Source organism: Amaranthus tricolor, chromosome 7, assembly GCF_026212465.1.
Source record: "Amaranthus tricolor cultivar Red isolate AtriRed21 chromosome 7, ASM2621246v1, whole genome shotgun sequence".
Classification (NCBI taxonomy): Eukaryota; Viridiplantae; Streptophyta; class Magnoliopsida; order Caryophyllales; family Amaranthaceae; genus Amaranthus; species Amaranthus tricolor.
Window position 1 is genome coordinate 18,016,604 of NC_080053.1, and position 72,089 is coordinate 18,088,692.

At 31.7% G+C, this 72,089-nt stretch overlaps 3 protein-coding genes across 3 annotated transcripts; all 3 read right to left on the minus strand.

Annotated features, from left to right (window-relative positions):
• Positions 1 to 1,610: 1,610 nt before the first annotated feature.
• Positions 1,611 to 4,204, minus strand: LOC130817881 (uncharacterized). The gene is made up of 2 exons (XM_057683845.1): positions 3,871 to 4,204; positions 1,611 to 3,472 (listed from the first exon to the last, which is right to left on the minus strand). Exons 1-2 carry the CDS (start codon positions 3,949 to 3,951, stop codon positions 3,179 to 3,181), a joined length of 375 nt encoding a protein of 124 aa, XP_057539828.1. The 5' UTR covers positions 3,952 to 4,204; the 3' UTR covers positions 1,611 to 3,178.
• An 11,439-nt stretch (positions 4,205 to 15,643) lies between these two features.
• LOC130818574 (protein MAIN-LIKE 2-like) lies at positions 15,644 to 18,694 on the minus strand. Its single transcript, XM_057684738.1, has 5 exons — positions 18,590 to 18,694; positions 16,932 to 17,033; positions 16,042 to 16,203; positions 15,696 to 15,963; positions 15,644 to 15,648 (listed from the first exon to the last, which is right to left on the minus strand). The coding sequence occupies exons 1-5, from the start codon at positions 18,692 to 18,694 to the stop codon at positions 15,644 to 15,646; spliced, it is 642 nt and encodes a 213-aa protein (XP_057540721.1).
• A 5,239-nt stretch (positions 18,695 to 23,933) lies between these two features.
• On the minus strand, positions 23,934 to 30,769 carry LOC130817882 (zinc finger CCCH domain-containing protein ZFN-like). Its single transcript, XM_057683846.1, has 7 exons — positions 30,346 to 30,769; positions 27,749 to 27,921; positions 26,093 to 26,155; positions 25,684 to 25,803; positions 25,304 to 25,591; positions 24,817 to 25,128; positions 23,934 to 24,610 (listed from the first exon to the last, which is right to left on the minus strand). The coding sequence occupies exons 1-7, from the start codon at positions 30,449 to 30,451 to the stop codon at positions 24,329 to 24,331; spliced, it is 1,344 nt and encodes a 447-aa protein (XP_057539829.1). The 5' UTR covers positions 30,452 to 30,769; the 3' UTR covers positions 23,934 to 24,328.
• Between the last annotated feature and the right edge of the window lie 41,320 nt (positions 30,770 to 72,089).

A 72,089-nucleotide genomic window follows, 5' to 3' on the forward strand; every position in this document is an offset into this window, starting at 1 on the left:
TTTAAAAACAAAAACACTAATTTTTTATTGAAGTCGTTTTACCGTAAGACGATTTCAATTAGATCAACTCAAACTATTTAAAAAACTCTGCTTTTGGTATAACTGTGAATTCAGATTTCATTACTTTTTATATGTTTTACTAATGAGCTATTTATATGAATTCGTCTCACAATGAGACGTTTTCAATACAATATATACTTGGTGAAACTATAAGTGATGACCAAGGTCAAAAGCGGTGGGCCATGAATTAGAGGGAAAAATAGAACAAACATAAAAATACTAGAAACCCTCGTGCTTTTTTAGGATCACTAACTCACTACTTAGACCGATAATTTGTGTTTTCAGAGTTTTGCATTATTGAAAAAGTGGTATCAGAGAAGAATGTTTTGTATGGATTTAGTTCAGTCAAATTTAGTATGCATCAATTTTTTTGAGATCTTTTTACGTGATAACTATAATAATACAATATCATAAAAGATTAAAAAGTTTCTCGTGTTATCTTTATGGAGCTTCTCAAGATGAAATGATTTTATTGTTTAATGTTGGCTTACATGACAAATAAAATTTATCAACCTTTCATTTTAAAAATTAATTAAATTGGGTAATTTATTATTTTTAAGAACATAATATATTGAATGATTATGGCTCTATATTAGATAAATTATTGATTTGAATTTATTATATATTATCATCATCATCATCATCTTACCGAACGTATCCCGCCATAAAACTATGAGCATGTCTGGAAAGGAAAGAACGGTGACAATTCATACCCATAAAGAAGAGCGCAGAGCGCAGTCAATGAGAATATATTATATACCGTAAATTTAAAATCTTTATAATCTAATAAATATTTTATTTATATATTTCCATACTAACAAATTTATACATTACATGAATTTTATATTAGTCAAATATAATCATAAAAAAATACTTGCATTGATGCACATTAAGTATTTACAAGACTTTTACTATATAAGATATAAGATAAGATAGCTTTCATTGATAAAGAAAATAGACAGTCTAGAAAGATTAACATAATACACTTGAACCATCATAGAGTGTAACATTATTCTTTTTATCAATAATTTATTATAAATTACCGCCATAAAGTTTAAACCTTTGTAAATTATAATTTACAATATTAATGCATATTTTTTTTTTTGCGAATTACAGTCAATAAAATATCAATGTGTACAGCGTCTAGGCTAGTTCACTAGATTTCGACCATTTAATGTAGAAACTTTAAATTAAAGAGGTTGGAATCCGGTGAACTAACCTTAACTTGAACATAGTGAACATTGATACATTTTACAAGTTGTAACTCAAAGAAAACCTAAGCTTTAAAAATGTTATTCTTTAATAAATTAGAATCTCACAAAGCTGGCACCTTTTGGAAGAATTGATGAGAAAACAATTGCAGAATCGTTTTCAAAAACGGTAAGATTTAAATCAAAGTTTGTGATCTTTAAGTAACAGGATAATACAATTTAAAGCATTACCAATTAACGGGAATAGAGCAAAAGTTAACAGGTAGTTTTATAATCCTATATATTTTTCGTATTTAAAGCTTTATTATTTTATATCAAAATATTCTACTACTTACTACTATCATATTCAATACTCGAGTATATTATATACTATTAAAATTTAAAAAAAAAATTTTAAAAAATTTATACGATCAAACATATTGCAATGCTTAAACCCTTCCATACCAATCAAAATATCCATGTTTTGGTGAAACCAAGTGAGCTATATCTCACTCACTATTAATATACTAATACAAACATAATTAAAATAGTTGTGACTTGTCAATCTTTGCTAAATGTTCATTCCGAACCAATTTAGTTGTCCCATTTCCTTATTTGGTAAAGTCTTTTTAGTTGTCCCATTTCTATTTTTGTCAATCTTTTTTTACCTAAATATCCTTAGTTCACACAAGTAATAAAAAAAATACCCTCATATACTTTACTTACCCAACTACCCTTCACTATTTACCCTTCACTACTTACCCTTTACTACTTACCCTTTTTAATGGACCCCACACCATTCTTAATAACCATGCCCAAACAAATGGGACATCTAAATTGGTTCGGAGGAAGTATAATTTAGTGTTCTATCTAGATAAGGAACTTGTACATGATAGAATGTTTGGTTAAATAGACTTGTAATAAATTAATAATAGCAATAAAGATCCCTCAAGTATTCAAATACCCTACATTCCTACTCAACCTTACTTTCATGATAAGCTAGACTTAAATCTTCAACATTAAGCTCACTTTCTTAAATACACAACCAATCAAAGAAGCAAATTGAGTATCTTAGTGGAAAGAAAGAAAAGAAAGTGGCAATTACACTTCAAAATTACAATAAATCTTCTTTAGATGTCCACTAACAACAATTTCAGTAATAAAATAATCATAATAATTAAACAAATGAAGTATACAATATATAAATTGTACTTATTAACCATCAAATCAATTACATTAATCACAATCTTCATAATGCATCTTAATTAACTAGTACTACTACTTACTACTACTAACACAAACTAATCTATAACTAAAACCTTTAGGTCACTCCTATTTCCAGACAAACTTTTGCCACTTCCACACCACAATTTTTCAAGGGTAAATTATCCATAACAAACTAATATTTACTCGCTGAAAATAAATTCACTTATTATTTATTTTTAAATAAACTCACGGTACATTTGACATAAATAAAAATACCTATTGTTTATAATATCTTTTGTAAGTAAAAAATTAAAAATAAAAAATAATTTGATTTTACTTCAGCAATTATACCGAATATATAGATTTATTTAAAAAATAAATAATACTTAAATTTATTTAAAAGGATAAAACAAAGGCTAATTTATTTTTTACTCTTTCCCCATTTTTCAAACTTGGGTCAAATTTTGCTTGTCCCAAACAAGATGAACACACAAACTGACAAGAACCATGTCAAGTAGCAAAACCTTACCTGGAAATAGTTGTCCTTGTAAATAGTATAATTAACAACAAACCATAATCATTAATCAATAGGAGTACTCCTTAATCATATGTAAAAGAAAAAATTAAGACATAAGCAAGAACAGATATTCATCCCATTCACATTTCCAACAAGATTCAAACCCCAAAATTTATAATTTTGTTTTCCTTTTTTTTTTCTGAATTCATATATGACATCCAAAACAATGGCAGACCTTTGGAGTAAAAGAACAGAAACCAAAGGGCCTGTTTGGTATGTTGCAATTGATAGCATAGCAACAAGGTGAAGGCAAGCAATAACCTTTAGCACCACAACATGTACATGGAGCACAAATCTGAAAACTTCCAAGTTTTCTTCTTGTTTCATTCATTATCATCATCTTCTTCACTTTCTCTACATCAATTAATGGGTATAATTTCATCCCTTCTTCTAATGCATTTGTTGCATTCCCATTTGATGAAGAACACAATTCATTTCCCTGCTTTTTCAACAACAAAAAAGATTAAACTTCAATTAGTACTCGTTAAAAATTGAAGTGAAATGACAAGTGGGTTTGCAACAAAAATCCAAATTTGTGAAGTGCCCATTAAAATTGAAATGAAATTACAAGTGGGTTTACAAAAAAAAATCACATTCACCTAATTTACAACAGCATGAAAGATATCAAATTATAAAAAATACCCATTTAAATTGAAGTGAAATTAAAAGTGGTTTTGGAAAAAAATAATTCAACTTTGAGAAGTACCCATTTAAATTGAAGTGGGTTTGCACAAAAATCATATTTGCCAGATTTTCAATAGTATAAAAAGGATTAAATTTTGAGAAGTACCCATTAAAATTGAAGTGAAATACAAGTGATTGTGTAAAGAAACTTACATGGACAAGATTTAATTGATAAAAAACGAAAAAGTGCACCATAAATAGGGACAGAATTATCCATGGAGTGAAAGTTGCCATTTTTGAAAATTAGATCTGGAAAAACAAGGGTTTTAAAGAGTTTGCTGAGGTGAAGTTAAGGAAGAAATAAGGGGTTTTGAGGTTTATGAATTGGTGGAAGTTGGGGAGTGCATTCACATGAATCTATTAAATTTTTGACAAATTAGGTTTTTATGTGGGGAAGTTGGGGGTTTTAATGATGATGATCTCAAGAGTTTTGAATTGGAGTATATTTAGAACTAAAAACTGATAATTTTTCTTTCCATACTTTAACTTTAATTTTTCCTTGTTACCTAAACAACCTTTCTTTATATAATAGTTATTATTTGTATTATTTATTATTTAAATTTGTTTTATACTCTTATATTAGGGCTAATGAATTAAAAATAATATAATTAAGTAAAATTTTGTTTATAATGTTTAATACGTACTTTTATAATTTTAATTCTTATAATTTTAAGTTATTCATAATTCAATATTATTTTATACTTGTTGTTTGTTATTCTTTTTGTTAGTTAATAAATGATGATAGAATCAATGTTATTTTGTTCGTGAATGTGAATTAATTTGTCAATTGTAATTTTAAAGGTACTCACTTCCTTTTATTTTATTCTTCCCATTTATTTTTTTTATAATTTTTAAAATAAATTTAAAACCTGAATATCTCAAAATACAAATAATAAAAAATTATAAAAAATACATAATAAAAAATATATATTAAGACGAATCTATTGAGATTTCACATTGATATATTTTATCTACTAAATATGTGTCAAAAATATTAATTAAATTTCTCTCTCCTTAAAGTGGAATATTCCAAATGGGAAGAACATTAGAGAACGGAGGGAATATTAAAAGTTAGTTTTAATTAAATAAAAATTAGTTGTTTTAATCATTAAAAATAAGTAACAAGCAGTAAAATTACATTAATAAAAATTAATTTCAATCAATAAATTCCTTTTATTTAGTAAATTTCAGTTTCAACCTAAAAAAAATTACTTTTAATCAGTAAAAATTCAAGTGAATTGAACATGACCAAATATATTTGTAATTTCTCACTCAACTACAAACTATTACATGTTCGTATCCTTCTATCCCACAAGGTTTGCAACATGTGTATATAGATGATTTTTGAAGGGTGGGATAAAAAGGCATACTTCATGGAGAAGTAAAATAAATGTGTGAATCGGATAAGATAATAAATAAAACATGTGGACCAGAATCAAAGAAAGGGTGTGGGTTATAGTAAAAATAAATATATGTCAGTTTCTATGAAACATAATAAAATAGAAAAATTTTGCAAAATATGTGGGCAGAGGATTTCAAATTAGATACGATGATTCTATTCGACAAGACATCACAAATGAAACAAGACCGGAATTTAAATTGACCCAAAAAAACTGACTTAAAATCGACTCGATAACCCTAATAAACAACCATGTATATGTGAATAAAGAAAGTGATTGTCAATTATACATTTCTAAATGAAACTGTGTTTCTTCCCTTATACCTTGCTACATAACACCAAAATAAGTTAGTCACTTTAATCTAAGGGCACATTTGTTATATTGTTGTTTTTTGGTTTACAGTTTTTTTTAAGACTAAAAATCACAAATAAAAAATTTGAAAAAGTGGTTTTTAGTTTTTTGTTTTAACAATAAATTTGACTAATATTATATTTGTTATAGAGCATACATCATGTGCCATTGAAAAAAAAATCAATATTCAAAAAATCACAATAATATCGGACATCGTAAGTTAGCAATTTAAAATAACAAAGGGGTTATTGAGAATTAAACTTAGGTCATAGTACATTGGTACTTGTTGTAACTGATCAAAACTCAATTTTCGTTTAAAAAGATAAAGTTGTTTAAATAATTTCAATGATAATTTAATCGCTCAATATAATCCCTAGTAATAATTAATTCAAAATATGTCATACGATCGGAATAATCTTCTCATATTAATTAGAAGTTTTATAACTGTTCTTAAAATAATCCTAACTTTTCTAATAAAAAGCATACTTTGGTTTATTAAGATAAAGTTACTCTTATGATATAAATTATTTTAAGTTAACCAATTCTAAGAATTATTTCAAGCGAATGTATCTTTGGACCTATTTGGCAAACTATTATTAGCTGTAGTTGTATGTTGGTAGGTTTGACAAGCTAGATTTATTAGGTGAAAAGGCAATTATTTAAGACGATTGTTATAAAGTGTTTGATAAAAATTATTTATTAGTTGTTGGTTGTTTAATAGAGTTCAAGTATATCAAAAAGGCAAAAGCTAATAAAAAAGCTACCATGAGTAGTAATTTGATTTTTGTTTACAAGTAGCTTTTCAGCTGGCTTACAAATCATTAATAAATAAAGTTGAGAAATTTCATGTGGTAACCCTGAGGTTTTGAGTTTTCCATGTGGTAACCAAAACTTTTTAAAAATCCACGCGGTAACCCTGAGGTTTGTCAAAATGTACCACCATGACTTTTTTGCACCAAAAACATTAGGAAACGTTAAACTCGAATCTTGAAGGCTGTTGAACCCTTTTTTATTCGACTGTCTATTACCAAATTCATAAGCTTTCAACATTTTCCCCCAAATCATAAACCCTAACTCTACCTTCTTTCATCCAATTTACATTCTTTCCCTCAAATTCAAATCCTACTTTTTTTCAACAGCAAAAAGGGTCACCAAATTTACGAATTTCGCACTACCAACAGAATAAATTTTCGAAAAAGCAAGATTAAATTTTCAACGTACAATAATTTAGTGCAGTAAGAGCAAGAAGAAATTTTCGACATTTCATGAAGAACGGGTTCGGTTAGGGCTCGAAAATTTTCCAATTTTCCAAACTTCAAGAAGAAATTACTAACCTTTCTTGATCTAAAGCTTGATTATGATCCTTGTAGATTAAAATTAGGGAATTTAAAGTCACTTTAGGGGATTTAGGGTTAGGATTTTAAAGGAATTGGGGAAATGTTAGGATGAGAGAGAGAGATAGTTCATTTGGCCGGCGTTATGTTCGAAAGCCATTAAAATTTGATAATGCTGAAGACTTAACGCTTTCTAACGTTTTTGGTGCAAACAGGTCACGGTGGTACATTTTAGCAAACCTCAGGGTTACCGCGTGGATTTTTAAAATGTTTTGGTCACCACGTGTAAAACCCAAAACCTCAGAGTTACCATGTAGAATATAACACCCCTGAATTTTCGACCCTATATAAGGAACCAAAACTGCAAGGAAACGGAGGAAATTTGGGTGTTACATTTAAAATAAAAATATGAAATAAATATCGAAAAAAGAAAAAGGAAAGTTAAGTTCGATAATTTAATTAAAGGAATTATAAAACTCCAAACAAGATTGTGCGGGAATTTCGGTAGTATCTACCCTAAAATTTGAGGCACTAAAAGAAAGCGACGATCAATAAAACATAATAGAAAAGAGGCATCATCAGCCTAGTAACAAAATATCACGGCGGAATGATTATCGCCTAATTTTTGGTCGACATGCTAAGCATGGATCGTGATTCCAATGTAAACGCTTGGGTTTAAAGAAAGATATGAGAGTGATAAACCACTTAAACATACAAGCCACAAATATACAATGCAGCGGAAATAACTTATACAAAAGAGGATATGTGCCTCAAACTCAAGACACAACCAACTTAATTAAAAAGAAATTACACGTAGGCAATAAGATTATTGTACTCTTCAAGATTCTCACTCATTTCCCCGTATGTAATGCGAAAGAAGCTCCTATACATGTTATGTCAAACTATGATCCTCCTACTGCTCAACATAATGACCATAGCCAAATGTATCATAGCAGAAACATCATAGAGAGTCATGAACAAATAACAACAAACACATGCATGTCAGTAATCAATGAACTTATAACAACTAGAATCATAAAACAAGGGGATAGACGATGGCATAGCACAGCAACAACGAATCTACTCATCTGTCTGAACACTTATATTTACTCATGATTTCTCTTTCAACTACTAATCCCTCGAAGTATATCCAAAAGTAGTGGATCTTTTCTCTATTCATGGCAGTGACACGGCCAAGGGAGTTATCGGCCACCCGGCGCCCATGGCAAAGTATGAGCTCATACCCCCTTCAGCTGACCCTCTCGGATTTTACCTTCGAGAAAAAGTAAAACACTGGGGTTCCAATCTAGTGAAGAGGCCACCATATTGGATTTTGCAAGGCCTACATGGTAACACCTCGGTCAAGCAGCGATATCGGCCACCCGGCACCCAATGACAAAAGTATGTTCATACCTCCCCTTACGATGATCCCGTCCGATCTCACCTAGGGGACTACTAAATCAACTGGACATAAATCCAGTTGAATCACACCGCTTAATCAAAATTAAGGCTCAATAACTAGGGAATCACTTTGATACCAAGCAACCATAGTGCGTTCTCTAATATTTAGGAATTTGTTCTCATATTCTCCTAATTCTACTTGCCTATACCACTATTATGAATGTTCGATAGCATAGTTTACTTTCCAGCGCTCTATAATCTAATACGATGCATGTAATCACGAAATATTGATAATACTTTGAAACAATGAATATGATAGTTAATTACTGCTTGTATATACCTGTAAGCATCACTGCATTATCAAAAAGTCATAAAAATCACCCAATTAAAGTTCTACCTTCCTCTTATGAAATGGGCACCTATATAGTTAGGAATTGAACTAATAAGTCCCCTTAACACTTTGTCATACCAATTAAATACCAAAGTAACATCTATCACCTATTCAACAGGATTTTTCGATTACTCTAGCACGTACGCAACTCATTCAATACAAGTCAAAATCATTAACTCAACACAACATAAGTCTTTTCATCAATTTAAAAGTAAAAGTATATGTAAATCGTTCCTTTTCATCAACTAATTTTGAGTATATTGGTTCGCGTTACCCAAAAATAACTAATCACAACTAAGCCTTACAATTTTAATATAATTGTATAATGATAAGGCAAATATTAAAGTTATCGAATCGCGATATCATTTGTTACGTTCTCCAAAGCTAGAAAGAACTATAATCAAAACAAGACGACATGTAACTTTAGCAACCGTCGACGATAAGTTGACATTATGCTCTTGGCTTTACTAAATTATGCATTCATAATTTCAATGACGACCTACTATGAGTACTATGAGTATACTCAAGTCACAACAATTAGCAACTACTACTCCCAATTAACAAACCAAAACAATTTCTATAGTCAATTATAATCAAAATCATTACTAACTAAATATATCATAATCATAACTAACATAACTAAGCCTTAAAACAACTTATGAAATTATCCAATCAGTCATCGCACCACCAACATATAACATAAGAGTACACACCATTAAAATTTCATCCATAAATTAAACCCTAATCAATTCATTGTTCAAAGCTAACATCTTTGATTATTACCCATAATAAAATTAAATAAAAATTGATACATACATATATATATATATATATATATATATATATATATATATATATATATATATATATATATATATATATATATATATATATATATATATATATATATATATATATATATATATATATATATATATATATATATATATATATATATATATATATATATATATATATATATATATATATATATATATATATATTCATCTTTTGGCTGCTGTTGAACCGTGAGGGAGAGAAAAGTGAGAGAGAAGAAAAGAGAGAGAAGTGGGGCGTAAATGAATGTGGCAAGGAGTACCCACTTAAAACCCTAACTCCTCCTTTTTATTTTATTTATCTATTTATTTATTTACTTATTTATATTCATCTTCTTGCGAGGGACCTTCGTGTGCTCAATATATATATATATATATATATATATATATATATATATATATATATATATATATATATATATATATATATATATATATATATATATATATATATATATATATATATATATATATATATATTAATATTTAAATTCGGATGCGAAAGAGATTTATTAAAACTAATTAAAAATTCATTTAATATAATTATAAGATCTCCCAAAGTCATTAAAATATTAAATAAATACGTCATAAAAATCTCAAAACTGTTACATGGAATTTCCCAATAAAATTTAATTGTTTGACCGGTTAGAAAACCCAAACGACAAAGCCAACCATAAAATTAACAAATAAAACTAATTGTCAAGCATCTTAATTGACAATATTTCTAGCTGATATATTCTCTTAGAAAAGGAAAAAGTTACTCAGAATAATTAGCCTTTTTATTGATTTTCCTATAATAATCTTAACTTTTAACTAATATAAATATTCTTAATTATAAGAGGTGAATGTTAATAATATATCAATGTAACCTCTTACCTACACAATAAATCATTTAAAATACAAAATAAAAAAATATATATATAATAAATTATAAAAAAAACTATAAATTCTAAAAAATTAAAAAGAGGAATCATGTAAGTTTTTTTAAATATTTTATTTTTAATATTTTAGATTTTTAATTTTTTTTTACGAGTTAACCTGCAAAAATCGGTCACCATTTGGACAAGAGGTGACTTCGCTCTCGAGATGTACTCCTTAGACTTTTGGTTTCATATCTTTTATCCGCTGCTAAGACTACGATATCACTAATTAATCTACAATAACTCTAGTAGAACTCGATCCGCAAGTTTTAACTTTAAAAATTTCTTTTTCTCGTGCCTTTATGACATCTTGGTTTAACTCGGAAACTGCTTGGTTTTCTTTTAAAATATAAAAAAATCTCTCTTTTAACGATCCGAATTTTTACGGGATGTTACAGTAAGTGACCCTAAAATTGAGATTATTCATATTTAATCAAAAATTTAAATTATTATAAAAAAATCAATAAAAAATTAAATTATTCAAAGTAATTTTAATTTTCCTTTAAAAAAGTTGTTAAAGAAAAAAATAAAGACATGAATGGAACTTATAATAAGTTGCGGGGTTAACATGTCCTACAATACAACTGTGATGATTTATGATTTTCATCACCAAAAGTTTTTATTTCCATTATATTGAAACGTGTCAAAATGGGAGTGGTGGTACTTTTATTTATTTATTTTTTTTTTGTACTTCTTAGTTATATCAATATGACCCTACTTCCACATTATTGGCGATTCCATGAAACTTATAGGGTGTTGCTATTTTTCGCCACCCCTTTTCATTTTTTCGCCACCCCCCTCCAAAATTACTTAATTGCCCCTGGATTTAAAAGAATTACAAAAATGCCATTGGAGTTAAAAAATAATTAATAAATGTAAATCACGCTTAATAAATGTAAATCACGCTTAATAACACTATTAAGAATTTAATGAGGATGATTTGTCTATATATATCGAACTCTGAGATGCGTTTGAAATACGAATTGAAACACGGTACTATCTCACTAAAAACTGGTACTATCTCTCTAAAAAGTGTTAAAGAAGTTGTAAGGCGTAGTTGGTTGAATATGGCTAACGAAAGCGACTATGAGTCGGATGCGGTACGTAAAATTGCCGTTCGAAGAAAAAAAAAAAAAAAAAAAAACAAGTCGCACAAATCTGGGCGACTGAACCATGGTCCAGTCGCACAAAACTGGGCGACTGAACCATGGTTCAGTCGCCCAGTTTTGTGCGACTGGACCACGGTTCAGTCGCCCAGATCTGTGCGACTGCTATTTTTTTTTTTTTTTTTTTTTTAAATTTACGTATTAATGTATTTTTAAATTATTATTATAATTATTGTTAGTATTATTATTGTTGTTGTCATTATTTTAATTTTTATTGTTGATATTTTTATTTTTTAAATTTTTTAATATTTTAATTTACGTAATTTATTTATTTATTATTGTTATAATTATTATTATTATTGTTGTATTTGTTGTTATTATTATTATTATTATTATTGTTATTATTATTATTGTTATAACTATTATTTATTTATTTATTTATTATTGTTATAATTATTTATTTATTTATTATTGTTATAACTATTATTATTATTGTTATTATTTTTCTTGTCATTATTTATTTATTTTAAATGTTTTAAAATTTTTTTTTGTTAACGTAATGTTTTTATTATTATTAAAATTATTATTGTTATTGTCATTATTAATTTGATTTATTGTTATCTATTTATTTATTAATATTATTATTATTATAAATATTATTATTATTATTATTATTATTATTATTATTATTGTTGTTGTTGTTGTTATTATTAATCCAAATATTATTATTGTAGTCATTAATGTACTTAATTTATATCATTTCAAATGTGCAGGAGTTTGAAAATTTTGGAGACAACGTAGACTACTCCGGTCGCTTTGTTACAGATAGGGAATTTATCTCCATAGATGAGTTACATAGTTGGGCCGATGCGATAGCAATTACAATCAGTTTTCTATTTACACGTGCTTCTTATAAAAAGAAAGAAGGACGTTCCAGAGTTAGTTGTTATTTAAGATGTCACCGCTATGGTAAACTTAGGGGTGATGTAGATAATGTAGATAATGCTGCCCGACCTGGTTCTAAAAGTAGGAGTTGTGGGTGTAAATTTATGATTGTAGGAAGTAGTCGTAAACCAGGAGAAAGACCTTGGACGGTAAGGGTGTGTCCTGGTGAAAAGGGAAAACATAACCACCCGTTCTTGGTGTACAGAGATGGTCATGTAAGGGCGAGGATTAATGTAGATATTCGGGAGCACATACGACAGCTTAGTGCAACCGGAATGCAACCGGCCTTTATTATGAATTCTATTAGAGATAATTTTCCTGGTTTTTATGCTAGTATGAATCAGATATATAATATTAGGCAATCAATAAGGAGAGATGAAATGGAGGGCAGGACTCCCCTTCAACACTGTCTTCATATGGCCACAGAACATAATTATGTGGTCTGGACAGAGTTGGATAATGACGGGCACTTGAGCAGACTTTTAATTGCAAATCCTACTTCAATCCAAATGATACATACGTGGCCGTATGTTGTGCTGATAGATACAACGTACAAAACGAACAAATCAAAGTGGCCACTATGTGAAGTCATCGGAATGACGCCAACAAATCACAACTTCTTGGTTGCGTTTTGTTTGATGCGAGATGAGGCGGCTGTGTCGTACTCGTGGGTGCTGCAGGGATTGAGAGATATTTTCGGCAGTGCTCAGACTCCTAGCGTCATTGTAACCGATCGTGACGAAGGTTTATCTGCAGCTATTCGTGACGTCTTCCCAGGTAAAAACGCTTTGTGAGTTCATTATTGTGGTTATATCTATTGATAATGTCTTAATTACGTTCACTGTTTTGTTTAATGTAGATGTACGTCATTTTTTATGCACCTGGCATATTGGCAACGATGTTGATAACATGGTGGACAAGTTGTGCGGCGGCAAGAAAAATCAACAAGGGCAGTTATTTAGGAAAAGTAGATGGAACCCCTTGGTTGAAAGTGCTACAATCCGGGAATATGAAAAGAGATGGGAAGGGATCGTCAGTACGTGGTCGGTTAGGAACCGAAGGGTCGTTCGGTATTTGACTGGAACATGGATTCCACTTAGAGAGAAATTTGTGCGTGCGTGGACGAATGATGGTTTACACTTTGGTAACCATACTACCAGCAGAGTGGAAAGCCAACACTCGTCTTTTAAGTATTACCTTGGAAGCGGTAATAGCTCATTCGATACCCTTTTCAAAAGGGCGCACGCACAGATCACAAATCAACAAGCTAAAATCCGACAATCGTTACAGGAATCCATGACTTCTGTACCAAGAATGCTACGACAGTATTTCTTTAGACCTCTATATCGCCACGTGTCTCTTTATGCCTTGGAGCAGATCCAGAATGAGTTTAACCGCATGTTAGAACTGGGTGATTTTGCATTGAACAAATGCAGTTGTGTACTTCTAAAAACCCATGGATTGCCGTGTGCATGTTATTTACAAATAAAAATTGGATCACATGGTGCTTTGTACTTGGATGACATTCATGAATTCTGGAGTACTTTGAGGTACACAGAGGTAGAAGACGAACCCAATGAAGAAGTACGAAACGCGAACGCCAATGACAAAGAGTACTTTCAATCTCTGGTCGATCAAGTCCTTAAATCTGATCCCGCTTTTGTTCGCCGAATGGCTGAGGTACTTGAATATGAATTACACCCAGATGGTGCGGATATACCTGAGCCTTACGCTAGTCCACCGAGAAAGGGAAGACCAAGCACTAGTAAAACCATGAGAAGGAGAAAAAGTTCATTTGAATATAGCCGATCATCTTCTCGTGGTCGAGGGTCTAGATCTTCTTCCCGCGGGAGATCAAGTGGCCGAGAGACGCAATCTTCAGTAGGAATTAAGTTCAGTTTCAACTTATCCGGTAATTGAATTAATTTTTAGTTTTTTTCATTAATTATTTGTTATTGTGGTTATATTAACTTAATTTACATTTATTGTAGATGATCCAGGAGGTCGTGATTTCTCACAGTTTCCATGGCCTGATTACATCCCATTCATGCTTCCTCCTTATTTGTTCGACTGGATTGATGTGTTAGGTGATGGTAACTGTGGATTTAGAGCAATTGCCGTCACAGAGCTGGGAGGCGAGGAAGCATGGCCTATTTTAAGACGTGCTATGAGTATGGAAATGCAAATGAACAGAGCGCAATACCTAACTTTGTATCTATCTCATGAGTCACTAGACGAGTCAATATTCAGAGTAGGTTCACACACCAATGGACCTGCTCCTTTCATGCACTGGTTCGATGCACCGATGGCTTTCTAGTCTGCAGCAACGTTTCTTAACATTGCCATTGCTTTTTATGGTTCTGCTAACGGTGATTCATTAAACAACTGTTTGATTCTTCCTTTAAGAAAATCACAGGCCGCGAGAAGTGTAAATAAACTAATACATATACTTTGGGTTAATCGAAATCATTTTGTTCAACTTCTTATGAACGACGATTCATCCCCTCTGCCGCCGATCCACCCACGTTGGAAACAAGCAGCTGACAATTTCGCGAAAGATCTTGACACAAATTTCACTACGAGGATTATGCTGTGGAATAATCTACGCGGGGCACCCCCACCAACAAATAACACCGCTGACGATGCTGTAAATTTAGATACTCCATAGAATTTATACACGACATTCATTAAAAGTTGTATATAATCCATAATTATACTACAGTGTGTGCTGTTAACAATTTATTTATTTCTTTGATTAATAGGAGGAATTTATAATGCTGGTAGACAAATATACATGTATTTGTGTGATGTGGGTTAGTGTGTATATTTATGTAAATTAAATGCAATCATTGACGAAATTAAATGCAATAAATAATGTAAAATAGTTTCAGTACAGACTATTCAGGGCCTTGCCCTTGATCAGTTTGCCATTGATCATATAATTCTCTACAATCATTAAGGTATATTTCTAACGCATGTCGTTGACGGGAGTTCAAATCCGCAAGCCGCGTAGGTAGTCTTGCCACTGGAGAGAATCGACTGGCCCATTCTTTCGCGAACTGAAAACACAACAGTACAATGTGCGTTATTAAATCATTAAATAAAAGAAACTTGAAAAAAAATTTATAATAAAACTCACGTAATCACATCTGCTCTGACCAGGACCAGGACCGGAAGACAGCAATTCGTCTCGGGATATGTACGGGTGCGAGCAAACTCTGAACCATTCAACGTAATTAGGTTCAGTCTCTGAAGGAACAGTAGCCCGTCGAAGTGCCTGCTCAACAAGGCGGCCACTGTAGGGGAACCTACTCCACGCCTCCACAAATGCAGCAGCAGAAGAAGGAAAGGTCACGGAGTAGGTTCCGTGTGCCGGTCGAAGAGCCTTGGCTGGTCTCATAGGAGCTGGAGGAATAGACTGCACGAACCCAATCTGTCGCAATGCCCGCTCCGGCAAATACACCTCCACAACATCAAAGCAGGTGATACCCCCGATGACTGTGGTGCGTGGGTGCTCATTCAGCAACGCAGCAGCTCCACAATTGTAGGGAGTCCATTCAACCTGCTTACAGGCCAAGTTAAAAAACAAATTTCCTACAGATAAAAAACAACATGCATGACAAAATGTAATGTAAAATACCTGAGTCTCTGTCATTGAGTCCAGAACCTTGCGGAATGATATCAACCTGTCCAGCTCACGACCTACTTTCTTCGGCGTCCACATCTCCGCCCTAGTCGTGTTTGGCACATCATCTCGGCGAGGATGAGGGCGAAAAGCGGGGAAGTACTCATAGATCCATGTCTGGAGCAATGTGAGGCATCCAGCAATGGTCTTGCAACCAGCCCTAGATGCCATTCCGAGCTGCCTGTACAAGAACGCCAAAGTCACCGCACCCCAAGCCACGTCCTGTTCATCGTCGTTGACGACAACTATCGGGTGAGGTCGCATGCCAGTCCTGGTCTTATCCGCCAACAAGGTAGAGCCGATGACAGCCATGTAGTACGCTGTGGTCTGGGTATCCAAGGCATGCGACCTATGACACAGCCGCATCAGTTCAGCAACGCTTATGCATCCGCTGGTGAATGAACCTTTACGTCGAAGCTCAGACAGAGGCTCGCCGACCAGATTGGTGATACCAACCTCCCACTCCGCCTCCGAAGGCTCAGCCGGCAGAGAACCATCAATAGAAATGCCCAATATGCGTTGCACGTCGTGCAACATAATCGTCATCTCTCCCCAGGGCATGTGAAAGGTGTTCGTATCCGGCTGCCACCTCTCGACGAACGCCGATATCAAAGCAGAGTCGATGTGCTGGTGCATAATGACCGGTAGTCGACCGAGGGAAGTGGAAGGTAGAAAATCGACTAGCTCAACGGACAAATAAGTTTAGCTATGTGCCCGCCATAGCTAGGGATCAGTCGCGTATCTGTCGGCCCCCCGGGCTGGGGTGATGTCACTAACCAGTCTGTGTTAGTGGACTGTGAGGGCCTGCCCCGTGGCGGCTCATTATCGACAAAACTTCCTCCTGCACGCTCAGATGCGGCAGAAGAACTAGGGCCGCCACGGGCAAATCTGCCTTCGGGGCCACGAACTATAGTCCAGTCCAATGGGGCAGGCTCAGGACCTTGGAACTGAACATCATCAGCATCATTATCATCATCACTATAAACCCCCCAACTACTCTGGAGGCTATCAGCCTGGTCATCAAAATGAGTACGCACTTGGTTCAGCGTACTCGACCTTTGGGCCTCACTGTGTCTGGCCGCCTCTTCCTGCCTAGCCCTCCTAGCAGAACCCGTGACCCCTCTCTCATGCGGGTCCCCTCTGAGTAAGGTAGGCCTAGAACTATTACCTCTCAACAATTGCCTAAAAAAACCCTTTCCTTTTCCTTGATTACCAGCCATTTTCTACAATTTTTTACGGTTTCATTCAATATTATAAATAATAATATTTCTAAATACATAATAATCATAAATAAAATATGGAAAAAATAACAAAAAAATAACAAAAAATTATTAACATTTAATTAAAAAAAATATATACAAAACATAAACATATATTTAATAATAAATAAAAATAACAATAACAATAATAATAATAAAATTAATAATAACAACATCAACATATATTTAATAATACAAAATTAACAATCACAATAATAATAATAATATTAATAATAATAACATTAACATATATTTAATATTAACAAAAATAACAATACAATAATAATAATAATTAAATTAATAATAATAAAATTAATAAAATACATACGGAAAAAAAAAAAAAAAAAAAAAAATTATAGGAGTCGCCCAGATCTGGGCGACTGGACCCCGGTTCAGTCGCCTAATTTTAGGCGACTGAACCGGGGTCCAGTCGCCCAGATCTGGGCGACTCCTATAATTTTTTTTTTTTTTCGTGATTAAATTTAATTACAAATAACTTAATTTATTAATAAAAATCAGGTTTTTTTTTAAAATTTCAAACTTTAAATATATTTTTCCTAAATATAAGGAAAAAATTAAAAAACAAAAATTTTTATATATACAAAACATAAACATATATTTAATAATAAATAAAAATAACAATAACAATAATAATAATAAAATTAATAATAACAACATTAACATATATTTAATAATACAAAATTAACAATCACAATAATAATAATAATATTAATAATAATAACATTAACATATATTTAATATTAACAAAAATAACAATACAATAATAATAATAATTAAATTAATAATAATAAAATTAATAAAATACATACGGAAAAAATAAAAAAAAATAAAAAAAATTATAGGAGTCGCCCAGATCTGGGCGGCTCGACCCCGGTTCAGTCGCCTAAAATTAGGCGACTGAACCGGGGTCCAGTCGCCCAGATCTGGGCGACTCCTATAATTTTTTTTTTCGTGATTAAATTTAATTACAAATAACTTACCTCGATTGATAAATTCCGGATTGAACTTAATTTTTGCTCCCAAATTTTGCTTTTGTATGTTGGTTTTTAGTTGTAGTGAGAGTATTTTTAGTGTGATTGTGGTTTATATAGAAAATTTTAGCTTTAATGGCATAATTGTAATTTTTTCAAAAACCAAGGGCAATATGGTAATTTACTAGGGGTGGCGAAAAAATGAAAAGGGTGGCGAATTATAAGAATTGGGATTTTCTTTGTTCAATTTACCATCATCGAAAATGGCTGCTTTTTAATAGTTTGCTGTTGCAGTTGAATATTCATCTGAAACCCTAATCTCAATTCGGTAATTTCATAATTCTCTTTTCGATTCATTATCAATTCATCTGCTAAATATATATCTAATAGTATCAATTTGGTAATTTCCATTTTCCTTTTTCAACTCATCATCAAAATTAGAGTTCATCTGCAAAACTATTCATCTGAAAGCCCTAATTTCAATTCTGTCATTTCCCAAGTTCATTTCTATTCATTATCAACATCAGATTCATCTGAAAACCCTAATCTCAATTCGGTGATTTCTTAATTTCTGTTTTAACTCATCATCAACATTAGAATGGGAAAGAAAACTTCATCCCCATAAGCAAAAGATCTCGGTTTCTCTGCGGCATCATCACAAACATGTGGTGGGCAAATTCAAGAGCTGCAATAGGTCAAAGATTCAATCTTGAGGGTATAATTTTTTCTTCAAAAGTCCTAACAAGAGATTCAGATTTACTAATTCCTCACCTTAAAGTCCCAAATATTCGTTACATCAACTGGGAAGAACTCCATCAAAGAGGCTTCAAACTCGGATCGAAAATGGCTTCAAAGGATTGGGAACTTATACTCTTAAGAATGTGACTCCATGAGTATTTGTCAAATCATTTGAGATCAAATCCGCATCAACATATTGTTTTATCTTAACAATAACTTTCTCTGTCTCCGTGATAATGTAACAATTACACAAGATGAAAAAAATAGCAAAAATAATTAAATTATTAAGGTATGATTAACTAGTGTTTAGACTCAATGAGATGAAAAGAAAGAAAATAGAGGAATTCAGAGGAATGTATTTTCCTTTATCATCGTCATCATCATACCCGATGTATCCTACTCATAGAAATTATGATCATGCTATGATCATGCTCTTGGGAGGGATGGAAGACTACAATTCATATCTATAAAGGAGGGTAAGGCCAAAGAGTCCCCACCTCGAGAAAGACGGCCAAATAAAAAGATTCATGCAACTTGAGAGAGTAAGTGAAGCTAAACCCGTAAATCTGCAACGCAAGCAGAACACAAGAACTGAAATAATGAAAAATAAATAAATGAGTCCTTATCTAAAATAAGCAAAGAACAAGAGCAAAAGCAAGTAAGTAAGAAAAGTATCAATAGTCTAAGACATGAATTATGTGCCTCCAACTACACTTATTCCTAGTTAGATCCTTATAGAGGTGTAACTTATGCAAGTCATTTTTGATTTGTCTCATGCACGTTCTCCTAGGTCTTCCTTAGCCTCTCTTACCCTCTATTATGATGCTTTTGATCTTTTTCTTGGGAGCGTCGATAGTTTTTCTTTACATAGGCCCGATTCATCTCAATCTATTTACACGCATCTTTGCAGAAAGAAGGGCAACTCTTAGTTTCTTTCTAAAATCCTAGTTTACGGTTCTATTTATCATCGTGTGACCACACATCCATCTTAGCATTTTCTTTTTTGCAATTTTGATCTTATGTTCAAATATCTACTTTACGGGCCAACATTCTGTCCCCTATAACAAAGCAAGCCTGATCGCTACTCAATAAAATTTCTTTTAATCTAATTGGAAACTTTTTATCACAAAGTACCCGGTGGTCGCTCGCTATTAATCTCTCCATTACTTTGAATTACCGACCCCACATACCTGAACTTGGTCATACATGCAACAACCTCTTCACCAATGGTCACCTACTGCTCACCTATCTTCTCTGTCCTACCAAAGTTGCATCCCAAATATTTTGTCTTTGTACGACTTATGCGCAACCCTTTGCCTTTTAAAATCACCCTCCGCTCTTCCAATTTAGCAATAGTCTAGTCACTAGTTTCTGTTACCAAGACGATATCGTCATAATAACATGCACCACAGTACAATCTGCCAGATATAGATTTAGATCTCATTCATAATGCCCGTAAAAATGAAAGGACTTAGTGTCGATTCCTATTGTAGGCCCACTTTAACTGGAAAAAACTCTATTATCCCCACGGATGTATGAATACTAGTCGATGCTTTGTCACATATGTCTCTTATTTTTTAATCTACCTTTGTGAAATTCTTGTAGCTTTGAGGCTATCCCAGATGATGCCTCGTGATATGCTATCATACGCTTTCTCTAAGTCGATGAACACCATGTGCAAATCCTTCTTTTGTTTTCTATATTTTTCTATTAGTCTCCTCAAAACATGAATAGCCTCAATTGTTATTTCTTTGGCATAATATGTGATCACCGTCTTGTGTCTGATTCTCTTTTCTATCACTCTTACCACAATTTCATTATGTGGCTTAGATGTTTTTTCCCTCTATAGTTCCCGCATACTTGCACATCGCCTTTGTTTTTATACAGTAGAATAAGTATGCTTCTCCACCATTTTTCAGACATCTTATCGTCCTCAAGATAACATTGAATAGGTTAGTCAGCCAACGAATGTCCTCTTCTTTTTGAACAACTACCTTTGTGCTCCCCATCTTTTTGAGGAGAATAATTTAGAAGGAAAGATTTCAAAATGTTTAATTCTCTTATTTAGTTTATTGACAAATCTCTCAAAAAGGAAAAATAATTAAAAAGGAAAATAAATTTTCCATATCTCTTTTCCGTTTCCTCCTAAACAAACAAGAGAAGTTTTACTTGTTATTTTTACCCCCTTCTTTTTCTTCCTCCTTTTCTCTTCCAATCAATTTCCTTCCCTTTTATGTTGTTATCAAAACAAAGTGTAAAAGTGTGAGAAAATGATTAATGATAAATACCAAGAACTAAAAAAAGCGGTCGGAATATTCACCGATATAGAAATGTTGCAAGTCGGCAAACTAATAGGACATAAAGAGTATTAAGATAAATTATAGTGTCAAGTATTGCCAAGAAAATAACTTTAAAAAAATTTAAGATGATGATTGACCTCGTATGACTTTTCATACTTTATCTCTAATACCATGTTAAAGAATCAAGTTAACTAAAATTTTACTATGATGATCATTGAACCTTTGATATTCGTTATATACTCTATGAAATTTGTCATGTAAATTCAAACCTATTTGAATGATAATTAAAAAAGGAAATTGCTTTCAAATGAAAATTATTGTATGAACTTTTTGAATTTGTTTGAAGAGTTGTACCTAAGGGTAGTTTTGAGTTGTAACCACCTAAGATCCAGCTTATGAAGGGGTCTAAATTAAGTTAATCATTATTATTAAAAATTAGTTTGTGCATAAGTACTTTATTATCATGTGATCTTAAATTTCTATATTTATTTGACATTAATATGATGGAAAAAAAACACTATCTGATGCATAGTTAGAGAAAAGAAGAACCAAAATTTTATTTATATAAGGTTCCTTTTAACATGTTTTTCTTAGGGCCTAAAAATTATCAGTAATAACACTACTTGTTTGGTTGCCTTTAAATTTCTTTAAATTTTACACACTTTAGGAATAATGAATATGTATTTTTGTTTGATTAACATTTATTTTGGAAAAATATAGAAATCAGAAATTTTCTTATAATGTAAAATTCCACCAAATAAAGGAAAGCAATTACCACCAGGATGTGGATAGTTTCGACTTTTTGTGGCAATTGCAACATTCAATGTTGAATTAACAACTAAAAGCATATCCCAGGGACTTGACACAAGAAGTAGCTTTAATGGAATCAGAAATTTTTGTTAAAATTTACTTGCCATATCACTAAAAAAAGTTGATACAATCACTCATTACTTCGATTACGACTTGGAAGTTTTCGATTAAATTACCTACTATATTGTTTTCAACCAACTTTTGGTGAAATAAAAATTTCAACCAATTTCCGCCCATATTTTTCTCCAATAAAAATCATTTTTTTTTCGACTTTATTATTTAATTTTGGAAAATTATTAATGATACCTTGTGTTTTTGCATTTTAACTTTGGTACCCCTGTATTTTTTCGATTTCTAATGGTACCACTAGTATTTCATGCTAATTACAATCGTGATATTATTCAAGTTTTGGCCGTCATCTTGCCGTTATCCGACATTATTCAAGGTTCAAGGAAGGTTCACACAAACTGACCCTGGTTTGTTTTTAAAAAGATTTAACGGCAAGATAACGACAAAAACTTGAATAATGTCACGGTTGTAATTAGCATGCAATGCAAGGGGTACCATTGATAATAGAAAAAGCACAAGAATACCAAAGCTAAATGCAAAAATACAAGGGTACAATTGATAATTTCCCTTTAATTTTTAATCATTCAAATAAACTTGAAAATACCAAAGCTAGTTGCATTTATACTCTTAAGGAGGTGCAATTAGTTGGAAAAGTTCCAAACAAAATAGTAACGCCGTAACTACAATTAAAGTTGAGTATATTGTTGTGGTTGAAGTAGTAAAGAAAGATGTATGGATTTGGAATTTTATTTCCAACCTTAATGTGGTTTATAGTGTTTCTGATCCAATTAAATTAGGAGAGATGTTGAATTGTCCAAAATATCTAAGCTTGATTATTGCGGATTTGTTGAATAAATCATTATCTCAGTAAAATGCATAATAAAATTTTGTCTTAGATGGTCATTATACTCATTATTGGATAAGTTTAGATGTCAAATATGTATATGAGATATATATGTGTTATGTTATATTAATAGTGGTCTTTAATATAATATAAATTTTATGATTATCTAATAACATTTCAAAGTTATTTAATTAGTTTAGGTTTAAATTTAAGTAAAGTCCTATCGTAACCTATAAAATCTATATAGGTTGTTGAATGTGATCTGGCAAAAAACCTTATTTTGTGATTTAGAGAACTTTGATTATATTTAGATCCCTAATCAGGTAGTTGAGTTGGATGCCTATTTACATCATTTTTAATGCTTATATGACTTAGGGTTCAAAGAGACTATCGTATATATGCATTGATAATGTTTAGAGGGCAAATGCTAGAAAATTTGAAATCTTTAAGTCAAAAAATCAAAAAAATGAATTAAATGATCCAACTTTCAAACTTATTCCAAAAATAAGCGTGAAATTTCTAAACTTGAGATTTGGGGCTATTTGCAGTTACTAACTATAAATAGGTCAAAAAAGCCAAAATAGCTGTTCGCAGTTAGTAACTGCGAACAACTATTTACAGTGTAGCATTTGCTACACTGTATTATTTCAGGATAATCGATGAGATATTGTTGCATTAGTGTCCAGTGTTGTTCTATCGTATTCATATTCTAGTTCTTGATATAACATTTTTCCCAAGAACCGAGTTATTTTTACCGGTATCAACGAATAACCTTAACAAAACGGCTGCGATTAAATTTAGAGTAACACGAAAACAAAGACATGAAGAATCTAAGTACAAGAAATGAACAGAAAATCTTCACTGAAAATTTCAATTCAAGATTTTCCATAACAAAAGCTGATCAATTGTTCACAACGGTTTCACCAATTGTGACAATAATTTTCGGGTTTATACAGCACATGAAGGAAAAAGAGGAGGATGTCCAAAAACTATGGGCTGTTATTATATTAATACATTTTTTTTATGGTTTTCGTTCGTAGAGTATATATAATGATATAATCAACATAAAAGATGGAGGAGGCTGTACATCTTCAGCAATGGAGCAAATAAATTTACAGGTAAACTCCTCTTTATGCTGCAAAAGATTGCAAAAAGGGGAGTAACCTACCAAGCTTGTTTGTATTAGGAGGAAGGCTTTAGCTTTTTAGCTTTGCTTTTAGCGTTTATCTATCAGTCGGTCTCAACTTCATCATCACCTGGCTGCAGATCTCTCGTTTCTGACAAAGACAGCCTTCGGTTCTTCCCAGGGCCAGCAGTCTCCATTATTCCTTCTGATGTTAATGTTAGCCCAGCGGATGCTGAAGATGATCCTAGATAACGCCACATAGCAGATGTATCGGTGGAGGTTGGTGAGACATTGTAAGCAAAAATTCCCATTGGATGGTTGAACTTGCAGTTTGGACCGAATTTGCATATACCGTATCGAGAATAGAATATGCACAAAGGTTCTCCCTGCTCAGTAATTAGTCAAGAGAGTTAGATTCAAGCAGTGTACATCAGTTAAATAGCGATGCTCCGAAAGACAAAATAGGTAATGATAAAATCTGAAGGGAAGAATGCTAGTGATCAAATTCAATCTAGCCTGCAAGCTCGGTTCAAAACAGAAAGTCGGGCGTGCAGGGTGATTAGCTTTATATAAACCTGAAGGAGCAACTTACCGGTCGCAAAGGCAAACCCAGAGCACTCAAGAGGCAATCAGGAGCTGGAATTAGTCTTTCTCTGGGATGATGGAAACGACATACTGCACCAAACTTACAATCACCGGTTTTCATGTAGTATTGACATTCAGGTTGCCCAGGTCTCTCGGGAAAAACATTTTCCCTCTGCAGCGCGTAGTAACTCATTGGGACAGTACCAGAGCGATAGGAAGCAGAAACAGCGGATTCACTTTGCCGTGCACTTCCATATCCTGCACTATCTCCTGCTGTTTGCTGTTGCCCTTCAGCTGACGAAACTGAACCCATCTGGCCCTAGTGATAAAATGCATATATGCATCAGGTATACAAAAATTCATCAGATAGAACTTTTCGTTAATAAAATCATTAAAAAATAAAAAAAAAGGGAGAGCGGAATTTATAGGTCAGCTTAAGATTCAAACCCTGATCTGTTTTTAACTTTTGAAACAGAAAATATTACTACGCTTACCATATAGGCATTCCATCCCGGAACTGAAACCATTCCTTGTGGAAGAATCAAAGGTGTGTAACTTGAAGGCCCTTGCCAACGTGGACTGGGAATGATCGAGGCTCTCGACAAAGACCAATTCGTTAATCCTCCTGGATACGACTGCTGACCAGGAGTCGTTGGAGACTGAACAGCAGGATACACTGAAGAACTCCCAAAAGAATTATATGGTAGGGGGTGATGGAACTTACATGTGCTTCCAAATTTGCATTGTCCTGTTCTTACATAGTATGCACACTCAGATTCATTCTGTTGAGAGAAGAAATTTTGTGAAACATTACTTTTCATAAGTTTCAGATCTTTAATTTATAAGAATATGAACCTGATCAATAAAATTTTACCGGACGAAGTGGGTAGCCTAGAACATTTAATGGGACTCGTCCAGCAATCCCTGCTTTGTCTTTAGGATGGTGAAACTTGCATGTCGCTCCGAACTTGCAAGTGCCCGTCTTCAAATAATACTGAAAGTCAAAGCAACACCATCCGAAAAATTTTAGGGGGAGGAGCATTCCAATAAGCAAAAGAAGAAAAAATGCAGATTTTCATTAGTGTTTTACAATCTCTTATGCGCCCAACCGAAATCTCAAGAGACTTTTCGATTCTCGAAAGTGTGAAGTTTGATTCAGAGAGAAAGCTATGGGATCGCAGCTCTTAAACCTTTACATTGCGGATGTTGCAGATCACATATTCATTAGCTAAACATAATTTTAAAAGTATATATTGCAAGAACAAAAGAAAATGCATCCATGCCTGGCATTCAGGTAGACCTATCCTTTCGGGAAACTCCCCCTTCATTCTTGCAGTAGCAAGTGCCTGCAGTACAATAGTATCTATCAAATACATCGAACAAACATGATTACAAGAACTATGAAAAGAAAATATGCTGAAAACATAAGTACTAAATAACTTCATCAAGAAGAAGTCACTATACTTTCCTACTTAAGACAAGACGCTTGCTAACGAACTTTAATCAGAGTAACTGATTCTTTATTGAGACCATCTCACCATGAGACAACCTCAATTGGGTCAGCCCAAACATTTAAAAAAAAACTGCTGCTTTGTTCAATTCAAATTCCATTATTTTTCTTTATGTTTTTTCCTAATGGGCTGCTTGTATGGGCTCATCTCATGGTGAGACGGTCTCATACTAGGCTTGCTAGAGTTTTTTTAAAGCAAAAGGCAACGTTAGATCACAAAGAGAAACAAAAAATTGATCAAGTTGAAGTGAACAGCTGGTTCGTTAGAGTATGAGGTGGAGAATGGAATTCAGGGAGTTTTCAAGTTAGTAAAGCTTTCTGCCCACCGTTACTCAGGTTTTATATACCTCTTCCAAAAGTTTAAACATCACATGACAAAGCATAAGTATGCAACAACAATAACATGATGTGACAAACCAAGTGCAACCCAAAATTTTAGGTATCATGATTTTGTCCCACCAGAATCTACACAGAATTCTACATAAAGATGTTGTTGACAAACTTCTTGTCGTGGATGGGCTATAGCAATGGTAAAGAAACAAACACAAAATAAAGTGCAAAGAAAACAAGAAAAACAGAGCACAAGCAACAATGGACCAACACACAAGAAATATGAGGTATCTAAGGATACCTCCCCCTCAAAATAAGTATCTTATCATTAATATACTCAACAACACATTAATAACTCACCTCACACAACCTTTGAGAACAGTCTCTCAAGGTAAAGATAGAACCTTTAAACTCAATCTCACACAAACATGCACATACAAGGAGGAAGAGCTCTTATGGTGTAAACCCTAGTTGTCACTCTTGTATATGCCTCTCCAATACCCTAATGATGCTCTAAGACTCCTTATATAGCCATAAAACATATTAGAGAAACATAGGACAAAAGGTCTTAAAGCCCAAAAAATCCCGCAACAAAACAGAAAAACTGACGAAGAGTTGGGCTGTTGGTCACTCGGGTCGAGCACCCTTGCTCGCCTAGTAGAGCGTGAGTCCAGTGCTCACTGGATTGTTGCTGCATGTTGGCTCGATCTAGCCACTCTTGCTCGATCAGTCGAGCAGTCTTCAAGGCCCCCTTATCTTCGTGTCTTCCCTTCATTAAGGCACTCCAATTCGTCTTCATCCATCACTTCATTGAGTGACCCAAACCATATGCTTCCATAACCCTTTGCACACACACTATCATTCTCAAACGTGCAAGCCAAAGAGTAAGCAACCAGGTGATCGAACTCACCTCCATCAAGGTGAGATTTGGAGCTTGACACAATACTTCCCATCAACATAACATGCATATGATGTCTAGGTATCAATATAGACAAAATAAAGTAACAAGGTTCTGAACAGAACAGAAAGTAGCAGACAAATATTGACAAAAATTCGCAAGTTACATCTTGTGTTTCTAGCAGTAGATGTCAGAACTTACTAGCTTCAAATTAGGAGGATGATTGAAGCGGCATGTCGAACCAAATCTACAAAGTCCAGTTCTGAGATAGAAGGAACAATCTGGTTCCCCTTCACGCTCAGGGTACGGACCAGGCGGATAAATTCCGGTATCCATTGCTTCAGACGATCTCAGATTTACCGGCCACATTAAGTCTGGAATTAAATATCATAACAAAAGAAACGGCTGATAAGTTTTATTTAGATTGAATTGCAAACCCCATTAGAAGACAGTTAAAATGCGATGTACAAGACAAATGTATAACTCACAGAAAAGTTTTACTACCCTAAATCAAATCAATGCCCAAATGCAAAAAGAACACATCAAAAACACTCCAATGTTTCATATTTTAACCAAGAAGCTAAGATTAGCTCCATTTTAAACCACCATGACCAATGAGTAAAAATTTCGTCAAAATAGTAATGATAGGATTATAGGACTAGGTGACGGACAAGGGAGGTTTTGGGCATGTTCAATATGTTCGACAGCACAGGGACCCAAAAAACTAGGGGTCTCAATATTAGATTATAGTAGTATATGTTTAGTGTTTACAGATACAAAGTTAGAAACAACATCTTAATTTTGAAATTGCACAGGGCTCAAAAATTTGTTAATATTTACTCTGCCTTTAATGACAGACTCCTTACTTTAATATCATCTAGAATGAATGCATCAAGTTTTTTAGTAGAGTTTCAATTATGTTTCTAGAATTATAATCCATTACAACATTCTACTACCTCAAACTAGGAAGTGACTTTCACGTAGGCTTTCACCTAGACGGGGTTCAGGGCCGGATGTAAACAAAGAGTTAGCTTTTTTATTAACCATTGATAGAAAATATCATATGCACCTTCACATAAATAATAAATACACATGTTTTAATGAGTCATTTTACCATAAATCATAGTAAACTAAACTTAAAGAATTGTGAATCTTTGGCTCCATCGAGAGTGCAAATCAAAATAAATGGTTTCCATTAAAAAGTTCTAAAACTTGTAGCTTTCGTAAGGTGTAATACAAGGCCGCATCGCATCGCAACGGCCGTCTTGTAAAGGTTTTCAAAATAAACAAACCGATATTTTTCGCATTGTAAAGGTGAAATAAAAAACATGTTTTGGGCCGTATCAAGAGATATCTTATGGTTTTGACCGATATTTAGGCGTTACGATAACCGCATCACCGTTTCGTTATTGCAAATTGCATTTTGACACTATGCAATTTCGTTTTCCATTTTTGCTTTTGGGTTTAGGGGATTGAGGTTAGGTTACCAAGATTAAAATTTAAAATCCTTTCAACAAGAGCTTCGAACAGAACTAAAACGATAAGATTAACAAAGCAAATACAATGTTAATTCATCACATCAAAGCAAAGCAAAAAAAAGATAAATGACTAATATGATCAAGAAAAGAAAAAAAAAAAAGCATTTAAATTTACATTAACAGGCCAACAAATGTATCAAAAAATAAACCGCATTTATTAATACAAAAATTGATTCATTTCTAGTGACTCACAGTCCATAAAGTCTATCAGATTGCTTCAATTATCCGCAACCTCTCACCCCCAAACAAAATATTCAAAAAATCAAACAAAATTCCTGTTTTCATCTATGTAAAATGCCTATTTTCCCTAATATTTATTGAAACTTCACAAATAACCCAAAAATCCCAACTTTGCAGCCAATTAAACAAAATTCCCAAAAACACAAAAACATTTTATTACCCATTATCATTTCGGTCCTCCCATTTTGAGAGTGTCGAATGTAGGCAAAGTTATTTTTTTCTATTTGGTAGGTAGTAGTAAATGATTGGTAATAGAAATGAAAATAAGTGTAATTTTGGATGAAAAATCTATTGGCTACCTTGATGGTCATTATTGTCAACATTTAATCATTTTATTTTCTCCACAAAATTCATTCCAATGCATTATCATTCAGAGTTGTTGTATTAGGTGGTAACGGAAAATTGTAAAAAAATTTATTTTTATCAAAGTTTCATTACCATAAAAATAAAATAAAGTTTTGATGAAATTTTACACTATAAGTCATCCTCATTACTATTATTTATTACCACCTATCAAATGAATCATTAGTGTTATCAGTAACAAAAATGTTGTCTTCCATTTATCATAACATCATGTACAACTTCCCTAACCAATAATCATTAAATTTTTTTCACATACCCAAAAATTCAATTAAAAAAGGGGGTTCACACTAAAATTTTCTGATCAAAATCAATTCACCATTCCATTAAAAAACAAAACTTTTCACAACCCACCGACAAACAATTCAAAAAGAAGACATTCAAGCTTAATAATTCAAATTACAATACTCCTAGTACATAAACAACATACAGCATTTTACAAACACCCCATAAATATTACAATACAAGATCATTAATCTGATCAAACCCATTCCTCATTCTAATAAATCCAAAACTGTACACAGCCCACCAAAAATATACTTAAAAAAAGACATTCAAGTATAATAATACAAACTACATACAGCATTTCACAAAAACCCCATAAATATTTATAATACAATATCATAAATTTGTAAAAAAAAAAAGGAAAAAAGGAAGAACCTTCATTTAAAAGGGAGGATGATCCATCAACAGCAGAAGGTCTAGAAATGGGAATTGTACCAGCATCATCATCATCACCATCAACCACAACATCTCGAAACGCCATCGTTTTGTCACAAACTCCATTAAAATAACAACATAATCATCATCATCACTTATACTACTATACACTTCTTACTACAGCAAAAACAAAAACAACAATTTTACTCCTTTTATTTTTCTTTGTTGTTTTTGTTGGTAATAACAATTATTGTTATACAACAATCCCCATTATATTTCTACGTACTACCGTCAAAATTTTCCCTTTTTATAATTAAATACAAAAATCATGTCTTTTTGATGAGGGAAAGAGTTTTTTGGGGGAAATAGAAAAGTGAAGAGGGAAAAAAATATGGTTCTCTCTCCTCCACAAAAAACAGAGTGGGGGTAAAGAAAGGAAGAGAGAGTGGAGAATAAAAAACCAACCATTTTTTCATACAAAATGACAAAAATTATTTTCTTCCTTTTTTTAATTTTATTTTTTTATATTTTGTTTTTTTTTAATTTTACTTTTTATATTGATTTTTTTTGCCACTTCTATTATGAGTTATGACTTGGGGTGAAGAAGAGGGGAAAAACGTTACTATACTCGCGAGCTAAAGAGAGTGGGAATGCACGCGCTGTTATAAAGTGTGCTAGTACTAAGTAGTAAGTACTAACAATCTAACATGTCACTTGAGTTTTTAGGGCAGAAGCGTGGATCTAGGATCCAAAAACATAGTTAGAAATAGAGGTCTTTAAAATATATTTGATATGATATTTAGTCTATTAGTAATTGAATTTAATTTTAACCCGATTACAAATTGAGTTTATAATCAAGTAAAAATTATTATGGATACAAAACCCAATTGTAAAAACACTTCAAAATATATGACCTAAAATCAACCGATGATAAGAATGAACACTTTTAGTTAGGAATAACATATATTAACGATTGATATTGTTAAAGCAAGTGCCAATAATCTTAATGATGACGTTAACTTTAAACATATAATCGAATATGCTTTGTCTTGTACTTTGGAGAGGGTCGATAAAGATGTATCGTATGTAAATGTTTTGAAGTTTAGAACGATTGATAAGGGTTGCTTGATTGAAGCAACAAGAAAGGAGTAGAAATCTGAAGCTCGCTCGACCATACTGTGTGTTGCTTGACCGGTCGAGCGAGAGTGAGTAGGTTGAGCAAAATGGATAGAATAAGTCAGTAGCTTCACTGGAGGCTCGCTCGACTGAGCAAGGTTGTGGCTCGATTGAGCAGAGTACATAGGATTCTGTTTTGGTCAGAATTCTTGGTGTAGTCATTGAATAAGTGCATTACTTCCTTGTTTAATGTAATGTTTATTGTGATGTTTATTACTATGGTTAATTATCATAGTTAATTGGGGTGTTACATGTGAGTTTACAGTAATTTATGAGGGAATTCTAAAACTGATGAGTACCTTGCCTATAAATAGGATTCATCACTCATATAAACATGCACCATAAAGGCACAAACACACATATTGAGAGTAGTCTAGCTAGTGAATTGTTAGAAACTTGAGATGTTCTTATTTTGCTCTAGTATTTTCTGATCTTGAGAGATTAGTTCTCAAGATAAGGGAGGTTTATTATAATTGTATTGTTGAATCATTTATAATAAAACTATATTTGAGGGGGAGGCATCCAAAATACATCATAAACACTTGTGTTCATCTTTTGCTTTATTTTTCATTGTTTTTCATTGTTAAAGTTTTTTGAGACTTTTATTTCAGATATTTTGCTCATACATGGTAAAATACAAAAAAAAGAAATGGAATACAATAAAAGCGAGTTCAATTCAAATTTACTCATACATGGTTAATAAAACTCATTTACTGAAATTTCTAAGTGTTAGATCATGATAAAATTTGGTCAACTTGTCAATTACACATAGGGTCTTATTGTGAATGGTAGGATCATATTTGAAATTTTGGTTTGTTTGTAGTTGCACATGGGGCCAAAACTTAAATTTAGAATGTTTTTTTTCACCTGTAACACATGCTCTTAACTAGGTCTATCCATAAATAATAGTATTATAAAGTTGAGAAGTTGGGGTGTTTAGTGATAACTAGGTTCTAAAGGCAACTTATAACTTCTATAAATGCTTAGATTCTTGAGTTGTATAAGTTTTTATAGTGTTTGGTAAAATAATTTTGATAACAAATGTTCAAAAAATTTGATATATACAAAGATGTATATATATAGCCTCATGATTGTAAATATTATTTTAGCTTTTATGTTTGTGTTTTCGTTTTATACTTCAGTTTAATTTCAACAACTAATTCATGAAAAATCTTCATTTAAAGCTAATTTTTTAGCTAGTAATAAAACTAATTTTAGTCAAAAAATTCTATGAGTTAAATTTTATAAAATGACATACTAATTTTAAGCTAGAAGCTATAAGTTAATTGTCAATGCGTGAAAAAAAGAATGGGATGTAGGGAATGAGACATGAGAAAACGTGATCATATTGTCAATTACAATGTACTAGTAAAATAGATAGCTATTAGAGTATATAATATATCTTGAGGCATTAACTGTAGGAACATATTTACATTATTCTGCTGATATGTTGTTCTCTTTTTAGCTAATGTATTAAGGCAATATTTGTATTTTCTAGTTTAATTATTTCCTTAGTTAGCTCATAATCATTGTATATAATGGGGTTGTAATTGTGATTAAATGAATAATACAAACTATGTATTAATTCTAAAACTAGTCTAATCTTCCGATTATTCTTTTCTTCATGGTATCAGAGCCAAAGGTTTTTTTCGGGACCGGCAACACTTTCGGTTATCATTATTTACCTTAAACAACCTTACTTGAAATAATGGCAGAAACAGATTCAAAACAACTCATAACCATGGAACAGATGGAACATATGTTCAAACTGTTTCAATAAATACACAAACCAAACACAACCCTTGAAACTATATCAACAAAATTGAAAATAGCGGAAAAATTGACCTATCAAAATTACACAACTTGGTGTAAAATGATGCAGATTGCCTTAGAGTGCAGGGGACGTCTCAGCCAGATCATAGACGACCCTCCTAGCACCTCAGACCCTAATTACAGAACCTGGAAACAAAGGGACTCTATAGTCCTATCATAGATCATTTCAAATATCGACACAGATCTCATAAATCAATTCTTAGATTACACTGTTGCAAGAGACTTATGGAAAGGGATTGAAGTTCTATTAAGTAGTGGAAGGGACGAACTCCAAATCTTTGATCTGAGTTCTTAAGCCAACACCCTAAAACAAAATTGAGACCCCCTAGAGGTCTTCTATGAGAAACTGACCACAATTTGGAAGGAAATGGACCGATGAAAGCCGAACCCCATGATACATGTTGAAGATATAACAATCTTCAACACCTTTATCCAAAAACAACGTTTATTCCAGTTTTTGGCCGGAATTAACGAGACTTTTGACAAAGAAAAGAGGGATTTGTTGAATCAAGATCCACTTCCCACCATTGAAATGGTCTACGCTACTATTAGGCATGAGATTTCAAGGCGTGGCATCATGACCCACGCTTCATCACCGGGAAAAATTCCCTCAGAAATTGGGAGTGGGTTGGCCATTAAACACCGGTCGGATTTTTCATCCCGGCGTGATATGGAGGACAAAACTCACCTCAAGTGTAGTTACTGTGGAGGAAGCCGTCACACAGGGGAAGGGTGTTTTAAGTTGATCGGCTTCCCGGAGTGGTGGGAAGAGCACCAGCAACGGAAAATCGCCACCAAGGCTCCGTCAACCAGAGCCGGCGGCAAGGCTAACATGACCACCGGTGTCCCCCACACCGCAAGCATGCCTATCGATGAACCAACCCACAAAACTAAAGCAAAGGAGGATAGCAATGGCAACACAGGTGAACCAGAGAAAAGAGAAGGGAACGGACCAGAAGAGAAAGAAAAGGGGAAGGGATAAAATGAAAACTTTCCCAAACACACTTATATAAATTCTTAAAACCCCATAATAACCCACAGCCCATTTACAATACAACCCACCATTTCCTAAAAATTAAAAACCCACAAATTTGGCTTCATGTGTAAGCCCCCTTTTTCATCCCAATGGATATTTGATTGCGGGGCCACTGATTCTACGACTTTTGACTCCCGTGATCTTTTATCTACTAATCCAAAAACTCACACCTACATTCAGACGGCTAATGGGGAGTGTGTGAATGTTGATCAATCTGGGTCTGTTACTATTTCTCCATCTCTAAAATTAAACAATTGTGTAACAAGAGCGGCAATCTCGATACATAATTAACATTTAATAATAATGTTTAATACCAAAAAATATTGCGGAAGTCTCAAAATGCCGAATTGTTAAAAACTTTAAATCATAAAACTAAAACTGTTTAAAACAAAAGTAAAATACTATTACCTCTGATAAGAAATAAAGTTTGCTCAAAAAGAAAAAAAAAATACATCATCATCAAGTCATCAATAAAGATACAAAAAGCAGTTAAGTTCTCGATAAATATTAATTGCTGCGGCCTGGATCGGAACCTGAACTAAATCCTGCAAAATGCTGCCATCCATGATACGGATGACAGCCGATTGAATCGGTCAGCGCTTAGCGCCGAGCATAACTTCCTATCCAGCTCAAAATACGAAAATTATACGCTACTTTTACAAAATAAGAATTTAAGTAAGAACTTATACTTAATTGACACCACCGTATACTTTTACCATGTTCTTTTTCTGTTACATACTTTTAAGTCATTAAGATACCATTCTTAATCCTGACAAAAGTACGTTACTTCCACCTATACAATTCGGTAATCTTAACACATGAGTAAGTTCATTTGGTTAATACTCATAACTGTACCATGCATCATAGCATCAACACTAATCAAGTTTATCATTGATCAACAAGCACATCAATATGACACCTGATATAAGTAAGGGTCTGGTTAGGTGAGAACCGTAGTCCTAAACCCTAATTGTGGTGGGAGTCGTCACCCCTCCAATACAATATTTATGCTCGAAATCTACAGGATAGGTAGCGAACCCCCTGTCTTACACCGCATTTTACGTGCCGGCCAACACGGACGCCGGGATTTTACATGCCGGTCAATGGTTCGACATTACCTTACTATCAGGGTCATTCAATCAATACATTTCACACAAGTACATCACATTTTTATTACTCCAAGTTGACTTTGAATATGAATATTGACCAACCTAAGTGGTAACTTCATTTATTTAATATAATTCTTAATTATAACGTTTAATTTACCTTTACGTCTTTATATATTCATTAATTAATTTTTACACATTAAAATTTTATTTATAACTTTATTTTAATGGGTCACTAAATTCACACTAATAACTTAATATTTTATTAATAGTCTCCAAATTAGTACTTTCCACAAGTAACTACTAAAATCTATTTCTCTTGTATAAAATAAATAAAACTTTATTCTCCTCATAAATCAAACATTCTAATTAAAATTCAAGTTAAACTGCAACCTTTGGATAAGTTTTCAAACTTCAACAAGTTTACCAAAAATAATTATTTCAAGTTTGAAAAAACATGTAAACTTATTAGATTCGCAAAAATCAACATTCTAGTTATAAAACAAATAAAACTTATAATTTCACAAAAATTAATATTTCACACATAGTTTAAGAACAAGTTTACTAAAAATACTTTTTACATCTTTTTATATAAATTTTGGTCAACTAGTTAGCAGATAAAATATTATTTTGTACTAAATAGTAATTAAATGTCACAAAAGTTATTTTTTTTTTAATCATGAAATCTCATATATTCAAGAAAATCACTTCAATATTTAATAACTTATAAAGCTTTCTCAAAAATAACTTATAAAGCTTTCTCAAAAATAACTTTTAAGATTTTATTTTAATATTATCACAAAATAGCTTATAATAATATAAAAAATAAATCAAACTCTTTTTCTTTTTAATATGATAATGGTCGAATGACCTATGAGTATTTTGGTGCCTTTTTCACTAACAAAACAACTTCATTTAATTTATTATAGTAAATTCAAGATTTAAATAATTAACATAACCACTAAAAAAATAAAAACTTCACACAATAACTTAGACGAAATTTACTATAACTTTAAGGATAAACTTAAATCTTAGAATAAAGTATAATAACAATATTCTTAATATAATCATACTTAGTAAAATACGTTCATAAAATAACTTACTACCTTATAAACTAGTTTGAAGGCTAACATAAACATATTAATACAAAATTCTAACATAAAATAAATTCTTAAATATAATAACATTTCTAATGTAACACATAACTCAAATATACTAGCACTAGTTTATAACATAAATCATGCTTAATATCACTAAAATATAATTTTGCACTCAACTTCCAAAACTTGTTCAAAGATTATTAAATTAACATACTAAAAATACTTTTAGCATACACATACTTAATATAATCTTGATCATAATTTCATTAAACTAAATTCCACTAAAATATATCAACATATTTCATACTTTGCATATTATAAAGTAAATATAATGTAAAATTCCACAAAAAGAGTAGGGTAAGAAGTTATACCATACTAACACCAAGGATTAGTACTAAGTACTAATTAGAAAAATAATAAGAAATAAGATCCTCCAAGATAGATAATAATGCTCCAAAGATAATTAATCCCAACTCCCAAAATAATGATGATGGTTTAAGCTAAATAAAGAGTGTTCTAAGCTTCATGTTCTTTAATTTCTTCAATTAATAAAGGTATTAATGTAGTAAGATTTTAATGAAATGAAAATATAAGAAAGAATGTTAGAAATATTTGATGATGGTGGTGTAAGTGATCTCATGGCTAAGGGGGGTATTTATAATGGGTTTGGGCAACTTTGAAGTTCATTAGATTGCATGAAAAAGAGTGTTAGGGGTATAGAAGAAGCTAAGGTTAACTTGTGTAAGTGATTTAGAGTGTGTAAGTGAATGTGTAAGAGTTGCAGTGTGTAAGTGAATGTGTAACAGTTTGGAGTGTAGAAGAAGGTTAGCTTGTGTAAGGAAATGGTGATAGCTTGTGTAAGTGATGAACATCATGGGTTACCATAGAAAGGATCTTGGTTCATCAAAATTTTGTTCTAGTATGTACAAGTGAATATACTTTAAAATAATGGGTAAATTTGATCATGAAAATATGTAGTTTATTTAAAATTTTGCTTAACAATACTTAATGTTAATAATAAAAATACGACTCATTTTTATGTATAAAATAATTATATCAAAATTATAAGGTTAAAATAATAAGTAGTAATGTTAGTTTAAGGAAGAAAGTTAAAAAGTAACGTTTTACAAAACCGTGAATATAATAACAAAATTTTACTTTTCGTACTATAAAATAATAAAATAATATTTTAGTGCTTATAAAAAGATTTTAAACAAAATACTATGTTAAAGTTTAATATTTGAAAGAAATTAGAAAATCGGAAAAGATTTAGGAATTAAAGATGGTTTGAAATGGATAATCAAAGGATTAGAGATTTGAATTGAAAATTCGAAATAATTAATCGGAAGATTAAAATTAAGAATTTTGAGTCTGTTACAAATTGTCTCTTAATTCCTAGCTTGTCTCATAAGTTGTTGTCTATTAGTCAATTGACTCGGGAACTACACTGTACTGTGCTTATGTCTTCTTCTGATTATGTTGTGCAGGATGCTCAGACAGGGAGGATTATTGGGCGTGGTACTGAACGAGATGGCTTGTACTATGTGGAATAGGTGATTCAAAAGGGTCACACTTTGCTTGCTCATGGGTTTCCCGATCATCAGTTATGGACTTAGCATCGACGTCTAGGACATCCATCATTAGGGTATCTGAAATGTCTTTTTCCGTCATTAAATAAATGTAATGTAGCTCTGGATTGTGAAGCTTGTGTCCTTGCGAAAAGTCACAAACACTCTTATTCTCCTAGTTTTAATCATAGCAGGAACCTTTTGTTTTGATACATTCCAATGTTTGGGGCCTTGCTCCTGAGTTTAGTAAATAAAGTTATTCATATTTTGTTTTATTATTGATGATTGTACTAGAATAAGCTGGGTGCATTTCTTGAAACACAAATCTGAAGTTTTTGATGCGTTTGTCAAGCTCTATAATATGATTGTCACCCAATTTAAAACTAAGTCTCAAATTCTTCGATCCGACAATGGGGAATACATGAACCAACATTTGGAAATTTTTTTCACCACCCATGGCCTCATTCACCAAACTTCTTGTCCACATACACCACAACAAAATGGAGTAGTTGAAAGGAAGAATTGCACACTCCTTGAAATAAGTCAAGCCCTTATGTTTGAAGTCCATGTCCCACCTTATTTTTGGCCCGAAGTTATTGCATCTACCACATACCTTACAAACAGACTACCCTCAAAAACCCTGAAATTCAAAACCCCCCTTGAGACCCTTCATGATCACACCACTATTCCCTCTTTCCACTCCTTACCCCTCCCCCCCCCCTGGCGGATCTTTGGGTGAGTCGTGTATGTCCATTTACCCAAACTTGCTCGAAACAAACTTGAACCCCTTACTGTTAATTGTATCTTTATGGGCTATGGTGTTAACCAAAAGGGGTATCTCTGCTTTGATCCAACTTAGAATAAACTTTATACCACAATGAATTGTGGTTTTTTTGAGAGCTCCTATTTTTACCCCTAACTTCATCCTCAGGAACTTCATCCTCGGGGGGAGACTACATGTGATGACTTGAGCTGACTTACACAATCTGTAACTAATGATCTGAACCCCAAAGAGCAAGTAGGTAATCCCACAGACATTACTACTGAAGACATAGTACTACTTTCTCCTCAGGCTTCCCTTACCTTATCTGAAGCATCTAGTGAATAGGAGGTTATCTTTGAGCCTCAAGAGGTATTAACTGAACCTGAATCTCAAATTGATGATGATGTATCCGGTATTTTTAACTCTCCATGCAGATATGAATTACCTCAGAGAAGCAAAAGAGGCGTTCTTCCAAGGAGGTAAGATTCAGATTTTGAATCACAGAGATCTCAATACCCTATTAGCCGTGATATGAATAAATTGGCATAGACAACCATGGCATTTCAAACCAGTCTATACTTAAGTTCCCTTCCTCGCAATACTAAAGAAGCTTTCCGAAATCCAAAGTGGCGAGAAGAAATGAAAGATGAGATCTCAGCACTAAAGAAAAATAACACATGGGACAATTGTATGCTACCTAAAGGGAACAAAACTGTACGTTGCAAATGGGTTTTCACAATAAAATATCATGCCGATGGAACTATTGAGAGGTACAAAGCTCCCCTTGTGGCAAAGGGGTACACACAGACGTATGGGATTGACTACTCCGAAACCTTCTCTTCGGTTGCCAAGATAGACACCATTAGGGTTCTATTCTCTATAGCTGCTAATAAGGATTGGCCTCTATACCAGTTCGATGTGAAAAATGCATTCCTTCATGGTGAGATTGAGGAAGAGGTGTATATGCATGCTCCACTTGGGTTCTCAGATGAATTCGCTCTAGGAGAGGGATGTAGACTAAAGAGGGCTTTGCGTGGCTTGAAACAATCTCCAAGAGCCTGGTTCGGTAGATTTACCATAGCTATGAAGAAATTTGGTACGAACAGAGTCATTCTGACCATACATTATTCTTGAAGAAAGGGAATAATCAAATCACATGCTTAATCATCTATGTCGATGATATGGTCATAACTGGGAATAATGAGGAAGAGATTAGTAATCTTAAGAGGAAATTATTCATAGAATTCGAGATGATGGATTTGGGGAACTTGAAGTATTTCCTTAGTATAGAAGTTTTTCGGTCTTGGAAGTGAATCTTCATCAATCAGAAGAAATATATCTTGGACCTGTTAGCAGAAATGGGTATGCTCGATTGTAAACCAGTAGAAACACCAATTGTTGCTAATCACAGACTCCAGACAACACCAGGAGAAGAACCAGCCGACAAAGAGAAGTATCAGAAATTGGTGGGAAAACTCATCTATCTGTCTCACACTAGGCCTGACATATCATACGCAGTTGGAGTTGTGAGTCGATTCATGCATTTACCCCAGACACCACATATGGAAGCAGTTATAAGAATCTTGAGATACTTGATGGGCACGAGTGATAGAGGTGTCTTCTTTGGAAAAAATTATCACCTTGACCTTATAGCTTACACAGATGCTGACTGGGCAGGTGATCGAGACAGTAGGAAATCTACATCTAGATACTTCAACCTTGTAGGGGGTAACTTGGTCACTTGAAGGAGCAAGAAACAGAAAGTAGTCGCACTATCAAGTGCAGAAGCAGAGTTCAAAGGAGTGGCCAAAGGAATAATGGAGATACTATGGCTCAAGAAACTCTTATGTGAACTAAACTTTCCACCAACAGAAGCATGCAATTTATTCTGTGACAATAAGGAAGCTATTGATCTCTCAGAAAATCCAGTCCAACATGATCGAACGAAACATGTGGAGATTGACATACACTTCACAAAGGAAAAACTGGAGAAGAAAATCATTAGCATCCCACATGTGAAATCTGAAGATCAGCTAGCTTACATCCTCACAAAAGCTGTTTCAGCTGAAGGTCTTCGAGACTACTTTATCCAAGTTAGGCATTGGGAACCCCATAACCCAACTTGAGGAGGAGGGTAGGAATATATTTACATTATTCTGCTGATATTTTGTTCTCTTTTTAGCTAATGTATTAAGGCAATATTTTTATTTCCTAGTTTAATTATTTCCTTAGTTAGCTCATAGTCATTGTATATAATGGGGTTGTAATTGTGGTTAAATGAATAATACAAACTGTGTATTCATTCTAAAACTAGTCTAATCTTCCGCTTATTCTTTTCTTCATTAACCATCAGCTTAAACTTTTATTTCAGTTGGTTCCTTGACAATAATGAATAAGTGCGTGTAATTGGGCGAATTTAAAAAAATTTATTACCAGGATCAATATTATATAACCTTTCATTGTGCAAGAGATAAAAAATAATAGTCCATAAATAAATTATATGAAAAAACCTAAAAGACTAAACTTTTAAATTAATATCCAACTGCATTCATTACTTTCATAATTTTAATAAAAGGCCCTTTCATAAAAACAAAAAAAAAACTATAGCAATCCCTTAATGTAACTGGTGTATGATATTCCAATCGAAATAATTATAAGATGTAAATCAAGGATATAATAATTGAAAAAATATAAATATGATTATAATTCTCCTAAATTATAGTCCTTTATGTTCGTTTTTGTTCTTCTCATTTATTTTTGCATAGTTTTTAAAGCAAATTTTTAACCCAAATATCTCTAAATACGCATAATAAAAAATTATAAAAATTACATAATAAAATATACATTAAGACGAATCTAACAAGATTTCACATGGATTTATTTTATCTTATAAATATGTCTTAAAACATTAATCAAATTTCTCTCTTCTTGAGCCGAAATATTTCAAATGGAAAGAACATTAGATTAGAAAATAAAGGGAGTAACATGCAAAAAGTTATATCACCACAAAAGAAAAGATATTTGAATGGAAAATACTTAACAAAATATAGTAAATGATAAAATTATCAAACTCTACCTTAAAAAAATAACATACATACATATATGACATAATTTCCTCTCCAGAAATTCAATTATCTTAAATTCGAAAATAATCCCCAATAAAATTTAATACTCCTTTTAAAAACATTAACCCCATAAAACAATAAAAATCAAAGTAGGTTAACAAAGGTAGTTAGATATAAACTAATGTAATTTAATTGTAAGAGATCAAGTGAAAGAATTGGTTGAAAGTAATCAGATTGGGATAGAATAACAATTAGCTCTCGCATTTTCAAGTATAAATTTATCCTAGAGAGAGTGGGGAACTACTTTTCCTCCATATATATGAGGGAAATCATCTTTTATTTTTCATTTATCTTTTTAGTTTACATTCATTCTACTTCTTTTTCACAACTAAGTCAATTAGTTCATATGCATCTATACTTACCTGTATATTATTAATAAGACTTTTTTTACTCCATTAAATATTTATACTCAATCCAAGCATGCCCTTATTTGTATAGTTTGACTTTTGTTTTTCCTTTAAATATTTACTCTCAATATAAGCATGTCCTTAAAAGAAACTAACCCTTATAAAATTATAGCCTAAATTCTTAGAAGTAATATTGAACATCATTTTTATTACAAACTATAATAAAATAATTTGGAAAATAAACACAAGAAGTGCTATCCCATTTTAAAACTCATCAATCATCATGTAACTAAGAAAAGTATTGAACAATGTAATAAGTATTAAAGAAAATGAATTGGCATAGTGTGATTAGTTGGAAATGTATTTGTTAAAGCGTATAAAAAATTGTGGCCGAATTTAAACACTGAACATTAATTTAACATACTACTTTATATTTTATGAATCCGGTCATGGCCCATGTCAAACCGGGTCTAGATACACACGAAAAGGAAGATTATACTTGAATTATTGTGTGAATGAATTATGGACTACTCTATTGTACTGCATGAGAATTGAGATGGAAATAGCAATATTATAAGTACTACAATGTGAAAATATTGTACAAGCTATATAAGAATACAAATTTGTTTATTGTACAATTAATATCAAACAATTATTGTGTCATAAAGGTACCTAATTTATATTTTTCCACTAAAAGTTGTTGTGGATTTATTAACGTTATTTGTTTTTAATTCAACTGAAATTAGTTTAGAATTATGATATGTATTTTTAGCCTAACTAAATGAAATTGAAAAGAAATTACGAGATAGATCACTACATACGTACCCTATAATTAAAGAATAAGATCCTATTAATCCATATAGATTATGGACTATTTAAAATAAAATTCCCTATAATCATTGGTCGGTTTGATACTCGATATAAAATGGTGGCAATAGCAATGAAAAGTTAATGTAATTTTGCAGGGATATCTCTTGACATGTTTAATGGTCAAGTTTGTTTTCCTTCAACAATTTCATTTTCACTACACATTTCATTATATTTTAATACATTATACCATTTAAATATGTGGTATTAGGTAATAATGAAAAATTGTAAATAAAAAACAAGTTTATGATTAAAGTTTTATTATCATATGATACATATCGTGAAAATTTACACTAAAAATCATTTTATTACCGCCATTTAGTACCAAAGCAAAGGTTTGATCGTACGTGAATAATTCTACTTATGTATCAATGCATGACATGACATGGTTTATAGTTTTCAGTATTTTGAAATGACATTCAGGTGTGTAGCGAAAAGACTCATATTTATTTCTCTATGTATTCATTCACAAATATTATTTTTAATTTTATTAATTGTTGATTTTAACCAAAAACTTAAACACTATCTATCTGACAATGTAATTGAATCCAATTCGACCCGACATATAAAAAAAATTAACAATTATAAAAAATTTAATATAAACACGCAATATCCGATTTAAAATCAATTCAAAACATCTAATTTGAAATTAAACCTGATATTTCAAATGAACACCTTCTGTCTCCACCTACGACCTCAGTCCACATTGGTCTCAGTTGGATTTGTCATCTTTAAATGCAAATTAGTAGCCTAGCTTTTTCGTTTTAATTCAGTAAATAAATATTAGGGAAATTTTACGTGGTAATTTTGAGATTTTGGGTTTTTCATGTAGTAATCAAAGCTTTTAAAAAATTTACGCGGTAACCCTGAGGTTTACATAATTGTTCCACCGTGACCTTTTTGCTCATAAAAACGTTAGCAAACTTTAATTTCGAAGCTTTAAGGTTGTTGTGCCTATTTATGCGACTCACCATTTCAAATGCCATCAGTTTCAATTTTTTTCCCCAAAACATAAACCCCAACTCTACCATCTTTCATCCAAATCATATTTTTTCCTCCAAATCTAAAGATGATAGAGTTAGGGTTTATATTTTGGGGAAAAAGGTTGAAACTGATGATATTTGAAATTGTGAGTCACATAAATAGGCGTATAACAGCCTTAAAGCTTTGAAATTAACGTTTGCTTACGTTTTGCTAATATTTTATGTGCAAAAAGGTCACGGTGGAACAATTTGGTAAATCATAAGATTACCGTAGATTTTTTAAAAATTGGGAATTATTATTTGTCGCCACCTTTTTCATTTTATCGCCACCCCCCCCCCCCTCTAATGAAATTACCATATTACCCCTAAATTAAAAAAATTACAAAAATGCCACTTAACTTAGAAAATGTTTAAGAAATGTAAATGGCACTTAATAACATTGTTATCGCTTAATAACATTATTATCGGAATTATATATATATTGAATTTTCAGAGGCGTTATGGTAGTATATTCGAATTCAAACACGATACCTTCTCTCTAAAAACTCTCTAAAAACACTACGTAAAGTTAAACAAGCTAGAACTCTAGATCGAACATCAATGGCATACCAAGACGAGCATGATAACGATTCGGTAAGTAATTAATCGGTTCGATTTTTGCAAAAAAAAAAAAAAAAAGGAATGAAGTCGCACAAACCAGTCGCACAAAATGTGCGACTGGACCTAGGCTGAGTCGCACGTTTTGTGCGACTGAGTTGTGCGACTGCTTCCAATTTTTTTTATTTTTTTTTTATTTTTTTTTTGTATTTGAATATTATAAAAAAAAATTTAATAGAAGGCGCACAAAACGTGCGACTGTGCCTAGGCTGAGTCGCACATTACAGTCGCACGTTTTGTGCGCCTTCTATTAATTTTTATCTTTTTTTTGAACTTCGAATTATAAAATTTATTTTGTTTGATTAAATTATTTTATTTTAATCTATTGTTGTGCTATAATAATAGTATTTTATTATAATTATTTTGTAGAAATAATTATTTTTTAAGTTATTATTATTTTGATATATTATGATAATGTTATTATAATTATTATTTGCAGGACTTTGAAAATTTAGGAGATAATATAGATTATTCTGATAGATTTGTTACCGATACAGAATTTAATTCTGTAGATGATTTACATGCTTGGGCTAATGAGATAGCACTAACAATTGGATTTCAATTTACACGTGCTTCATATAAAAAAAAGAAGGGCGTTCTAGAGTGAGTCTGTACTTAAGATGTCACCGCTACGATAAAAGAAATGTTGATTTGCATAACTTAGACAATGCTGACCGACCTGGTTCCAAAAGTAGGGGTTGTGGGTGTAAATTTATGATTTTAGGAACCAGTCATAACCCAAAGGAAAGACCTTGGACGGTTAGAGTGTTTCCTGTTGAAAAAGGAATACATAACCACCCGTTCTTCATGTACAGAGATGGTCAAATAAGAGTAAATAGGATGACTGTGGATATCAGGCAGCACATACGAGATCTAAGTGCAACTGGCATGCAACCAGCATTTATAATGTCTTCATCTAGAAGAAATTTTCCTCGTTTTTATGCTAGTATGAATCAAATTTACAATGTGAGACAGTCAATCAGGAGAGAAGAGATGGATGGTAGGACTCCTCTTCAACACTGTCTGTATATGGCCATGGAGCATAATTATGTAGTTTGGACGGACTTGGATAGTGAGGATCAGTTGACTAGATTATTGATTGCGAATCCAACTTCTATCCAGATGCTACGTTCGTGGCCCCATGTTGTGTTGATAGACACAACGTACAAAACGAATAAGCAAAAGTGGCCCCTTTGCGAAATCATTGGAATGACGCCAACGAATCATAATTTCTTGGTTGCATTCTGTTTGATGCGAGATGAGGCGGCTGTGTCTTATTCTTGGGTGTTGGAGAGGTTGAGGGATATTTACGGGAGAGTCCAGAAGCCGGATGTAATCGTAACGGATCGGGATGAGGGTTTGTCTGCAGCTATTCATGCTGCCCACAATAAAGGACCTGCTCCGTACGCTCACTGGTTGGAAATAACAACACTGTATTCTGCAGCAACATTTTTAAACATAGCAATTGCGTATTATGGCTCTTTGGATGGTCATCCAATGTACAATTGTTTAGTGCTTCCTTTAAGAAGAACAGGGGGAACGCATGGCGTAAATAAACTTATACATATTCTTTGGGTAAACGGGAATCATTATGTTCAGCTTTTAATGAACGATGATTCATCTCCACTGCCGCCAGTCCAACAAAATTGGAGAGCAGCTAACAATTCATGTGCAGATTTAGAAAGACAATATCGTAATAGGATATCACTTTGGAATAGAATGTGCAGCGTACAACGACAACAACATAATAACACCGCCGGAGACGCGGTGAATTTAGATTCTCTATAGTAATAATTAAGTCAGTAAATATGTAAGTGATTCAAACGATTAAAAAGTTGTTCATATATAAAGATTAAATACAACAATTGTTCATGCATTACAAAACAGGCAAATGTCTATTAAGGGCTGCGCCCTCTACACTCTTGCCATTCGGAAAACAACTCTCTAAGATCATCTAAATACATATCAGCAGCATCTCTTTCCTGAGGCGTCATTTGAGCAATAGCTGGCATCCTGAGCAATGGTGCAAGTCGAGTTGGAAATTCAGCAGCAAACTGTAAAACCAGACAATTGCAAAGTCAATACATGTTATGAAACATAAAAATAAAATAGATAATTAGGAACACTAACATATTCGACTCTGTTATCCGCAACACCAAACGCAGCAGCAGGTCCTTCACCTGGGATGAGAAAACAGTGGGAAGACACTCTAAACCAATTCCTAAGATGCGTTGCACGTCGTGCAACATTATGGTCATCTCCCCCCACGGCATGTGGAAGGTGTTGGTGTTAGGCTGCCACCTTTCCACAAATGCCGTAATGAGAGCACTGTCGATGTGCTGGTGCATTATATACGGCAGACGACCAAGGGGAGTACCAGGTAACACCCTGTACAATTCATCAGACATGTCCTGAAGTCTAATGATTGAATCCAACGTTTTCTTCCGAGCACGACATTCCAAAATCGGAGGGGTGCGCTCCGATCCCTCAAATATAACCTTTGCTACGTGCCCACCGTAGCTGGGTATTAAAGTAGTATCAACAGGGCCCCCGGGCTGGGGTGATGTGATTAACCAGTCCGTGTCCGTGGACTGCGAGCGCCTCCTCCCGCGTGGAGCCGCATCCTCAGCCTGGCTTACTCCTGCCTGATCAGAAGTGTCACTCGAGCCCTGCCCTCTAATCCTGAACTTACTAGCATGGCCTCTTACAATCGTCCAATCAATAGGATGACATGCAGACTCATCCTGACCAAGAGACTCTTCCCGACTAAGAGACTCGTCGTAATCAGTATCATCGTCACCTGAGCCGATCGTATGACTATGTAGGCTACTCTGGCGCTCAAAGCGACTACGCACTTGCTCTAGGGTACTTGAACGTTGGGCCTGACTATGTATGGCCGCCTGTTCTTGCCTTGCTCGCCTTGCAGATCCCGTAACCCCCCTCTCATGGGGATCACCTCTCAGTAAAGTAGGCCTAGATCTATTGCCGGTTAATAACCCTCTAAAAAACCCTTTTCCTCTACCTTGATTTCCAGCCATTTACTAGAATTTTCATATTTTAAATTAAGACAACATTCTAAAGTTAATTTAATAAACACTTAAAATCAAATAAATTAAAAACAAGTAACACGAAAAATAATTCACATTTACAAACAATTAAACAATTATTATATTCATAAATATTTAAACAACTCAAATTTAATAAATTAATTACACTAAACAAATTCATTACAATAAAAAAAAAAAAAATTTGAAAAACCAGTCGCACATCCCAGTCGCACAAAATGTGCGACTGGGATGTGCGACTGGTTTCTATTTTTTTTTTTCTTTTTCGAATATGTAAATCAATAACTACTTCTTACAATAACATTATCATAACACATTTTATTACAACATTTACTAAATAACATTAACTAACAACAAACTCTTTCAAAAATTAAAAAAAAAAGAAAAAAAAATAACAAAATGGGTTCGGCACAGTCGCACAAAACGTGCGACTGTACAGTCGCACGTTTTGTGCGACTCTGCCGAACCCATTTTATTATTATTTTTTTTTCCTTCGATTGATTTAAAAAAAAACTTACCTCGAATTTTTGTTGAGGACTTCGATTCCAAAGTTTTAGCTCCGCTTAATTTTATGTGAAGAATTTGAGTTTATGGAAGTGATAAAAGTGTTATTGAGTGAATTTGAAGTGTTTTTATAGAAGTTATAAGCTTAATGGCATTTTCGTAATTTTTTAAATTTCAGGGGTAAAGTCGTAATTTCATTCGAGGGGTGGCGATAAAATGAAAAGGGTGGCGACAAATAAGAATCGGGTAAAAATTTTATTTACCACATAAAAAACTCAAAACCTCAGAATTAACACGTGGAATTATAAGATATAAAGTGATGAAGTGGGTAGTAGAGTAGCTAATAGCCTAATACAAATTATAAAAAGAAAAAAATAAGATATAATAAATGAGAAATCGTTTGACATTCTCGCCACCAATAGAGGGAATTTTGCTTAGCTTATAATAGGTGCCTTTTAGTGGGTTGTTTAGCTTTGCATCAAAACACTAATATTGATTGTAAATAGTACTCTTTTCATTTGTTTTACTATTCATTTTCGTTTTCACGGATCCCAATGAAAATAAAAAATTAAATAATTTAATTGTGAATTTTAAAAAATTTAAAAAATTAATATTTAAAATATATATTAACACGAATCTACCAAGATTTTACATAAATATAACTTTTTCATAAATAATGTTTTGCTTGAAACAACCTCAATTATCTTTTTTAAATATATACATTTTGTTTTTCTGTTTTTAAGAGATTGTCATACTTTGTTTAGTTAATCTATTTTACTTTCCTACAATTTTCTTTCTAGAATTATTCCCACCATTTTTTTAATATATATCCGTATATATTAACTCTCTTTTAATATTATCCATGCAATTCAAATGATTGCATAATATCTTAATCTTTGTCTGAAATCTCCTTCGTACAATATCTTAGAGAGAGGGGGACTATATAATATCCATTATCCATTATAAATAAAAAGAGTGTAAGGCTTCTTTACTATTCATATTTTGGAAATAAATAGTATTTTTGCTTAGTCATCTTCTACTTCATCGTTGGTGTTACACACATGTGGTGGATTGCGTAGGTTAGTTTTTTTATTGTGTTTTTGCATGCAGGTTAGTGTTTTTGCTTAGTCATCTTCATTTGGGGTTACACATGTCATGGATTGCATGTGAGTTGCCTTTTTCTATTGTGTTTTTGCATGTAGCTAGGTTGCTTATATAATGCACTAAACCAATTCTAATTCTTGATCAACATTGCTTCTCAACTTTTTCAAAGAAACCAAAATCAAAACTCTTTGATTTTGGGTGATATAATTGAATTATTCTGCTTTTAAATTTTTTATTTACATTTATTGTTCAAAGAAAGATTCTTATGTTGTTTCTTATTGTTTTGGAAGGTTTTTCTTCAATACTGCATGAAGTTTGGGTAAACAAAAGGTCAAGGTTTCTTTGAGGTGATTATGAACTTTTGTGGGTATTGATGTTTGTATGGTAACATAGAGTTATTTCAGATTATTTTTTCAGTAATTTTTCTTGATGTTCTGAACACTATGGATTGAATTTCACTAGACAAGATGTCTCTTCTATCTGGTTTTTATGTAAGCAGGTACGTTTCTCCATGGTCACTAACCTGTGATTTAAAAATAAGTTGTGTAATCAAGCTTGTTAGTTGCTCTGGTTATTTATTTGCTTCTGCAATGACAGGAAGCATCATTAGTAGACATAACTAATCAAGCTTGTGCTCTTTTTAATCCGACTGAGGTAAGAATATAATTTGGAGTTTTGGACACATTTGTATATGTTAACAGTAAACACTGATTAAAGAGTACATTATGGTTTTGTACTGTTTTTTCGCCTTATGTTGTATACTTGTATAGTTGATGAAGTGTCTTGTGTTATTTAGTTCATTTATGCATTTTTCTATTTGATCACTTAGTTTTTGCACCGGGATTTTGAAAGTATATTTGGCTAATAAATCCTAACTGAATACACATAATTTTTTTATCTGCTTTGTGACAATCCATGTAATGTGGAAAGAGATAGGAGAAAACCAAAAAGATAAAGAAAGTGTTGCACATACTTTGCAACCTGCATAAAAAAGAAATTGGAAAATACGGGTGATCATTATTTATTTAAATATTATGGTAAAAAAAAAGTGTAGTTTTTTTGTTGTTAGTCATGAAGATACTTTGGCATTGTTGTCATTGTGCGGCAGATATCTAAAATAAAATGACAACATTTGTTATAGAAGTATATATTTGTCATGTTTGGCCGTATGTAATTTATAAATGTCTTGCTTTTGTGATGTAGCTCTTTGAGTTGTAATGGTAGTTTAAGTTTTGTAGTGATATATTCTGATTGATTCCTATGAAAAACATCTGCCAATGTGATTTTTGGTTAATATAGGTTGGAAAAGCTTTTAAATGTCAAAACTAAGATGTTGTTAACATTGCATTGTACTTTGAAAGCGCAAGCCTCAAAGAGGTTTAACAAAGAAAAACAAATGAAAATTATAATGCAAAATGAACACAAGTGTTTATGAGGTATCTTGAATACCTCCCCCTCAAATATAGTTTATTATAATGAATTCAACATTTACAAATATAATAAACCTCTCTTATCTTGAAAACAATCTCTCAAGATCACAAATACTAAAGCAAAGTAAGAACACTCTCAAGTTTCTAACAATGCAATAGCCCTCTTAACAATATATGTGTTTGTGGTGAATGTTACTATGAGTGATGAATCCTATTTATAGGCAAAATATTCATCACTCTTAGTATTCCCTCATAAATCACCATAAACTCACATTTAACAACTCAATTAACATCCTAATTAACTATGACAATAAACAATAGAGTAATGCACCACATAATTGCATAGTCACTTCATATTCTGACCAAAACAGAATCCAAAGTAGTCTGTTGATCTTCCTGTTGCTTTGATCAAACAACTCTCATCAACCGTTCCAAACCTTAAACCATTCATATTCGACACATCTTTATCGACCCCCTCTAAAGTACAAGACAAAGCATGTTTGACTATATGTTTAAAGTGAACGTCATCACTAAGATTATTGGCACTTGCTTTAACATACTTCTATTAAGTATTATAGTAGGACTGAACATGCTAGCTTGCTGCTGAATATTGCTTTGAATGCTTACTGTCCTGGTCTCAATGTTAGTAGTTTTCTGACTGATGTGTGGTTCTGGTACATGTATTTTGCTACGTTACAACTATATATTACTTGAACTCATTTGACCTTGAGTACGCATGGTGTTATGTGACTTATCTCATGGGGATGACACTTAACAATTGTTTCAAAGTTTCATCAGTTTAGGTTTAAACTGAGCATGGCCCCTGGAAATATCACCATTTGAAATTCTCTACAAGGTAAGGTGTAATTTTTATTATCAGACATTGATATTCTCTACAAATATCACCATTTGAAGCTGTACCCATTAGAACAGAATGGTCCACAATCTACTAAGAAGCCTGTTGTTGTGGAATCATATGATGAGGTTGTGAAATTAAAGAAAGTTGGATATTAGATAATTGTTTAGGTACCCAGCTGGTTAAATATCTCTATTCTCTTGGTAAATGCTAATGATATTTCTCTTTTGTAGAATGTTTACCAGAATGTTGTTAGTGCAGTATCTCTCACTGAAACTGCCGAGGATCTGGCTGTGGCGGCAGCAATTTGCAGCAGGTACTTTTTACTTATAGTTGGATCATTTTCTGTTTTTGTTTTTGAGAAAGCTATCATTTTCTTAAGCATTGACAAAAGATGCAATAGCAATCAGTATTTTATGTTAAACTTGCATTTTTTCTACATTCCTTGAATAGTATTCATTACCCGCTTGGCAACTCAGTTTTCATGTCTTTCATAGACGCAGAATGCACAATGGAGGACGGAGAAAACAAAAATGGAGCGACATTGGCATAGTTTGAGCTAATGCAGTAATTTCGTTAATTTTTCCACTCTGTAAAGCAGTTTTATCCGCCACTACTGCTAACAGAGGAGAGCTCACAGCTTCTGGTGTGCTATGGTTGGTTGCAGATGAGTTTGATGAAGCAACAGGGAAAGAGAAGGCAGTACTCTTTTGAGTAGCAGCAGACCCATCAGGTAGAGACACTTCTATGTTTGTCGATGGATTTGCTTCTGGAGGTGGAGGCCTTCCATCAGAGCTTTTTGCACTTTCAGGAGCATTACATGAGATTCCAACTGATCTTTCAGCCAATGCATGGCTTTCCACCACCAACTGCATTCACTTCATCCAGCTCCAAATAATTGTTTTAATGTTAGGGTTGAAGTTTGTTGATTTACTTTGATAATTAGTTGATTACTAGATAGATATCGGTGCCAAACATAGTTCATAAATTATATAAATAAAAAATTTCTAATTTTATTTGTATAACTAAGTTATTTTATGACTTCTAAGCATATTAAAATTATAAATTGATTTGTTTTAAAAACTATAAAAGTATTACTATCAGATTGATATATATATATATATATATATATATATATATATATATATATATATATATATATATATATATATATATATATATATGTATATATATATATATGTATATATATATATATGTATATATATATATGTATATATATATATATATATGTATATATATATATATGTATATATATATATATATATATATATATATATATATATATATATATATATATATATATATATGTATATATATATATATGTATATATATATATATATATATATATATATATATATATATATATGTATATATATATATATATATATATATATATATATATATATATATATATATATATATATATATATATATATATATATATATATATGTATATATATATATATATGTATATATATATATATGTATATATATATATATATATATATATGTATATATATGTATATATATATATATATATATGTATATATATATATATATATGTATATATATATATATGTATATATATATATATGTATATATATATATATATATATATATATATATATATATATATATATATATATATATATATATATATATATATATATATATATATATATATATATATATATATATATATATATATATATATATATATATATGGGAAATTTGCAAAAAAACACCTTTTAAAACTCCTTTTTTGCAAATAAACACCTTTTATAATTTTTTTTTGTAAAAAAACACCTTTTAAGAGATTTTTTTTAAAAAAAGACACCTTAAATCAGTTTCCGGTGACTTTTGTCAACTTTCCGGCGTTGACTATGCCAGTCAACGCCGGAAAGTTGACAAAAGTCACCGGAAACTGATTTAAGGTGTTTTTTTTAAAAAAAAGTCTTTTAAAAGGTGTTTTTTTACAAAAAAAATTATAAAAGGTGTTTCTTTACAAAAAAGGGTTTTAAAAGGTGTTTCTTTGCAAATTTCCCTTATTATTATTATTATTAATTTTTTTAAAATTTTTTTTTATTTTTTTTACATAATAATAAAAATAAATTTTTTTTAAAAAAATAATATTAATAATAAAAATAAAAACAAAAATTTTAAAAAAAGTTATAAAAAATTTAAAAAATTTAATAATAATAAAAAAAATAAAAAGTATAAAAATATATAAAATAACAATAATAATAATTAAAAAAATAATAATAATAATAAAATTAAAAATAAAAATTAAATTAAAAAAATATTTAAAAAAAAAAAATAAGAATAATAATATTTATTATTATTATTATTATTATTAATTTAAAAAAATTTTTTTTAACTATTTTTTAAATTTTTGTTTTTATTTTTATTTTTATTTTTATTATTAATATTATTTTTTTTAAAAAAATTTATTTTTATTATTATATAAAAAAAATTTAAAAAAAAATTAATAATATTAATAATTAGGGAAATTTGCAAAGAAACACCTTTTAAAACCCTTTTTTGTAAAGAAACACCTTTTATAATTTTTTTTTGTAAAAAAAACACTTTTTAAGAGACTTTTTTTTAAAAAAAACACCTTAAATCAGTTTCCGGTGACTTTGGTCAACTTTCCGGCGTTTACTGGCATAGTCAACGCCGGAAAGTTGACAAAAGTCACCGGAAACTGATTTAAGGTGTTTTTTTTTAAAAAAGTCTCTTAAAAGGTGTTTTTTTACAAAAAAAATTATAAAACGTGTTTCTTTACAAAAAAGTGGTTTTAAAAGGTGTTTCTTTGCAAATTTCCCTATATATATATATATATATATATATATATATATATATATATATATATATATATATATATATATATATATATATATATATATATATATATATATATATATATATATATATATATATATATATATTACTAATATACTACTATATAAAACATAATTGTAATCTTATGCACTAAAAAAAAATTTATGTTTAATGTTTTTGTAAAACCTTAAAATAATTTTTCAGCCTGAAGAACACATTTTTACTATAATAATTAACATATAACTTAATTTTTATTGCACACTAATTCAAGTAGATTTGCTCCTCAACTCATTTCACATCAACTCAAAAAATCAAAAAATTAAACCGTCACTGCTACAAATCATCACTTATAGCACAGTAACGGTCGTGGCACAAGAGATCGTGGTTAGATTGTTGCCACGGGAAAATTATGGTTGTGGCATAAACTCTTTTTTGCCGTGGTTGATCCCGTGGCCAATCTTATTTTTCTGCTACATGCATTTACAGTGAAATTCAACTTGTAGTATGGATTTAATGTTAACAGTTAGTAGCATTATTTCCAAACAAATGCCTTGAGTAGGATTTAAACCCAAGACCTCCAGGTTGCTATACCAACACTCTAACTAATAGGCCATCATTTATTTAGTGATAATCTAAGTAATGTAGTATACTTATAACATAACACTCCTACCACATAAATTATTATTATTATTATTATTATTATTATTATTATTATTATTATTATTATTATTATTATTATTATTATTAAATGTAGTACGTCGTAATTAGTCGTCTTAGTATAGTATTAGTATGTTAGTAGTAGTAGTGTATCATTAGTATAATACTGCATTATTTGTATTAGTATATAATTAGTAGAATTAATATATTATTACTCATATTATTGTATTATTAGTTGCATTAGTATATTATTATTACTCGTATTAGTGTATTATTAGCATGCTATTAGTTGTAATTAGTGTACTATTAGTTGTATTTATATAATTCAAGTGAAAATTTTTATTGCACACATTTTTGTTGGTTAATAATTTTATTATAAACGTCGAATAGCGTTCGAATAGTAAGATATATTGACTATGTTTATCAATTGATGTATTGTTTTATTTTTATATGTATAATAAACAAAAGATAATTAAGTTTAATTCTTTTTAGTTATGAGGCTTTAAATTAACTATGTTCAAACTTTGTCTGTACTCTTAACTTTAGAAAAAATAAAATACCTGTCTTACAAACACTTTATAACAATTATAACTTTACTGATTCAAATGCTAAGCAAGAATCCGCATAATACACAATAGATGTTGCATCAATGCATAATTTCCTTCTCACTTCATATCAAACTCAAACTTAAAAACTTCCAATATAAGTACTTAGTACTTCTATTTACTTGTTAGTATATTAGCAACTTCTTTTTAACCTACATTATCCCCACCAACTAGTATTAAAAAAATTATCTAGAATTATCCAACCTTTTATGGATTTTACTTCAATAATTTTAAATTTGACTAATCATGAATAATTCTAATTATGGTTACTTATCCAAGAACATTGTTACCCAAATGATGATCGATTTTAGCAGGTTAATTGCAATAAAAAAGAAAAATAAAATCAAAAATCAAAAATATCAAAATTTAAAAGTTAAAAAAAAAAAAAAAAACTTATTTAATTTCTTTTTTATTTTTTAAAATTTTTAATTTGTTTTATATTTAAATTTTGAATTTATTTCTTTAGTTTTATATGCAAAATGACTTGTTGTATAGATAAGAGGTTACCTTGATGCAATTTTAACAAATACCTCTTTTAATTGAGATTATTCATGTTTAATCAAAAGTTGAAATTATTGTAAAAAAAATTAGTAAAGAATTGAATTATTCTAGATAATTTTTCCAAAAAAAATTTAATGCATTTTTAGCTAACACGCCAAACTTGCTTTTTTTTTGAATAATATCTTATTCATTAATAAAGAGTCATACGACATCTACATCAGAGATAAAAATTATCAAGCACATAACAACTTTAACCAAATATAATTCAAAAATAACAAAACTACGATCGTTGTATATGAGATTTGACAATTCAGAATATTCTCTTCCACATCACTGTTTGATAAAGCCTTTTGCGAGGGGGTCTTTCGATTTGTTGTAGACTTGAGATAAAATTAAATTTGATGTAGTTGATGATAATTGCAATTTTGGTGTGTGCTGCATTATCGCATAAATCTCTACCAACAAATCAACTAGAAAGCAAAATTCATAACTCCAAACTCTCACGAGGAGAGAGATCAAAACCCAATATATGGGTAGAATCAATCCAATGAATGGGTAAAAGGACAAATATTTATTTAATCATATTGTAAAAGCTTAAAACGAAGAAATTAGGGGCTGACCATCAACCAAAAGATTGATTATAGCCTCAAACCGATTATAGAGATTGACGTTTTTTTTTTGAGAAAGAAGAGAGACACCCCAAACTGGCTTAAGAATGCTTTGTATGCAAATTTGTTCTATTCTTAATATTAGCTTTCCTTTTCTTTAAAAAAAAATTACATTTCTTTAAAAACCATTGGACAAGAAATAAACATGACAAGTAACAATAGAAAAACTTGGTATGCCGTATGGTCTTACATGTTGGAAAACAATAGTCCCGCTAAACAAAACAATGAAAGATGGTTAAAAAACCTTCTTAAGGTTGACGTTTTCACATAATCACGTTAAGTAAGACACGTGGGGACATACAATAGCGATTGAAGATCACACTTCAAATTAACAAGTAAGGATCTGTTTTAACCGCCTACCAGGGAAATCCAACCTTGTTCCCACAAACTGCTTTCTGCAATCAGACACGTGTCGAATGCTAAATGTTTTATTTAAAAAGGATAATCAATTTTTTATGATTTCTATGTAATAATCGAAACATTAAATTAAATAAAATAATCTCAACTATAAAGGTGTTTGTTAATAATACATTAAGGTAATTTATCATCTACATAATAAGTTATTTTGTAAAAAAAAAATAAAAAGTAAATACATAATTAAATTATATAAAAATTGAAACATTTTGAAGAAAAATCAAGTAAGTTTATTTTTGATTTTAACTTATAATTTTTTATTTAATTTTATTTTCTAGTAATTAAGTTGCAAAAACCGGTCACAATTTGGGCAATAATGTTCTTGTGCAAATGATACTAAAATTTGGATTATTCATTGTTAATCAAAATTTGAGATTATTATAGGAAAATCAATAAAAGATTAGAATATTTTAGACAATTTTAATTTTTCTATAAAAAATTAGATTATCTTTGAAGGATAAAGTATTTATTTATAAGTAGTGTAATGCCAATAATGCACGAGATTCTTTAACATAATATAGTTAAGTATATTAAAGAATAAAAGAACTTTAGCAGAAATTTGCATGGAGATACTACTTATGTATGTTTTACCTTTTGTCGATATGAAAACAGTTTAGCATAAATTTTGTTCAAATCCCTCAAAGTCATTGAAAATATATTCAAGAATTGAAATATTTCACATCCCTCATAAGATATTTTCAGCCCCAATCTGCTTTCATATTATGATTAATTATAATTATTCCTTTTGGTTTTCTTATTACTAGTATAGAAACTCACGTAATGCGCAAAATTGTTAATATAAAAGTATAAATAAATATAAATTTTAAATAGAGATGCAATCACATGTTATCAATATAAAATTATAATATTTCTTATAAAATATATGGAGAATTTTAAAATATATATTAATTTTAATGAAAAAAAATCTAGTTGTTAATATAAATGTTAGTTAAAGTTCTCATGCTCTTTAAGACAAATATCTGAGTAATCTTTCAACAACGTTATTATGATGTTTCTTTGTAATTCTCAAAATAATTTTTGATTGTCATGTATCTTTTATTTCTTGATGAAATATTTTAGAAAATAAAGTTTTAATGAAGAAATTTTATTCATTAACAAATACTTCAACATAAAAAAAAAAGCAAAATAGATCTCATGAAACTTTAATTGAAAATCTTACGTGTAGCTTTAAATTCAAAAGAAAAATATTCCAAGAAAATTTAAAAGAACTATCTAATTGTGGTATAATACTCATATATTAAGGAATAAGTTAATGTTAATTTTGGTAAAAATTATTCTATATGCCAAATCACTATGAGAATACGACGTAAAATTTTATAGTCTTTTTATTAGATTGTATGATGTATGATATCATTCGGTTGTATTGCATAATGTCCCACACCAAAATTATTTTGTTATACTTATTATATCATACTAATATTTTCATGAATTTTATCTGCCAATAATAACATTACTTTGATTCTTCCACGTGATATAAACAATATCCTTTCTTTGTTACACCATTAGTATCGAATAGTATGACCAATTTAACTCTTAGAAAAGTGCGATCAGTTATGGTTTCCAATTGTATTAGTCGTTAGTGATGAGTTAATATAGGGAGTCAGTGGCGGACCCAGGAATTTCAATTTGGGGGGGCAAAATCCGAACGTCACGTCGTTCGAATAATCTGATCGTCGTCCGAATAATTTTTTTTTAAAGAAAAATAGAAAACATAATAGAAACAATATTTACAATTTACAATATCAAATCCGATGTTAAAAGTTTTACAATCCAAAATATTAAAAAAAAACTACAAGCGTTCAAATGAAAATTACAAATTCATCCTTCGAGTTTTCATATTTTTAAAGCGATCAATAATCTTTTCATCAGAAACTTGTAGAAACACTTCCTTCTCAATGTAAGTAACCAAACAATCATTCACTAGTTGATCACCCATGCTATTTCTCAACTTATTTTTGACAAACGTCATTGCGGAAAACACTCTTTCTACACTTGCCATAGCAACAGGAAGAATCAACATCAACTTGATCAGCAAATGTATAAGAGGAAAAGTCTCATGTTTCCTTGTTTTAACAAGCATCATGGAAAGAGAATTGATATCTTGCAAATCATGAAATCTTTCATCATTTTGCATAGAATCCAAGAAGACATCAAGTTGAAGATCAAGAGCCGTTAAATCATAGCATGAAAACTCTTCGGGATATAAAGAAGCAAGTTTAAGTATCCTCTCTTTATCAAAAGATGAAAAGTTACCTCTAGGACTCAGGGAAGCCATGCATGTAAGTAACTCCATGTTCTTCTCATTAAAACGGTTATCAATCTCTTGAAGATGCAAATCAATTACTTCCAAAAAAATGTCAACGCGAAAATGATGTAGATTTGTTGCTTGTTTAGCAACACGTCTTGATCTTCCTTGAGGTACAAACAAAACAAAATGCGGCATCCATTTCAACACTATATTCAAGCCAATCCCATTTTTTGAACCAATTCAAACTAAAACGGCGTAACCTACCGGAGATATTACTTTGAGGGAAATCATGTGTTTTTGGTTGGCAAGGTTTTTTAAGAATATATGCTCTCCTAACCGGATTTCTTTCATTAGGGGGATAATCCATTATGTTTTTCCTCAATCCTGGGTCATGAGGAAGAAGTTCAACATCATACACCCATTCATCATCCAATGGTTCATCACAACTACTTGAACCACCTACTTCCATATTAACATCTTCACTTGGAGGGGAACTTAAAGGAGGACTTAGAGGGGAACTTAAAGGAGAAGATTCATTGCCTTCGTTAGATGTTTGTTGGGATTTCATTCTTTTAAACAATAATTCACGAAGATCGGGTTGTCTTCCCTTTGCTTTTGACTTTTTCGAACAAGATGAACTTGAATTACTTGACATTTCCTAATTAAATTAGAAATATGACTCAATTATTCAATCTAATTATTCAAACTATCAAGTAACAACTTGTCAACTTGCAACCAATGAACCAAAGTACCAAACAAATTATTCAATTAAACAAACAATTAAACTAAATATTTAATTGTTAACAAACAAACAATTTAACTATCAATAATCAAGAATCAAAGAATCAAGAATCAAGAATCAAAGATCAACAATTGAACAAATTAACAATGAACTAATGAAGCTATGAAACAATTAAACAAATTAACAATTACAATTACAAATTAACAATTAAATAAGTAATGGAAGCATGGAACTCACAATTAAACAATTGAAAAGAAGAGGAAGACTGGAAGAGGAAGCGAGTAGGCGTAGCGATTAGCGAAGAAGAGGAAGAAGCGAAGAACACTGTCGAATGTCGAATGTCTGTGAGCGAAGAAGAGGAAGAACAGTCGAAGGCTACACTGTAACACTGGAACTTCCGAACTTGGCCGGCCGTTTGTGGGCTGTGGCGGACTGGCGGTGGTCGGTGGAGTCGTGGAGATTTGGAGAAGGAAGGTTCAAGGTTTTGTCTGTACTCTGTCGAATGTCGAACACAGGTGAATGTGATTAGGGTTTGCTTTGTTTTTTAAATTGAAGCAGCAACATTTTATTTTTTTATTTTTTTTTAAAGGTGATTAGCGACGGGGATTTTGGTCGCCAGGTGGTCGCTAAGTGGTCGCAAAATTTTTTTTTTTTTTTTAAATCTCATTTATTTTTTTCAGATTGGGGGGGCCACTGCCCTCCCTTGTCCCTAGCTGGGTCCGCCACTGTAGGGAGTATCAATTTATCAGGAGATATGCAATAGGATAAAATTTAATTGAGTCTAGGTCTTGTATGAATTATATATTGACTCAGTTACTGTTAGTAACTAATATTATTATCTGGTTCAGGAGACAATTTCGTAGAGAAACCCTTTTGTTAATCTTAGTAGCTGTTGGTGACCAGCACCCAATAGCTGAGCTACAGGTGAGTGGATAGTGCCTCTCTTTCAAAAGAGACTGGCCAGTCTGATTTTCTAATATGTGCATTAATGTTAATATTTGAAATTTTGACATGAAAATTATATCTTGACGTTGATTTTATGTGGAGCAATACTTAAAAGACCATAGATCTATCCTCCTTGATATTAAATTGTGAGCAAGAGGCAATTGGGTCTCTGCTATATTTTGAGGCGAGTTCTCATTGAGACATTGACTAACTTCACTCGAGAGAGACGTAGCCCTAGAGCTAGGGAGCATCCTCTCAACTAGATACTTAGTGCGCACGAAGGCTTAGGAATTTGTTTTTTTATAATATTATGTGCTATTATCTTCTACCTATTTGTGAAAGCATGTTTTAATGAAAAAATTGAAAAAAACATGTTTTATGTGATGTATATCTATTCGCTCAAACTTCTGTGGTCGACACTTTTCTATATTGGTTTTAGATCGTAGGTGATATGCGGAAGCAGTCGATTGGCAAATGGGGTATGGCTGAGAGACTTTATCGTAGTACTTATTTTATAGATTTTTAGTAGCTTTACTTTAGCATTGAAATTTTATTAATAGTTGATGAATTGCTGGGTCTTGAGACAAAAAAGAGAAGTTTAGCATTTGAGATTTATTTTGTTATGGGGTTAGTAGGCACCTTTAAGTTTATTTAAATTTGAGTTTAAGTTTATATTGGATTATTTATTTGAGTTTTATATTTATGGTATTTCAGAGATATATTAAAATGCAATTTAGAATACGTTTAGTAGCGCCCTAGCCTAATTAGGTAGATATTTGGTGGGGTGTTACAAAAATTCTTGCTAAATCACATTTTTACATACTTTATTTTTCGGAAATGTGACCTTTCAACCGAAAAGAAAAAAAAATTATATAGGCTAATTTTATTTTTAATATGTACGTTTCATAGATTATTTTGAGCATCTAATACACCGAAATAATTTAATCATAATACCGATATACGATTTTAATTATATAGCTTTGATACAAATCTTTTAATCATATTTTAATTAGTCTAATCAACTTTCCTTAATTGAATCCAAACAATGAACTCTACCATAATTGTAATCATACAATTAGCTAAAAACATTTGAAAATTCCAAATGACATCCTTATAAAGATTTGCCATGTGGAATAACTAAATTGATTAATTGCTATATTTATTACTCCTATTGCACTAAATAAGGTAAAGTTCATTTTATTTTATAACATGTCATTATACTTTATCATATTTCTGCTATATTGATGTGCCAATATACTTTATCATATTTCTGCTATATTAATTAATTGATTGAAATAAAATAGTAAAATTATATTCAACTAAATAAGGAGAAAAATAAGTAGCAGCACCCCAATATATGCTAATAAAATTTAACAGAAAACTAAAGCAATATAAATAAAACTAAAAAGTCAAAATTAAATTCTTAATTATCCACAATTTTTATATAAACACTCAATTCTCTTTGCCACTAATTGATTGAAATAAAATAGTAAAATTTTATTCACTTTTTTTACACTTTGTAGGAGGTCGAATACTCTCTAGAGGGGGGTGAATAGAAAGTATGCTCGTTTAAAATTTGTGTCTGGAATATTAAGAGATTGAGTGACCTTTCAAAAACTGTTTTCTGGGACAATTTTTAGGCTCAGTAATAAAACTATAACGTATGTGTAGAAATAAACTTAAACAATAACACACGATATGTTAACGAGGTTCGGTTCTAAACAACCCACTCCCCGCCTATGGGCTCTCTTTCAACCCGTAGGATTTCAACGGGTTGAAATCCATTAATTTCGTTGATCTGGATATTCTGTGCCAATCTTCAAGACCTTGAGCTTTAATTCAAACTGACGTTGCACTGACAGCTCATATAATTTCGTCATTGTGTGCTGTAATTTAATTTTAATAACCAATGCTATGCTACCACGTTAGAACTCATATAAGATATTGAAAACTCAGCAAAAACCAGATAAAATAACATGTAAATACTTATTCAAATTAATTTCTATTTTTAGCATTTATTTAAAATGTCATTTTCTATTTTTAGTATCAATTTAAATTACCATCTTATTTATAGGAAACTCTTTAATTATCATAACTTAACAACTTATTCAAATTCAAATATTATCCATGTACTATTAATAACAAAATGTGTGTTAGCTTGTACTTTAGCATTTAATCAACTAAATATCTTAAACACACATTTTAAAATTCAAATTCAAAATATATCCTAGCGTAATAAGATAAAATGTGTAATAACATATTCAAACTTAATTTCAATATATTTTGACCTATAAAAAAAATATTTTAAAGATAATTTTAATAAACCTTGACCTATTAAAATATTTCAAATATAGTTACAAAAAAAACCTTATTGTAAACACAATTATCTTAAGGCCATTTTAACTTATTATTTCAAGGCTTATACATTTAACCTTAAGATAAACTTAAGTCATTTAAACATATTTCAATATTTCGAACTTAAAATATATAACAATTATTCACTTTATATTCAATATGATTTTAGACCGACTTAAACAACTAAATGTAATTACTAAATTATTTGTTTAATTAATATGTGTTTTGAATTATCATCATTTAAGAGAGTTGAGTCTTCAATCTCCTCCTTGATGAAAGTCAAAACCATATTTTCCTAAATCATATGACTAAGTTAACATGAGTTGAAAAACATGAAAAGAATAACACGATATCATTAATCAGAATGTTTTCAAGACTTTGAAAACAGTTTCAAATCAGAATAGTATAAACCAATAAACCTTCATGCATGGATATTGAAATAATTAACAAAATAAACTATTATCACAAGTAAACAAATAACTAATCACAAAACATGCAAAGGTATAATAATCAATATTCATCATATCAAAAATCATGATTATCAAACATCATGAACAATAATCAGTAACTAGAAATGTATCATCAAGTAACTATGTTTAAGAATTAAGATAAACAATCAACAAAATCAGTAACAAATCAATAAGCATATTTTTCTCAAATTTCTTAAATTTTTTTTTAAAAAATTTTTCCCCTTTTTTTTAAAATGATATATAATGATATATAAATTACTAAATCAATAAAAAATGAAAGCATCCAGCATCCAGCAATGAATAATCATTATGCATCATCTAGCAAAACTAATATGCAACATGCAAAGCGAGCAAGCAAAAATAAACATAATTTGCATAATAATTTCTCCCCCTTTTTGACTTTCATCAAAAAGAAACAGGGATAAAATGTTGGGATTGTTAACCAAAAAAATATTGTTTGCGGAAAATAAAAATATTGTTTATCAACCAACAGAAATTAAAATCACTTCCTGGACCTAGTCTTCCTTTTCTTGGAAGGTTTTGGTTTACCAGGGGAAGTAGTAATTGGTGTAGCTTCAACGGATGGTGGAATTGTTTGAATGGGGGTGGCATAAACTACTTTTGCATTTTCTTCTTCAGCCTTTTCTTTCTCCTTCTTCTCTTCTTCAGCAGCCTCTTTTTCTTCTGCTTTCTCCTTGACTTCCTCCTTAATAGCATCCTCCATTTTCTCTGCATCAGCACCCTTATCAACTTCTTCTTCTTCCACAACCACATCTTCAACAACCATACCTTTTAATTCTTTCATAAACGTGTCCAACATAAAAGTCAACGTAGACACTTTATCATGCAAATCAAGTATGGAAATTTTCATTTCACTGACCTCAGAGTCAAGTGACTGGAAGCGTGAAAGTGTGGTGTGTTCTTTGAGTTGAGGTTCAAGATGAGAAAGCCTTTTGCCATGGATCTTTTGAAGATCCTCTTTTTCAGACAAGGACAACTGCGAATACAACTCATACTTACCATGAACTTTAAAAATTCCTAGAGGAGGGAGTACATTGCTAGAAAGGAATTGAGGACCGGAAAAATCTACTTCCTCCAAATCAGAGAGTAAATTAAAATGATCAAAGATTAAAGTCAAGAGATTAGCATAAGGGAGTGAACTATTACGAACAGGAGAACTGCAAAAACGTATAGTTGAAATAATGAGGGATGCATAATCAACGTTTTTTAGAGAAACAATTTTCCATATCAAGATGAGATGGGCATCTGTGACATGTTCACAAGATGAATTGTGAGGGAAGACGGTTTTGACAAGAAGACTATGTAACAATTTTCCACAGAGATTCAAAGCATTGTGAGTCAGTTGTTTGGTAGGAGAGAAATTAGAATGAGAATCATGAATAAACATATCTTTGGCATTTTGAAGATGCACCTTCTTAATATAAATAGGCTATAAATCCCTTTTAAAGCCAACCCGGGGTATCACATAAATTATTCTGTTTTTAAAATTTGATACCGGATATTTCGGATCGGATACTTAGATTAGATATTTTTGAACACCCACTTATAATTATGATTAACATGAACATGTTTGTATTGAGAGCAAATAATTATTAGAGAAATAAAAATCAAACTAAAAAAACAAGGTTATTAGAGTGGAAAATAATGTTGGTGTTGTCAAATGTAAGAATTAGTTGTAAAAGTAATAGAGCAGAAGAAATAGAAAAATTAAATCCTTATTTTAAGGGTAAATATTCACTTTAATGGGATGAAAGAGAAATATATTCCTCCTTTTCTTTCATCTTTCTTTCTTTATCTCTCATCTCCTCTTTTAAATTCACCTCTACTTACCTTACTTTGTGTAATTTGACTTTTATATATTTTCCTTTTAAATATTTACCTTCCATACAAGCATGGATGTGAGTGAAATTATGTATTGAACATATCAATCAATCAAAATAGATGTTTTATTTAATACTAATCTATAAAACTATTTTAAGAGTCTAAAGGCTCTTTTATATTTTATTCTAGCATCTGACAAGTTATTATCTATTCATGTTGCTATAGAATAACTTTCATATAATAGTAGTACTTTAACGACACAATAACCTTGTTGTTTTAAATAAAAAACAAATCTGGTTTAATCTAATAAAAGTTACAAGTTTTTGATTTTATAATAAAAAATTAAATGAAATCAAACTAAATTTAGTTTTCATTTTTCAATCTAAAATCATTACCAAAATGCTACAAAACCAAATCAAATCAAATCGATTTACACTCCTAAAAAGTTTTTGAAAGTCAGTCAAAATTAGAGTATATTTCTTAACTTGATACTTTAATATGACTTGTAGGTTAAATTATTAGGTTAGGAGCAAAAATAGCCCTTCCTTTGTTTAAGCCATGATGAATATTTTTTTTCTGCTTTTTAATGAGTTGACACTGACACTGTCCCTATACAACATGAGCCTCACATTTCTTGCCTCGTAGGCAAACTGATAAAGTGGTATTAAACTTCAACCAACCCTTCTCCCTCATCCCTGTGGTGCTCAGCGTGTCATCTTATTTGATTGATAGTAACGTGAAAAGTGTACAATCGTTTTAGTCTAGAGCTTAGGGGAAAGAAAATAAATTGTTTTCTTGGAATACGTATGTTTCCGTTCCCGTCTACTTTCCACCTAGCTTTCATACAAACTCCATAGCTTTTCGCATTTGTGGTATCCTGTAACATCTCAGAATAACTCGGGTCGTACGGAAAGAGAAGATGACCTTTTAAAAACGAGGCAACTATAATCCGAGTCAAACCGGGATGTTAGAAACATTTTAAAACGGTTTTGAAGTTAAGGAAAACGTGCAGATCGAGTTCTATTAGCGTTATTAAGAACTACTGGATAATAAGAAATTCTTAGCAGCGGATAAGAACGAAAAGTTAAATCTACTTATTACAACTTGAGAACGAAAATCGCCTCATAAAAACCAAATGTTCTTCAAACTTAACTAGAAATTCTAATGATTTATTTCTTATCAAACTTCTATATTCTAAAGATTTATTTCTTCGAGGGTCAATCCTCACTCTCCAAACCTGCAACTTAACTTTCTGCTAGTCATTGCCCAGATAGGAAACAACATCATCGCAGGGTCGTTAAGACCAAAAGTACACGTCAGCAAACGTCGCATACCAAATAAATAATAACATAAGAGAAAGTTTTAATTTATTAGTTGACAATTCACAGAACCTTACGCTTCGATCATGCTTATTAAGAGTAATTATTTTCATGTAAAGGTTAGTCAGCCATACTGCTGTACTATCCAGCCATACTGCCGGTACACCCCAAACTCCATAAGTGAGACAATACATTAGGGGAAGCTAACCCCTAAGCAAGTCTCTACCATAGACACTCGCCTTACTTCGGTGCCTATGGTTAAGTATGCATACCCCCGCGGTGGCTCATAATGCCCTCATAAACCGCGAGTACTGCATTTCCACCAATTGACGTCATACTACGTCCACTTTAAAGTTAGTGAGGTCATACTACCTCTGCTTATCAAAACAATGTATAAAAATTATTGATTCGAAAGATAACATTATTCGTACTATATATCCATACTTTACTTTTGTATACCATTATTATATGATACATCGGATTAATGCGAACTTCGCTGCGTGTACATACCTTAAGCAAGATAACCAACTCACAAGCGTCTTAATCAATTCCCGGTCACGAATCGACTTCCTACAAGGTTCAATCGTATTCGGGAAATAAGCACACATACACATTTTCCTCGAATCATCTATAACACACATATACAATCACATCCATAGCTAGAATTCTACACACAACATGAACATCCATCACATACTATAACATGGTAAATACACAAAACAGGACAGCCTATACAATCTGTCCAGAAACTCAACTTAAAACTGTCAAATTGAAAATCCGACTTCACCGTTGCGTCCGGAAGGCGTCAAAACCCCCGGGTACCAATTTTCATAATTTATAACATAGTATAAGTATTTTTAACTTAATTTCAAAGCCAAAAATGTTCCAAAAACACATTTTTTTCACCATTTTCAAAACCTACGGGATTTTGTCATTCCATCATTTTTTATCACAAAAATATAAATATCAACGCTTTATGTCCTATTAAATCTAAACAACAAAATTTACATAAAAATAAATTTTAATGAATTATTATTATATATATATATATATATATATTTTTTTTCAATATAATTCTTTTTACACAAATGTTTTCACACATACACATCACATATATACATGTATATTTTTTTTTACCAACATTATAAATTCCTTCTATTAATCAAAAATAAATAAATTTCTAACACCACATACATTTATATATATATATATATATATATATATATATATATATATATATATATATATATATATATATATATATATATATATATATATATATATTTTCAATCATCCATCAAACAAATTTTTCACACACATGTAACATATCTAAAACCCTAAAAAAAACCCTACATTAATTTAGATAGAAAAATACATCATGCTTTCACACATAAATTTTAAATCATGAACAAATCATAAACCATAAAATAACACACATAAAAATCATAGAAATTTAAATTAAAACTTAAAAATAAAAACTAGATTAAGAATTACTCACAATTACTCAAGAACAAAACACCAAAATTGATGAACCAATGGAGGATTAGGCGTGAGGATTAGAGGGTTTTGGGAGTGTTTTCTTACTTGCAAATGGTTTGAAATGAAAAGATGTAAGGAAATTAGGAGATTAAGGAAATAAAGAAATTAAGGAAAATTAAGGCAATACTTATGGAAGGCAATAACTCCTTAATCTTTCAATATCCTAAGAAGTTACAAATCCCCCCAAGATACTCCATATGGCCGGCCAAAATGATTCAAATTCCCACTATTATTCTTTTTTTTTTTTAAGATAGGTTAGGAAAAAGGTTTGGACTTAAAATGGTTTTAATTGCCTTAAAAGTTGAAGTCTCATGATCTAACCTACTAACAAAATAAATAATAAAAAGAAATATATTCTTCTAAAAAGAATAATAATAATAATATTACTAGCAAATCATTTAATATATCGAAAAAAAAATATCGGGGTGTTACAGACTACCCCCCTTAAAAAGGTTTTGACCCCAAAACCTCAACGTACAAACACAAAACACACAACAATCACACACATAAAAAACGACAAAACAAGCACACAACAACAGAAATAGATCAAAATAACTCAAAGCGTGCAAAATCCTACCGCTTCCTACCCCCTTAAAAAGTTACGTCCCCGTAACTTACTAACCTGAGGGAAAAGGTATGGATACTTCTCTCGCATTGAAGCTTCTGTTTCCCAAGTTGCCTCTTGTGACCGATGATTGGACCATAGAACCTTAACCATTGCAACATCTTTTCGCCGAGTACTGCGAACCTTTCTATCTAAAATCTGAACAGGTTGCTCTTCATAGGTGAGGCTTTCATCAAGCTCTAACGGTTCCGGGTCCAAGACATGCGAAGAAGCCGCAACATAACGTTTTAACTGGGAGATATGAAAAACGTCATGAACCTTACCCAGTGCATTAGGTAACGCTAACCGGTAAGCTAACTTCCCAATTCGCTCCACAATATCATAGGGACCAATGAAACGCGGGCTTAACTTCCCACGAGCACCAAAACGAACCACACCCTTCATAGGAGACACACGGAGTAGAACTTTGTCGCCCACTTCGTACTCATCAGGCCGACGTCGGAGATCGGCATACGATTTTTGTCTATCCTGGGCTGCCTTCATTTTATCGCGAATTAACTTTACTTTCTCAGTCATTTGCACAAGCATATCAGGTCCTAAGGTGACAGATTCAGTAAAATCATCCCAACATACAGGACTACGGCACTTACGACCATAAAGTGCTTCAAACGGAGCCATTTGAATCCTTGCCTGATAACTGTTATTATAAGAGAATTCTACTAAATCCAAATGTTCATCCCATGAACCTTGCCATTCCATGGCTATTGCTCTCAACATGTCTTCTAGTATCTGATTGACACGTTCAGTCTGACCATCCGTCATAGGGTGAAAAGACATGCTATGAAGAAGAGTGGTTCCCAAAGCCTGTTGTAATGACTTCCAAAAATGTGACAAGTATCAAGTATCACGATCGAAGACAATAGTACGAGGTATTCCGTGATATCGAACAACGTATCTAATATAGGCACGAGCAAGTTGTTCCATATCCCACTTACAATTCATCGGAATAAACCTTGTAGACTTAGTAAGCCTATCCACAATCACCCAAAGAGTATCATTACCAGCCTTAGTTCGTGGCAACCCTAACACGAAATCCATAGATATGTCATCCCACTTCCATACCGGGACTTCTAGAGGTTGCAGTAACCCAGCTGGTCTTCGATGTTCACTCTTAACCTTTTGACACGTTAAACACTTGGAAACAAAATCTGCAATATTCTTTTTCATACCTGACCACCAAAACATGCATTTTAAATCTTGATACATCTTATCTCCACCAGGATGAACCGAGTATCTAGAATAATGGGCTTCGTTCAAAAATTTTTCCTTCAAGGAGTCACACCCATCCGGCACACACCACCGTCCTTTAAAACGAAGACTACCGTCCTCATGAATTGCAAAACCTTCAGCTCTCCCTTCACTGATCTGCTCTCAAAGTTTAATGAACTTTGGGTCTTCCAGTTGCTTAGCCATAATCTCTTCGAAAAAGGTAGGTTGAATAGACAATGCACTCAACTTGGCTTCCAATTCCCCTTCGTGGATTATCTCCAAGTTCATTTTCCCAAACTCCTTACACAACTCCTCAGGTTATTAACGCTGAGACTGAATGCCTCGATTTTCTACTCAAAGCATCAGCGACTACATTCGCACGACCTTCGTGATAGGAAATCTCCAAATCATAATCACTGATAAGTTCTAACCAACGTCGTTGGCGCAAATTTAACTCGGATTGAGTGAATAAAAATTGCAAGCTTTTATGATCCGTAAAGACCTTGCATTTGACACCATAAAGATAATGTCGCCAGATTTTCAATGCGAAAACCACAACCGCTAACTCCAAGTCATGTGTTGGATAATTCACCTCATGAGTCCTTAGTTGACGCGAAGCATACGCCACCACTTTCTTATCTTGCATTAAAACACAACCTAATCCATGTTTGGAAGCGTCACTGTAGACAGAGTACTCCAAAGATGGATCAGGTAAGGTCAACACAGGGGTTGTAGTTAACTTCTCCTTCAACAACTGAAATGCCCTCTCGCACTCTTCTGTCCATTCGAACTTCTTTTCCTTCTTCATCAAGGCTGTCAGTGAACGAGCGATGCGAGAAAAGTCCTTCACAAAACGACGATAGTATCCTGCTAATCCCAAGAAACTCCGGATATCTGTAACATTCCGAGGTGTAGACCAATCCCGAACGACTGCTACTTTTGCTGGATCAACGGAAATTCCTTCCTTAGAAACAATGTGACCCAAAAAACCACTTGCTCTAACCAAAATTCACACTTCGAAAACTTAGCATACAACTGATTCTCTCGCAGAATCTGCAAGACTATCCTTAAATGCTCTCGATGTTCTTCTTGGTTCTTGGAATATACCAAAATATCATCAATGAACACCACCACACACTTATCGAGGTACGCGTTAAAAACCCGATTCATCAACCCCATAAATGCTGCAGGTGCGTTGGTC

What these genes read in the sequence shown, in the direction of transcription:
- LOC130817881 (XM_057683845.1), bottom strand. Translation starts at nt 3,951, where the DNA reads ATGGCAACTTTCACTCCATGGATAATTCTGTCCCTATTTATGGTGCAC. An exon ending in ATCAATTAAATCTTGTCCAT is followed by an intron (nt 3,473 to 3,870) that starts GTAAGTTTCTTT and finishes TTGAAAAAGCAG; the next exon opens with GGAAATGAATTGTGTTCTTC.
- LOC130818574 (XM_057684738.1), bottom strand. Translation starts at nt 18,694, where the DNA reads ATGAATCGAAAAGAGAATTATGAAATTACCGAATTGAGATTAGGGTTT. An exon ending in AGCAGCCATTTTCGATGATG is followed by an intron (nt 17,034 to 18,589) that starts GTAAATTGAACA and finishes GATGATGTTCAG; the next exon opens with TTCCAAGGTCCTGAGCCTGC. An exon ending in CTTCTGCCGCATCTGAGCGT is followed by an intron (nt 16,204 to 16,931) that starts GCAGGAGGAAGT and finishes ACATTGCTCCAG; the next exon opens with ACATGGATCTATGAGTACTT.
- LOC130817882 (XM_057683846.1), bottom strand. Translation starts at nt 30,451, where the DNA reads ATGGCGTTTCGAGATGTTGTGGTTGATGGTGATGATGATGATGCTGGT. An exon ending in TAGGTCTACCTGAATGCCAG is followed by an intron (nt 25,804 to 26,092) that starts GCATGGATGCAT and finishes TTTGACTTTCAG; the next exon opens with TATTATTTGAAGACGGGCAC. An exon ending in TAGGCTACCCACTTCGTCCG is followed by an intron (nt 25,592 to 25,683) that starts GTAAAATTTTAT and finishes TTCTCTCAACAG; the next exon opens with AATGAATCTGAGTGTGCATA.